Genomic DNA, 72,089 nt, shown 5'->3' with positions numbered 1-72,089 from the left:
ATTTACCCACTAGTTTTAGTTCCATTGATGATTCTTGCATGAATCAGTTACTATGATGATGATGGAAAATCTTTTTATTTACATTATAGATTCCAAAGCACCTAAATAACATGCTAATACACATAACTAGGATTTTGGTAAACTCTTGAAATTATCTCAAGTTATAAATGTATTCTACATGTCTCACTTGAAAATGCCTATGACTTTTACTAAAGTCATCAGCCTTGTTTCCATTTACTTGACATTTTGTAAAGCAATCTTTTTTATAAATAATCCTAACCCACTGCCTGGATCTCTCTGAATTCACAGCACATAGCTACAGGTTCAAAGCCAGGTCTAAGGAATTCAGTTCAAGACATCTTTAAAATATTAAGTTGAAGAGGTAATCTCTAGGGTTTGCATGGTTGCTAGTAACCACCAGCTGGATTATTATAACATGACATCAATGTTTTCCTACCAACCCTTCTGTCCATCAGAAGAGCTGATGAAAATTTTGAACAAATTGTATTTTTGAACATAGTAATTGAATTAGACTTCTATTGTGCATTTCCTTCCTTTCAGAATTCTAATAATAGCTAGCATTTATTGAATGTAAACTATGTGTTACTCACAAGCTTACTGGATGTCTTCCTATTTCTATGTTCCAGATCAGAAAACTCAGACTTAAAATGCTTAGAACTCTCACTCAAGTGCACACAGCTAATAAAGAGCAGAGCAGAGATTTAGAGTCAAGAATTTCTAACTATAATCTTAACCAGTATAAGAAGGCATACTACCTCCTCACTTTTTTAAGAACTTTTTGCCAGTAATAAAGAAAAAGACAAGTGGGGACACAAGTTATATTCTCTTTGAAGGTGTTCCATTATCTTTATAAATCTGTTTCTCTATTAGACAGAGTAGAGAATATTAGACAATTTCTCTATTAGACATAATATTAGACATCTGTTTCTCTCTCCTTTTTTTCTATGGAGGCAGCATCATGTTCTCAATCTCTATAATCCAACCGTTTATAACACCTGACCTGAGTCATACTCTCAAATGCAGCGAACTACCCAATCGTTGTCACTGCTGGTCCCCTCTTCTCCATTCCTGTTTCTAGCATTCTGGTGCAGTGTCCTGACTATCTGTCTATCTGGCTTCAATCTCTTTGCCTCTATTTTGTCTCAGGTACTACCTGAGGTCATTCTTCCCAAAGCATGACCCTGCTTGCATCTTTGCCCAATGCAAAGCCCAAGACCCATTAGGCACAGAACCCCAAGGTTGTTCATGACCTGGTTCCAAGCCACCAGCTAGCCACATCCCCCTCCCCATGCTTAGCAAACTCTTTAGTCACAAACAGGAAGTCTCAGCTGTTCTCAAACAACATCCTGAGGGTATCCATGCCTTCTCTGGGACATTTCCACCCCATCATATCCCTCAATGCAAATCTTACCACTCCTTCAAGGCCTAGATCCAAATGCTACTCTCTTTATGAGTCCATCTTTCCTGATTCTGCAAGCTAGAAATTATTTCTGCTCCTCTGAGTTTTATTTATACTTCACCTATGCCATTTATTATTTCTGGCCTTATGCTACAGGACAAATCTACAGGAGTGGTTGATAAGTACCTCAAACTTCGTATCTGACATCATTATCTCTCAAGTCTAAACCTTTCAGAAACCTGGTAGTTATCCTGAATCCTCCTCCTTCCCTCGGCCAAACCCCTTACAGTAAGTATACCAGGGTCCAGATTTTGTACTCCCGAAACATCTCTTACATTTGCTCCCACTTAGTACTCTTATAATGCCCTGGTTTACAGCCCCCTTATCATTCACAGAACTATAGCAATTCATGTCAACTCTGTTCTTGTATCTGATCTTACTTATTTCCTCAAATGCATCCACCTCCAAGACATCTATTGGAAATTCAAAACTCCACACCACTCCTCTGCTTAATGCCATCTGTGGTTCTCTACTGTCCACAGAGCACAGTCCACGATCCACAGCAGAGAAGCTTCCATCCTCCACTTTGCATCCTACTACTTTCCACCTTCACTTTACAGCTGAGTAACAGCAAACAGATTCTAGTTCCCTGAACACACTGTTAGTTTACACTTCTCTGCCTTTGTTCTTCCTGGATTGACCTCCCTCTCAGTGCTCTTTTTGCAGGCCTTCTGTGTTGCATTACCTTTGGAGATTCACACAGAATACAATTTGTTGTGCCAGCAATAGCCCCTTGCACCCTCAGTCCCTCTTCTCTACCTAATCAACTCATACCTGTTATTTTGGTGCAGTTCAAAATTCATCTCTCCCAGACTCTTGAATGCTGAAAACAAACTGAGGGCTAATAGGAGTGGGGGGGGGGGGTGATGGGCATGGGGGAGGGCACTTGTGGGGATGAGCACTGGGTGTTATATGGAAACCAACTTGACAATAAACTATTTAAGAAAAAAAAAATTCATCTCTCCCAGAAGCTTTCCTGGAATTCCTCAATTGTCTGTGCACATGGCTTCTATTATAGCCATCTTGCTATATTTTAAAACAATCATCTGGTTATGCACTTGCCTCTCCCATTACCAGGCTTGAGAGCAAAGACCATGACTTGTCTTTGTAGCTCTGACTCCTAGCCTAGTGCCTCACACACTCAGTGAATGTTAGTTAAACTGAAATGTTATGTTCATGCCATTTCACTTGAAGGACTGTGATTTGCTAGAGAGAAGGAAACATATCTTTCCATTTTTCATAAACATCATACACAAACTGACTGAGTATCAGCATATTTTGGAGAGCTTTTTTGAAACACAAGTTACTTGGAATTGAGTATATTACAAAGGTGACATATCACATCATTGGGTGGGGGGTGGGGAGATAGCAACCATTTCTCCAACAGTGTTAATGTTCACTATATATGATATAATGTGATTAATAGTTTAATAATTGAATTGTGATAGGGAGTTAATGCTGAGTGAGTAGAGAAAATGTGTATGAGGCATAGGATACAGAACCACCTTCCTGGAATGGCTGGCTACTCTGTTGGCATGTCTGATATTTATTTACTTGAGTATACATTTGCTTTTATGTTAACTTTGATATTTATGAGGTGTGTTGCAAGCAAAATTGTCAGGTCAAAGCCAAAGATTAAAGAGGAAAATGAGGCTCTGGAGTGAGTGGAATGTAAAGAAAATGAAGTTTGTTTTGTCAGTTTTAATATAATTTATTATTTTTAGCATCTAATAACTAAATACATTTGTATTCAAAATTCCTTTATTATTGAAATCCCTGCAGCAAAAATAACTTGGTTATTCCCCATCTAAAACTCTCTAACCCCTAATTTCCTGTTGCTGCTGAAACAATTGTTTTGATAACATACTTTACATTGTGAAAAATATCTTAGGAATGATAACTATTGAATTATAGCAAAATAGATTATATTTTTTAAAATGGCATTGGGACAACTAGCTGACCAAATGAAGCTTACAGACTAGAAGAGGAAAAAAAATCATTAAAACACATCAACATGACCAAACTTGAATTCATCTTTTTTCCCAAATCTGACATTCTTCACACCTCTCTAACAGAGGCAAGGTTGCTCACACCTCTTTAAGATTGGCATACTATGTCATATTTAACTCCTTTCATGCCCTCTACCCAGTATCCAATCTACCAGCTAGTCTTACCAATTCTACCTCCTAAGCATCTTGTGAATCTATCCACTCTTCTCCAATGAACTCCCAACCTCAGTTTAGACCTCCATATCTCATATCTGAATTTCTACAACAGTCTCCTAGTGAGTCTGCCTCCCTATATTCTTGTGCTTTTCCAATGCAACCTTACAAACCACAGCCAGAGTGTTCTTTCTAAAAGCAAATCAAGTCAAGTCACTCACCTGCTTATAATCCTTCAATGACTTCCCACTTATTGTAGGATAAAAACCACACTCCTTAATATGGCTAACAGAACCCTGCATTATCTGGCTCCTTCTCTAGCCTCAGCTCTTGCCACTTTCTCCCTCAAGTAGTCTTATCCAAACACAATAAATTCACTTCACTCCTCTCTTACTTCCTGGCTTTTGTATATATGTTTTGAATCTGCATAGCCACTCTTTTTCTATCCCTTTGTCACTAACCTATTTATCAAGCAGCTTACCTGACACCCCTCCCCACCAGATTGTTAGATTCTGAGCTCTCTGTTCTTTTTTTTCTTAAATAGTTTATTGTCAAGTTGGTTTCCATATAACACCCAGTGCTCATCCCAACAAGTGCCGTCCTCCATGCCCATCACCCCCCCTTCCCCTCTCCCCCACCCCCATCAGCCCTCAGTTTGTTCTCAGCATTCAAGAGTCTCTCATGGTTTACCTCCTTCCCTCTCCCCAACTATGTTTCCCCTTCTTCTCCCCCACGGTCCTCCATTAAGTTCCTCCTAATCCACCTATAGGTGAAAACATATGATATATGTCCTTCTCTGCCTGACTTATTTGGCTCAGCATAACACCCTCAAGTTCCATGCATGTTGCTACGCATGGCCAGATTTCATTCTTTCTCATTGCCATGTAGTATTCCATCGTATAGATAAACCACATCTTCTTGATCCATTCGTCTGCTGATGGACACTTAGGCTCTTTCCATGTTTTGGCTATTGTGGAGAGTGCTGCTATGAATATTGGGGTCCATGTGCCCCTATGCATCAGTACTCCTGTATCCCTGGGGTAAATTCCTAGCAGTGCTATTGCTGGGTCCTAGGGGAGTTCTATTGTTAATTTTTTGAGGAACCTCCACACTGTTTTCCAGAGGGGCTGCACCCGTTTACATTCCCACCAACAGTGTAGGAGGGTGCCTGTTTCTCCACATCCTCGCCAGGATCTAGAGTCTCTTGATTTGTTCATTTTAGTCACTCTGATGGGCATGAGGTGGCATCTCAGTGTGGTTTTGGTTTATATTTCCCTGATGAGGAGGGATGCTGAGCATCGTTTCATGTGTCTGTTGGCCATCTGGATATCCTCTTTGGAGAAGTGTCTTCTCCCATTCACGTCTTCTGCCCATTTCTTCACTGGATTATTTGTTTTTTGGGTGTGGAGTTTGGTGAATTTCTTATACATTTTGGTACTAGACTTTTATGTGATATGTCATTTGCAACTATCTTTTCCCATTCCATCGGTTGCCTATTAGTTTTATTGATTTTTCCCTTGCCGTGCAAAAGGGGAAACATAGTTGGGGAGAGGGAGGGAGGCAAACCATGAGAGACTCTTGAATGCTGAGAACAAACTGAGGGCTGATGGGCATGGAGGAGGGCACTTGTTGGGATGAGCACTGGGTGTTATATGGAAACCAACTTGACAATAAACTAAGAAAAAAAAAAGAATGTGCAGGGTCTGGATAAACCAATCCTGCTGAGTTAATCCTTCACCACTTATAGAAATTCAGTACACTGGGTGGGTTTAGGAAGACTTCCCAACAGAAATGACACCTGAGTTGTAGAGTGAAAGAGACATATCAGCCAGAAAAAATATAGGTGAAGAAACATCAAATATATGTAGAAGCATGAACAAAGTCATCAAGGCATAAGCCAGCACAGCTCTTTAGGGTACTGAAAATAGATCACATGACTGAAATTGTCTCTTCTCACACGTACTCAAGCTTCCATGTAGTCCCCATTGCCTTCCCTCTCACACTTGTGTTTATCCTCAGTCTAGGACATCTTTTTAAAAACCGGAAAAATGAATTTACATCATCCTGTATTCTTCCTAATCTGTTTTGTATATGCAGAAATCTATGCCCTATATCTCACAAATAATTTCTTTCAAAATTTTGTCTGCATCTATTTTGAAACTCAAAAACCAACTATTTATTATTTTCTTGCTTGTAACAACCTTTCTTAGGAGCAGTGAAAATACTACGCCCAGGTCATCTCCTGAGTGTGGGAGAGTGGTAGGATAGCAGAAAATATTGGAAAGGGAGGATAAGTGTCTCAAAATGTAATCTCACTATGTTTGTATGCCTCCTTGCAAATTTCTCAAGAGAGAACAGTCTTCCATATGATCTGAATTCTCCCATACCACAATGCTCATGAATGTGGATTAGGTCAAGTCTTTATGGCCATGATCCCTAATTCTTTATAACTAAGTAAAATAACAAATGTGAAAATAGCATAATGCCTATACCTAACAGACTCAATAAATTATTGTTGAAACTGAACCCTAATACTCCAAGTACCATTTCCGAATTTACTTCTTCACCAAAAAGGGTAACAATTGGAATATGCATAGGATACAAGGGGTTTGAATGAAGTGTACTTTATTAACCAACAAAGCAACCAAACTTTACAAGAGATAAAAACTCAAACTAAAATTTTCCATAAGAAAATATTGGGAGGATGAGAAGAGTTACTCTGATGGGGAAAGTGAAGCAGATCAGCTATGAACAATTAAACTAAGCTATGTTTCTAAGGCCAAAACCAAATTAAAGGAGGCCTAATGAGAACAGGTTGAGGCCTAAAAGAATTCTCAAATGCCCTCCTCATCCTGGTATTGCCTTGCAGGGAATCCATGTGAGTCTGTATTTAAAGAGCAAAAATGTGCAGGCATTTGCTACAGAAATTGCTGTTTTCTTACATAATGGTATATATTCCATAAATGTTTAGTGGTAATGAGAACGATGCATACTGCAAGCATGAAAAAGTCACAGGGATTGTCTAAAAGAAGAGAAAATGCAAATGCAAGTGCCCAAAATGAAATTTTTATGAATTGATTAATTTTTGGAATTTTTATGAAAGACTGAAAAAGACAACAAAATGTCAAAGCTAATGTTACTGCTCAGCTTCAAAGCCCCCTCTCTCCTAAAACTGATGCACCTGTATAACCACAAAAGAAGTTTTATTTTAAATGAAACTATTTCAGGAAAATGTAAACATTTCAAAAACCTTGAACATCATCTCTTTAAAAGAAAACAAAGTTGTGAAAAGCTAAATGTTTGTGATTTTAATGAGGGTTAACAATGATAATGAAAGGCTACTTTACACACAATAGTCTTTTCTTTGGCAATAGCTCAGGCCTGTCTGCAGAACCACCTTTTTCACATCCAAGACACAGTGAATGTATTTTAAAACAAAACCTTAAGTGATTTCATGATGTTCTAAATTTGGATCATTATCATCATCTTATACAATGAGCCAAAACTCAAATCCATGGATTGCTTCTCTCCTGATCAACCTTTTATGTAGTTGTCAAAGGGAGAAGGAGAAAATTGGGTAAGGGGTGGTTTTATTTTCTTCCTGAGCAAACATTAGTCAGCCTATTTCAAAATCAGATCAAAGATATAATTATTCTGTTAAGAAAACACAGAACCAATTTAAGAAGCAAGAGAAAATGTTAATATGGTCTGACTAGCATAATCAACCAAAAACAAGCCCAAAAATCTCCTCCAAATCTTAATCCATGTTAATTACAAATGACAAATATAGTTAATATAAGCCATAATGGTCTGAACTAATTTGACTGAGCATGCAGTGCAGTGTTGGCAAGGTCAGGCTTTTGTGCTCAATTACTGTTCATTCAAGCTGACTTTAAAGAAACTTTTGTGGGAAGGAAAAATGATCCCAATATCCTACAAACAACTAACCAACATGAAAATTTAAATAATCTAATCCAGGTTGCATTTAGTTAGAATTCTAAAGACACTACTCACTCAAAGGTCTATTTATAAATTGATTCTGTTCATCACAATTCGGTAACACTTTCTCTGAGGTAATTTGTGACAATGAACTCAAGGCATCAGGAGTGTGGTCAGTACAGGAAAATCAGTCTATTAGGAAAAATGACAATGACTAGTGGTGATAGAAGAAAACAAATAACAAATCATGGTGATTAGAGGTATCTTGACACAGAGGGGAACAGCTATAGACTGAGGTCTGAATACTGAACCCTAGCTATTTTAAGGTATGAAAAAATTAGGGATGATCCCCTCATTGGAGCAGATCTCTTTCTGATTCTCTTTTATTAGAATAGAGGACATTTTCAGTACACCAAGAAACAAAGATAGGCTGAAGGAGTTTTCACTATCTCAAATTCTTCTCCAAATATGTAGCAAGTATTATTTGTGCATTACCAAATCTGTTCCTACCCTCTCTCTGAAGGTGGCAGTTTTCAGTTATCCCAATGACCCAGAACCTCAAAACTGCTCAGGTCATTTGGTTCCCAGGGAAGACACAGAAGAGACATCTACTATCTATACTACCAAGGCTGGGTGCCCATTCCAAAGGAGTAACTCGTTACTGCTTTTCTCAGAGCAGAAAATGCAAACTAGTAGTCGAATCCAGTCACGGCTTTCTTAATGAATTAATGACAATGCAGAAAAGGTGTTTTCTTAAGCTTTTGCTCTATCCATTTATTTCAGTGCTGAGGCCTGTGAATTAAACTGACAAAAGACAGATCAAAAGGAGAAAAGGCATGCAAATTTTGTTGATATTAATATTTTTACATGTATAGGGGCTTCACCAAAAAAAAAAAAAAATGAACACTAAGGATATAGTTAGATTCAGGGGTTATACATTTTAACTAAGGGCAGTAAATTGTAGAAAGCAACCAGACAAAGTAAAGGGAGGTTTGGTGATAAACTGAGGGAAAGGGAGTAGGAAATAAGTGAGGGAAACTAATGGAAGCGTAAGGCGTGTTGACGCAGAATCATCTTAATGCCAGCCTTCCATCTCTAGACAATGGTCACTTTCCTCATCCTGGTTCAGGAGATGGGGTATATTTATGCTACCTTCACGAAGGGAAATTTGTGCTTTGCTTTAAGGCAAATAAGAAGACCACAGAGAACATAACTCTTGACATTCAAGCCAAATTTTGGATGAGGCCCACTTCGATACTATAAAATGGCCATATAGGGGCATTTAAGAATATAGACACTAGCAGGGCGCCTGGGTGGCTCAGTTAGTTGAGCGTCTGACTTTGGCTCAGGTCATGATCTTGGAGTTTGTGGGTTTGAGCCGTGTGTTGGGTTTTGTGTTGGCAGCTCAGAGCCTGGAGCCTGTTTCAGATTCCTTGTCTCCCTCTCTCTCTGCCCCTTCCCTGCTCATGCTCTATCTCTGCTCTATCTCATGCTCAAAAATAAATAAACTATATTAAAAAAAAACTAAATTAAAAAAAAAGAATATAGACACTAGCAACTGCTGCCCACCTAAGAGAATTTGGAAGGTAGAGGCTTACTGAATTCTGCAATGACAAAGCAAGAAAATAAATCAGTGTTTGAGAGAAGCTTCAATTCCACTTGTTTTGGGGGCAAAGAAGTGTGAATATGTGGGCCAAAAGAACCCAGGGAAGCCGTTTTGACGGTATTTCACCCTAGAAGGATAAGAGCCAAGACAAGAAGGTCTCAGCACTAAGAAGCTGTGCAACAGACCACCGGGAGTGGAAGCTGGGAAGGTCACAAAAGCTCACCCCAAGCGTACCCACATTAGGAAACTATGCAGTTTTGGTGGCCCCAACAGACATCGACAGACAATCCCCACATCCGTCCCATATCCTAAACAGCTTTTGGATGAGTGCAGTAATAGTGAATATGAAAACCAATAAGTGTCAGTCAAATTAAAACTTCACTGGCTACAGAATTTGAATTCTTTTATCCCTTTTCTATTCCCTGCTCCTGTGTCCCAATCCTGGAAGAACCATAAAAATTATGGGGGCAGGAACAAGCTACAAAAAAACAGTGAAAAAACAAATTATACCCTTTTTTTACTTCTCTAGACTAATGGAGAAGAGAGGTCTTCAAATGCATGTGAGACCCACTTCTGCTTAGGATGCTGAGATATGGAAAGAGCATCCTACCTTCATAACAACAGTAACAACTGTTACAACAGAGACAGAGAGTCTGAAAATTCACAACTTTTCTGGAACCTAAAAGTGACAGAAAAACCATGAATCTGAAATCTAAAGAAAGATAAGAGCCTCCAAAGACAAACAGGACATGAGCTCTTGCTCACCCAGCATAGTCACCAACAGACGTGGGCAAGATTTCAACTAGATTTTTAACGAATTGCTAACGGCTCAGTGTGGACTAATGAAAGTCTATAGAACCTCTGGAGGCTGCAGACACAGAAATTCACCACCCCTCACAGGCTCTTCTCCTTGGACTTCACCGACCACTCGCAAAAAAGACTGGGGTAAAAGCAAGAGTCCTGACAAAGGTGCAGGTCTGGGGAAGGCACCCAACAGCCATGGTGGGGAAAGCAAAAACCCTATTGCTGCTCCCCTATTTCTCCACAGGAATCAAAGCTCTTTGCACTGTGGGAATGTGACCTATACTGTTCATCTTAAGGCACTGTGAAAACCCAGGTAGAAGAAGGAACAAACATAACCCTTCATCTCCAGAGAACGGCTAGAATACATGCTGAGCCCAGAATTACAGCCGGGAGAGGGGTATGAGCACTGAGAATCCATGGTCACAGTACCTTCCGAAGACTGAGGGTTAGTCAGAACAGCAAAGAGCATAGCATGCCCCTCAGCTCCCACCTCCAGGGTAAAAAGCTTCCCTTAACAAGAAATGGTGGTCTATTGCTGGGAGAGAGGCCAGGGTGTGCTCCCAGAGCAGCAGTGCAAAAGGAAGCAGGGAACAGAGGGCACACTCAGATGAGTTCTAAAGAAAACTTAATGAAGAGAATATTTCCCGTGGGGAAGGCAGGTTCTGGAACTAATAACGAGGAATGCTGAAGGCACTGAGTGATGACCAACGGTGGGAAACTGTGAAGGCTTCAAGTGGCAAAGAGAATAAATGGAGTAATTGGAGTGATAGCTAGAGCCCAGCAAGCAGGCAACAGGCAGCTGCAGTCACTGCCACACCGTAAGGAATTATGTTCTATACCTTTAGTTTCTCCCTCATCCTACCCTCTCATCAGCTGTTGGTGTCTCTCATTGGCTGACTGAACCAAAAAAGAGCCAGGGAGTTGGCATGCTCCCATCCATACATCAGACCTGCGGGGGCACAGAGAAGAGCCAAGGGTATGGAGGGAGTGGGTGCAAATGGAAAATACCCCAGCATAATACATCCTAGCTTGACTCCTGCATCACCATGGGCTCCACCTCCATAGCTTTAGCAGCCTCTCCACTCTCAGGGCTCAGAACTGGGCCTTCCTTTTTCTCCTTACCATCTTTCTAAGTGATATTATGCATTTCCATGGCTTGTGATGCCACTGGTATGCTGATTACTCTTTTTTTTTTAATGTTTCCTTATTTTTTAAAAATTTTTAATGTTTTGTTTATTTTTAAGAGAGAAAGACAGTGTGAGCAGGGGAGGGTCAGAGAGAGAGGGAGATACAGAATCAGAAGCAGGCTCCAGGATCTGAGCTAGCTGTCAGCACAGAGCCCAGCATGGGGGCTCGAACCCACAAACTGTGAGATCGTGACCTGAGCTAAAGTCAGACACTTAACTGACTGAACCACCCAGGCACCCCTAATTACTATTCCTTTCTTTGAGTTCCACACTCAGATCCAACTGCCTTGCCAGCTACTCCTAGATGTCTCCTACACTGCATTTCTGACTCATCAAATAAATTGTCTTAATTCACCCCTGCCAGTATCCAATTCATCAACAAGTCCTATTAATTCCAAAGCTAAAATATATTCCCAATCTATTCCTCTTTTCTCCTTGTCACCCTTGCCACCATATTACTTCTGATTTCTACCCCTCTTTCTTATCCTCCTCCAATCCATTCTAGACTCAGCAGCCAGAGGGACCATCTTAAAATCTAGACCAGGTCATGCCATTTCTCTGTCTAAACTTTGCAGTCCTCTCCTACCTCATCTCTGCCACACCTCTACTTACTGCTCTAGCCACACTGGCTTTTCCAAGTCCTCATGAAAGCCAAAATCTCTGCAGAGTCAGCGGCAATCTTCCCTCTTCTAGTCACTCCACCCACCTGTCCCCCATGTTTCAGAACTTATCTCCTTTTCATCCTTCAGGGTGGCTTTAAGGTCTCTGCAGAATCGCTTTTCCTGGCCACCTTATTCGAAGTTCTTCCATCCCCTTGTTCCCTATCTTACCTACTTTATTTCCTTCTTACCATTAGTCACCCTCTACTTTTTCTTTTTATTTGTTTGGTTGTGTTTTTGCTAGTCTCTTATACTAAACTTCAAGCTCCATAATGCAGGAATTATTATGTCCTGTGATTGTCTTGCACACCTGTATTCCATGAGCCTAGCATAGTGCCTGGCATAAAGGAGGTAGTCCATGTGCCAGAGACTATGCTAAGTTCCATAAAAATAAGATTGAACTTAAATATGCCTAACAACTCTACAAGGTAGATATTATTTTTACTTTACAATTGAGGAAACTGAGGCACATAAAGGGTAAGCAACTTTAACAAGAGTCACATGTTTAAGAGGTACCAGGTGATGGGAATGTAAACTGGTACAGCCCCTCTGGAAAACAGTGTGGAGGTTCCTCAGGAAACCAACAATAGAACTCCCCTATGATCCAGCAATAGCACTGCTAGGAATTTACCCAAGGGATACAGACCCCAATGTTCATAGCAGCACTCTCCACAATAGCCAAAACATGGAAAGAGCCTAAGTGTCCATCAACAGATGAATGGATCAAGAAGATGTGGTTTATCTATACTATGGAATACTACATGGCAATGAGAAACAATGAAATCTGACCATGTGTAGCAACATGGATGGACCTTGAGGGTGTTATGCTGAGCAAAATAAGTCAGGCCGAGAAAGACAAATATCATATGATTGCACGTATAGGAGGATTAGGAGGAACTTAACGGAGGAAAAAGGGGGAGAAGAAGGGGGGAAATGGTGGGGGAAAGGGAGAGAGGCAAACCATGAGACACTCTTGAATGCTGACAAAAACTGAGGACTGATGGATGTGGGGGGAGGGGGGATGGGCATGAGGGAGGACACTTGTGGAGATGAGCAATGGGTGTTATGTGGAAACCAATTTGACAATAAACTATTTGTAAAAAAATAAATAAATAAATAAAATAAAATGAAAAAAAATTTCCCTTACAAAAGTGTAAAAAAAAAGAGGTACCAGGTGAAATTTGAACCTAGACAATTTGATGCCAGAGCCAGCACTTTTAACTGCTGTGCAATACCTACTCCCACATTCATTTCCATGGATGAAATAATGACTATACAAATTAATTAACACAGTGGAAGGGCAGACATAGATTGCACCCACCAGTCAGTGTGGGGAAGTCAGAGGCTAATATTGAAGACCTCCAGTATGACGACCTGAACACTGAGGGTGCCAGACTGACACCCAGGAAAGAAAATGTACCAAGCATAAAGAATCATACATGGAAAGACACAGAAGCAGAAGAGAGGGTTGTATGTTAGGAAGGGAACAAGTTGTTTGCTTGGATTATAACATAAGAAGAAGAGAAGAAAATAAGAAAGTCAAAATTGATGAGTCTAAATAGGGAAAGTTTATAGCCAACACAAAGCAGTTTAGATTTTTATCCTGTAGATTAGAGATTAGGGAGTGATTCAATAAAATTAATCAGAATGGAGATACAATTAGGTTTGCGATTTGGAAAAATCCCTTTGGCAGTGACATAGAGCAGTCTTCTTAAAGTTGAGCAGTCTACACTCCTTTAAGAAAAAAGTTTCAGTGGACACCAAGGGTGTACTTTTTGTACTTTTTGTACAAACATATAACAAGACACAAATTCCTGAGTCTTGTACCTTTTATACAGGCATAAAACTAAAATAATTGTACATACTTTATAAGCCAACTACAAGCCAAATTAAACTTCAGTTAACAGTAATTTAATGCAATGAGGTTTTACTTAAATGAAATTGCCACTCAGAACAGGCAGTGGTATCAACTATTTTGATGCACATTCATTGGAGTTTGAAGAAACAGGAAATCCGAGAAATATTGCTGGTAGATTTAAATTAGATCATCTTTAATGTCCTTCAGGAGTTATATGTAAAGAATTTCGCCTTAAACTCTATTTTGGTTGTTGAACTATACTTGACAGAACTATATTTCTAGAACGTTAACATCTCAGATCGAACCTCAATGAACCATAGCTTCTGTAAATACAAAAGACACTGGCAAGCCGGGTCCAGGGACCCAGAGGGGGTCCCACAGGACCAATGGTCTTTGGCTGCACATAAGATGGAAATCAAACATGAGCCAGCAGGAGGTGAGAGCAGAGTTTATTGAAGATATAGAGAGAGCAGATACAGATGGAAGGTCTGGGAGATTCAGAAAGGAAAGGAGTATGGGTCTCATCTTTGTTCCAGGTTTGGGGGTGTTTACTGAGAATTGTGGGCTGGTATTCATGTCCTCTCAGGCATCTAGGAACTGGTTAGAATAAAGACAAGGGCCCAGGTGTCATTCCTTGGAGCCAGCGGGTCTTGGCATTGAAAAGCCTAGCTCCTGGTGGTGTGGAATATGCATATGATAGCTTTGTCCCATCATTCTCATCTGGTCCTTCTATAGATGTTCTATATTCTAAAGATATCTTTAACTCTGTGTCCCTCACAAGGGGGACATATGCTATTTACATTCTGAGGCATGTGTAAAGTGGGGGTGCAAGTTCTAGCATGAACAGGAGCAGGAAAAGGGGCAAAAACCACGTTTTTATGGAGTTCTTCAGTTTCCCTATCTCACAACCACAAGAATTTAAACTTTTTATATTTTTGTTTCTGTGTTAATCTTAAAATACAGAATGTAGTAGCTGCTGTCAGGTAAACAGGCTTTAGCAATAGACTGTAGAAAGGGTCCACAATGACACCCTGGCTGAATACAGACAGGGCCATCAGGCAACTCACCTCAAAATACCCATAGGCCCTAACTAACCAGTGGACAGCTAGGCAAAGTTACCAAAGTAGAAAAAAATTCCCAACATCACCATACCTTCTCACCTTCTCCCTTTAAATACAGCCCACATCCTCCCACTGCCTTATTGCAGACAGCCTCTCCCCTGCTGTCTTGCCCACTGCTCCCTTGTGGTATATTCAGTAAACTATCTCCTTTGTTCTGCCTTCAGTGAAGGCTTTCACCCAGTTGTCACCCCACATTTGGGGGCCTTCATCTTATCAAGAGAGACACCACACTTAATATAAACAGTCTGGATCACCTTTATGCCTACTTCATAACAAATTTCAATACCCACATTTGCCTTTAAATTTATGATCCTATTACTACTGTATCAATTATTTTGGGTTGGTGTGAGGAAACAGGTGGACTTAATGCGTGAATACTGCTTTCCAGTATATCCAGATGGATGAAAGCATAATAGATCCATGGGGCTCTATAGGAAAGAGGGTTGTTCAGTATTTCAAACAGAGGAAATGAGGGAAAATTAAGAAAAGGCTGGATAAAAGCTGAATCTGCCATTTATTGAGTGCTGACAATGTGTCAAGTACTGTGATTAACATTTTACATTCTCTATCACATTTAATCTTTCCAAAACCCCCAGAAGATACATATTAGTATCCATTTCTGTAAATGAGGAATCTGAGGCTTAGAGAGAATTAGACAACTAGTAAACGGCAGAGCTTAGATTGGAACCACTCAAGACTAACTTCAAGTTTATGCTCTAAATTACTAGGCAACACCCCTGAATGAAATGATTATATAGTACTTAAGTGCTTTACCAAAAGGTGATTTAGTATTCTTATTTTATAAATCCAAAGTCATGTTGTATTATGGCAAGTAGATTATGATAGATTTGTCCTTAGGACAGGTTTCAATAGATTGGTCTTGAAAATGTCATGGCAACACAAGGTAAAGTCAAATGTAGAGGAAGAGGCAAAAAACTTCTTTAACACTAAATACCCCTCAGCAGTGTTAGTAGTAATCCCTTTCAAATCAGTGATAGCAGCTCCTAGAAACTAAGGTGTCAGGGAGATGTTTTGCCACTAAATCATTTGTCTGTTTGAAGCTCAACATTTTTAGTTCTTAAAACCATGTTCGTCTGTGTTTTGGATTTTTTGTTTGGATTTCTTTGAAGGAAGGAGGTAATGACCTTAAAAGAGAAATATGACCCTCATAAAAAAATTCATTGGTTCTTTCAAGGAACTGTGTAAAAATTTTTTAACAGACAAGATTAAGAGGGATTTATCTACCACCTAAAAAATTATCAAATTCAATTTTTTTAAATTTATTTTTATTTATTTATTTATTTATTTATTCATTTTTACAAATAGTTTAGTCAAGTTGGTTTCCATATAACACCCAGTACTCATCCCCACAAGTGCCCTCCTCCATGCACATCTCCTCCCTTCCCCCCCACACCCATCAGTCCTCAGTTTGTTCTCAGCATTCAAGAGTCTTTCATGGTTTGCGTCTCTCCCTTTCCCCACCATTTCCCCCCTTCTTCTCCTCCTTGGTCCTCCGTTAAGTTCCTCCTAATCCTTCTGTACGTGCAATCATATGGTATTTGTCTTTCTCGGCCTGACTTATTTCGCTCAGCATAACACCCTCAAGTTCCATGCATGTTGCTACGCATGGCCAGATTTCATTCTTTCTCATTGCCATGTAGTATTCCATCGTATAGATAAACCACATCTTCTTGATCCATTCGTCTGCTGATGGACACTTAGGCTCTTTCCATGTTTTGGCTATTGTGGAGAGTGCTGCTATGAACATTGGGGTCCATGTGCTCCTATGCATCAGCACTCCTATATCCCTTGGGTAAATTCCTAGCAGTGCTATTGCTGGGTCATAGGGGAGTTCTATTGTTAACTTCTTGAGGAACCTCCACACTGTTTTCCAGAGGGGCCGCACCCATTTACATTCCCACCAACAGTGTAGGAGGGTGCCCATTTCTTCACATCCTCGCCAGCATCTAGAGTTCTCTGATTTGCTCATTTCAGCCACTCTGACTGGCATGAAGTGGTATCTCAGTGTGGTTTTGATTTGTATTTCCCTGATGAGGAGGGACGCTGAGCATCGTTTCATGTGTCTGTTGGCCATCTGCATGTCCTCTTTGGAGAAGTGTCTGTTCATATCTTCTGCCCATTTCTTCACTGGGTTGTTTGTTTTTCAGGTGTGGAGTGTGGTGAGTTTCTTATACATTTTGGTACTAGCCTTTTATGTGAAATGTCATTTGCAACTATCTTTTCCCATTCCATCGGTTGCCTATTAGTTTTATTGATTTTTCCCTTGCCGTGCAGAAGATTTTAATCTTGATGAGGTCCCAACCGTTTATTTTTGCTCTTGATTCTTTTGCTTTTGGGGATGTGTCAAGTAAGAATTTGCTTCGGTGGAGGTCAAGGAGGTTGTTTCCTGCTTTCTCCTCTAGGGTTTTGATTGTTTCCTGTCTTACATTCAGGTCCTTTATCCATTTTGAGTTTATTTTTGTGCATGGTGTGAGAAAATGATCTAGTTTCATTCTTCTGCATGTTGCTGTCCAGTTCTCCCAGCACCTCAAATTCAATTTTCAAAAATTATTTTTCTTCATTTTCCAAAACATTTCCTTTAAATACTAGCTGGCATTTTGCATTTAATAAAAGTTGGTTTAAAAAAGATTAACATTTGATCCAAAAGGGCAGGGAAATGAATTGCTAAATATTAACAATGGAAATGAAAATGAATCATAAATGACGTTAAAGATCTCTAAAATAATGATTTACGGTCAATAACAAGTGAAATTAACTTAGTAGAAATAAATTAACATAAACCTTTGCAGTGTTATTTGTGTGAAATTTATAAAGTAAAAACCAGGGTAGAATATGTTTGCACATATAAATGGATTAGGAGGAAGTTAACGGAGGATAAATCGGAGAAGGGGAAAAATAGTGGGGGAGAGAGAAGGAGGCAAACCATGAGAGACTCGAATGCTGAGGATAAACTGAGGGCTGAGGGGGGGAGAGGGGAAGAGGGGTGGTGGGCATGGAGGAGGGCACTTGTTGGGATGAGCACTGGGTGTTACATGTAAACCAACTTGACAATTAACTACTTAAAAATGTGAAAATTAAACATTCTGAAAGAATCTAAACAAACAACCAGGTTAGAGAAGGGGAGAGGTCTCTTTCCATGGCCCACAACACAAATTTTGTAATTCCCAGTTCATAAAAGCAAAATAATAGAGTTGTCTGGTGACTTCGTGACTTCTATCGTTAACTATATTTACTCTACTTATTAAACATTTACATTATTCTAGATCTTTTTAAAACGACGAGCGCGCGCACACACGCACACACACGGCATTATCTTTCCAATCATCTTTCAGGGGCAGATACTTTAATAGGAAAGACACGCTTTCACAATTGCGTTTGGATATGTTTGACCCTCTCTAGTCTTCATAGGAAGCAGCCAAGTAATCCGCAACCCCGCGTTCTCCGCCCCCAGGCACTGCGGAAACGAAACTGCATCAGGCTCCGCCCCACCGTCTGCAGAGTGAGCCAATTAGGGTGCAGCCCGGGGTGATCGCGTGCCGGGTGTCATGGCGGCCTGCAGGCGTTGCTGCTCGTGTCTGCGGCTTCGGCCTCTCGGCGATGGTCCCCTCCGTCTGCCTGGGCGGGACCGGGCGCTCACCCAGTTGCAGGTGCGAGCACTATGGGGTGGCGCAGGTTTCCGAGCCGTGGCCGTGGACTTGGGCAGCAGGTGAGTAACAGCGTACATTCTCTGTCCTTTCACAAGGCATCCTGTCTAGCCGGCGCATGTATATTCATCTCCCAGTCTAGGAATCCGGCAATGCAGGTCTCGTTTACTGCTCTTTACCCCAAACCTAAATGCGAGATTTCCCTTTCCGGGTTTGGAGTCTGTCTCCTAGCACCCTCTCCTTTCCCGCGCTGTCTCAGCCTCCTGTCCTTTGCTTCTCGGTCCTCCCTTTTACCTTGTTCCGGCTTCCTTTCTCCAGCTGACTGTGTACCTGATTTTCAATTCCTTTATTTGTTGGGACTCTTGGACTCGGGAGTGGGTAACATTCCACCTCGGGATAATGAGTTGACAGTGGATGCCTACGTCATCCAGTCCAATTTATTGTCTAAGTTCGTGGCCAGTATGACCCTGGGTATGAAGGGAAGGAAAACGTCAGTTTATTGAACGCTAGTTTTGTGATAAACGCTTTTCAAACCTGTAGTAAAGGTGGTGCTGTTACTCCCATTTCATAGTTAAAACAGAGGCTCAAGAAGGTTAGCAACTTTCTCAGAGTCAGCAAAGCCAGTACTTTGGGAATGGGTGTATTTTATGTTTCTCTCCAAGTCCATACTTTTACTAGGGGTCTGTCTGTCATAATTCATGTCTAAATTCACTTTTTAAAAACAGATCCTTCTTGGAATAAATGAAATTGCTAATGCTTACTTTATATATCTATCTTTTTTGCATACACTTTAAAATTCTTTGACCCTCATACAAAGAACCGAAAAATCTGCTTTTGATTACAGCTCTTCTTTCCTGACTTACTCAATACTGAACAAGTTAACTTTTTTGTGGCAAAATGGAAGACTGGTCTAGGTCAAGAGTCAAACTTTTTATGTAAGGGGCTAGATAGTATATACTTTAGGCTTTGAGGGCTGCATACTGTCTGTCACATATTTGTTTAACCCTTTAAAAATGTAAAAAAAAAAAACAAAAAACTAGCGGAAAGGCTGTACAGAAACAGGCTATACAGTTTGTTGATCCCTGAATTCTAAGGCCTTTCCACCTCTGACATTCTTTGGATTCTGATTTTTTTTTTTTTTAATCTTTTAACGCTTATTTATTTTGAAAGCGAAAGAGACAGAGCATGAGCAGGGGAGAGGTAGAGAGAGAGGGAAAAACAGAATCCGAAGCAGGCTCCAGGCTCTGAGCTGCCAGCACAGAGCCTGATGCGGGATTGGAACCCATGAGGGAGATCGTGACCTGAGCCGAAGTCAAATGCTCAACTGACTGAGCCACGCAGGTGCCCCTGGATTCTGATTTTTTGGGGGAGAGAATATCTCTTCCATTTTACAAGGACTTAACATCCTTTGAAGAAATGCCTCAGAAGGGGCACCTGAGTGGGCTCAGTTGTTTGAACATCAGACTCTTGATTTCTGCTCCTGTCATGATCCTAGGGTCATGGGATCAAGCCCACCGCTGGATATGGAGACTCCCTGGGATTTTCTTGCCCTTTCTCTCTACCCATCTTCCCCAATTGTGTGTACACACTCTCTCTTTTTTTCAAAATAAATGCATGGATGAATAGATAGATGGACAGATAGACAAGCAGATAGACAGACAGACAGGCAAGCAAGCCTCAAAGCATTTCATTCAACAGAAACCTACTGTGTGCTATATGGACTCCTTTAATGGACACATAAGCAACAGTATTAATCCCTGCCTTTCAAATTCTCCATAAATAATCTACTTGAAATATTTCATTTATTGGTCAATCTGAAAGTTCTTTTTAACAACTAGATTCATAAATATCATGCCTGCTTGGTAAATCAGTTCCTTCATCTTTGTCTTATTTATTTTTTGCAGCAGTTTATTAAATTTGACTATGTACCATTTACTTTATATTTGTTATGTGTATTTTTTATAATGCTTGGAAGGTTATACACTGTTGTGGTGTTTTTCAAATGCCTTACTTAATACTCAGAGTAACCTTTGAGGCAACTGTTTAATACTCATTTCAGCAAGCTTTTTTTTTTTAATGTTTATTTATTTTGAGACAGAAAATGCACGCACGTGAGTTAGGGAAGGGTAGTGAGAACCCCAAGTAGGCTCTGCACTGTCTGCACATTGTCCAACACAGGGCTTGAGCTCAGAAACCATGAGATCATGACCTGAGCCGAAATCAAGAGTTGGATGCTTAACTGAATGAACTACCCAGGTGCCCCACATTCTAAGAAGCTTTTATTGAGCATCAACTATGTACAGGGCACTGTAGATACAGAGTCTGATGAGGTAATAAGATAAATACAGGTTTGGTGATGGGAAAATCACTGTGGGAGAGGTTTTGGATGGGGTCTCAAAGGAGAGCAAAGGCATATTTATCTCATTCTAAAGCTTGCCATTGAAGGTGAATCTTGAGGAGTGAGGAGGAGGAGGAATTAGCAAGGAGAAAGTGGTAAGTGCATTTACAGGGAGGTGAGAGAGTACCTTTGAGTAGCTACAAATAACTTCATGTGGATGAATCAAAAGGTAAAATGTGACTTTAGCATCAAAGGCCAGATGATATAGGCAGAGTCCAAATCATAAAAATGTTTGTTTTTTTAGTTTTTTATTACTAAATTTTTCTTGGTAGAAGTTGGAGCAAGGTGAGTACATCCACCTCAGTCTGCAGATATTTCTACAAATGTTCTCTAAGCATCTCTCTCCCTGGAGTTCTAGTCCCTGTGGCAGCTGGCTCTCCTCTTCCCCTTTTCTTCCTCAGCTACCTTTTCCCACTCTTCTCCCTACCAGCAGAATCTCTTTGCTCATCCTAATCCTTTTATTTATTTTCTCAAGTGTTTTTTTAAATTAGGTATTCATTCCCATTATGTATACAGTCATATGATTCAGCATTTTAAAAAGTTCAAAAATCTTCCCATCCTCAATAATTCCAATCCCCAAAGGCCACTTGTATTACCAATCTTGTATGTATTTGGAGATATTTTACACATAAAATACTGGAGAGTAAGTTCATAAAAGGTAAAATCAACTATGAAGTATAAAAGTAACAACAAGTTTGCACTAAAAACAGAATCAAAAGTGCATGAATAGGAAAAAAATTACATAGGTCAGTTAACACCAGCTGAGATAATGAGATATAATGAAAAGTAACCACCTGGTTCTTTGTGTAATATAAATTGCACACGCCTGGAAGAAAACTAGTTCAAATTAGGGAAATTATCAAGGCAGGACTATAGGACTGTCTGGTGTGTGGCCTAGCACCCCTAATGGAGACACTGGGTAGACTCAAGAGAGGGAACAAAGAAGGCAGGAAGATGTGATATTTGAATAAATATATAAATCCAAGCGTGCAGGTATGAGAATATCTGGGGGCTTTCCTGTTTGTTTTTCTCACTGATTGAATCAGCTCCCATTGTAAATAGGTTAGCTTGAAAAGCTTAACAGTGTTTCTTTGTCTCCACTTCTCTGCCTGCTGATACAACTGGGAAAGGCCGATTCTTAGGAGGGAAGTATGTCCTCTACTGCTTGCCTCAAGCTTTCTTTGTGTGCTCTCTTTGGTACACTGCTAGTCCCTCCACAGGTGGGGCCATGTAACTGGTTTTCACCAGCAAAACCTAATAGGAAGTGATACAGGTTATCCACAAACTGAAGTATTTATTTTATTCCAGTGAGGCTTACCGTTATTCAGAGAGAACCCATGTTCTTAACCTCTGTTCTCTACTGCCTTCTCTTGGTCCTCTGTACAGATTATGTCCCCATTAAAGAATAAAGACTTAACCATTGCTGAAGATAGTCAAAAGAATATGCCACTGTGGGCAATCTCAAAAACTGTGGGGCAAGATCCCTGCTAATGGAATAGAACTATAGCTTTCATAGTTCTTCTCTGTCTTGGGCCCACTTCAGTTTATTTAAAGATACTCTCCTTCCTTTCACAGGGATCACTCAGGTATTTAGAATTCAGAACTTGGATTATTAGATGGAATGAATGCCAATTCCTGGTAGGTAGGTCCTGAGAAATAATGGTAGCATATTCTTATTCTGAACAAAATTTCAAGACCCCAAATTTATATTTTACACATAAAACCTTAATACCGATTTCAGCTATAGGTTGGTGGGGCTCTGCTTAAGGCTGCAGTGTGACTGACTCTAAGCATCTCATTCCCTCCACCTTCTATTCCAACTCCAGCCTTCTCTCTGCATCTCATTATTCCATCCCTCAGGGTAAACCCATTTTATTGTAGCCTGTCATCACAACATTTGTGTTGAACAGTAATAGAAACCCAACTCAAATTACTCAAATATTTCTAGTGATTTAAAAAAATCCTCATGGGGCGCCTGGGTGGCTTAGTCGGTTGGGGGTCCGACTTTCGCTTAGGTCATGATCTTGCGGTTCGTGGGTTCGAGCCCCGCGTCGGGCTCTGTGCTGACTGCCAGCTCAGAGCCTGGAGCCTGTTTCAGTCTGTGTCTCCCTCTCTCTGACTCTCCCATGCTCACGCTGTCTCTCTCTCCCTCTCTCTCCTAGAAATAAAAATATTTTAAAAAAATCCTCATAATTTTTCAAACTGATAATATAAGTGTACATGCTTTTCTTGATTTTCAAATTTAACAAAATGAGTCTGAGTAGATAAACATGCTTTTCATGAACTCAGGCTTCTGACAAAAGTGTTTAATAGGTAGAAATATTGAGTGATCTCTTTATCCCTTTTGTAAAGTACAGAGGAGGACGTGTGTGTGCGCGCGCGCACGCGTGTGTGTGTGTGTGTGTGTGTGTGTGTGTGTGTGTTCAGCCCTGGGACATGATAGAATGTTTCTGAAGCTGCCTTCCTGAGACAGAACAAACATCTTCCTTATCTTCAGGAGTCACTGAGTTATTTTGGCTTCACAATACTCTTTGATGAATTTGATTTCTTTATCAAGTTTTGGTGATTTGTTTCAATCCTTCAGTAACCTCTTTTTGGACTCTGCAGAAGCTGGGAAATAATGCTAATACTGCCTGTTTATTATATATAAAGACAGCTTTATTAAGATATAATTTACATGCCATACAGTTTACCCATTTAGAATGTACAGTTCAGTGGTTTTTAGTGTATTCACAGTTTTGCAGCCATCACCACAATTTTAGAACATTTTCATCACCCCCAAAAGAAATCTCAGACCCATTAGCAGTAACTTCCCATTTCTTCCCCAAACTCCATAGCCCCAAGCAACCACTAATCTACAGACTTTCTGCCTCTATGGATTTGCCTATTCTGAGCATTTCATATAAATAAGTCATATGATGTATGGTCTTTTGTGACTGTCTTCTTTCACTTACTATGTGTCCAAGGCATATCCATGTTGTAACATGTATCAGTGCTTCATTTTTTTAATGGCTGAATAATATTCCATTGTATGTATTAGACCACAGTTCGTTTTTTATTCATCCATTGACATATATATATATTTTTTTAATGTTTTATTTATTTCTAGGAGAGAGAGAGAGACAGCATGAGCAGGGGAGGGTCAGAGAGAGAGGGAGTCACAGACTGAAACAGGCTCCAGGCTCTGAGCTGGCAGTCAGCACAGAGCCCGACGCGGGGCCCGAACCCACGAACCGCGAGATCATGACCTGAGCGAAAGTCGGACGCTTAACCGACTAAGCCACCCGGGCGCCCCTCCATTGACATATATTTGAATTGTTTCCATTTTGAGGCCATTATGAAAAATGGTGTGGCTATGAACATTCATATGCAGAGTTTTGCATGGACATACAGGTTTTCATTTCTTTTTCTTTATTTTTTTAAAATTTTTAATGTTTTTTATTTTTTTGAGAGCGAGAGCAAGTGGGGAGGGGTAGAGAGAGACACACACAGAGAAACTGAAGTAGGCTCCGGGCTCTGAGCTGTCAGCACAGAGCCCGAGGCAGAGCTCAGACTCACAAACCATGAGACAATAACCTGAGCCAAAGTTAGATGCTTAACCAACTGAGCCACCCAGGTGCTCCTCTTTTTTTTTTTTAAATTAATTTATTTTGAGAGCAAGAAAGCACGTGCATAAGTGGGAGAGGGGAAGGGTGGGGACAGAGGATCTGAAGCAGGTTCCACACTGACAGCAGATAGCATGATGCGGGGCTTGAACTCACAAACCATGAGACCATGACCTGAAGTCAGAAGCTTAAAAAATGAGCCACCCAGGCATTCCCCCAACCCCCTCAAGTTTTCATTTCTCTTGGTTATTTACCTTGGAGTAGAACTCCTAGGTCATATGGCACTTCTGTGTTTAATCTCGAGGAATTGCCAGATTATTTCCCAAAGGAGATGTACCATTTTACATTTCCATTAATACTGTATGAGGGTTCTAGTTTCTCCATATCCTCACCAACACTTTTTATTGATCTGTTTTATTATAACCATCCTTGTAGATGTGAAGTCATTATCTCATTGTGGTTTTGATTTGCATTTCTCTGGTGACTTACAGTGTTGAGCATATTTTCATGTATTTACTGGCTGTTAGTAGATTTTTCTATGGATAGACTTCTATTCAAACACTTTGCCAATTTTCAATTTACTTTGTTGGTCTTTCTATTGAGTTGTAAGAATTCTTTACATATTCTAAATATAAGTCCCTTACCAGATACATGCTTTGCAATTATTTTTTATTCTGTGGATTTTCTTTCACTTTCTTGATATCCTTTGAAACATGAAAGTTTTTAATTTTTATAAAGTCCTGTTTGTCTATTTTTTTTCTTTTGTCACTTGTGCTTTTGATTTCATAGATAAGAAGATGTTGACTAACCTGAGTTGGATGATTTACTCCTATGTGTTTTCCTAAGAATTTTACAGTTTTAATTTTTTCATTTAGGTCTATACTCAGTTTTAAGTTGATTTTTATTTATAGTATGAGGAAAGGCGTTCAGTTTATTTGTTTGCATATAGATGTGCAAACTATCTGTTGTTGCAGTACTGTCGGTTGAAAAGGCTATTCTTCACCCCCATTGACTTGTCTTGGCACCATTATCGAACACGAAGGCCTTTGTAGGCAATATTTAGGAATTATATTTTGGCTTGAAAGCATTGGAGGATATTTTAAAGGATTGTAGGGATGCCTGGGTGGCTCAGTCAGTTAAGCATCCAACTTCAGTTCACGTCATGATCTCATGGTTTGTGAGTTCGAGCCCCGCATCAGGCTCTGTGCTGACAGCCCAGAGCCTACTTCAGATTCTGTCTGTCTGTCTCTCTCTCTCTCTTTCTACCCCTCCCCTGTTCATGCTCTGTCTCTCTCTTTTCTCTCTCTCTCAAAAATAAATAAACATTAAAAAAGTTTTTTTAATTAAAAAAAGGATTGTAAATAGGGAAATGATTCAGTTTGTGTGTTAAGAGTCTACTTTTATCAACAAGACAAAGGTTGTAAACTAAGGTTGACAGACTAAGGTTGTAAATGCGAATTAATGTTTAGGAACACAGTTTCTGCACCCCCAAAATACTTTGTCTTTCATTTAGATCATTTATGTACTTTGGTTTCTATGTTTTTCCTTAATCAGCTTTTAAATTCCCCTACTACTTTTGATGATTGTGAACTCTATCCCTTTTTTGTTTGTTTTTTGCTGGGTGGGAGTCTGTCGGCTTGGTTCTTCTCTTAGGAATCTTAGATTATTGTATACTAACCTGGAATTTGTACTGATGACCTAAGTCCTTTTGTATTGAATTTTTATTTTTAAACAGAAAGTTAGAAATATCCTCTGGAAAACTGGCCAGATTTGCAGATGGCTCGGCTGTAGTACAGGTAAAAAGTCCAGATTTTTAAATTTTCATCTTAAAAATGGTGATGGAGACTGGTACTGACTATCTTTACAACATCATGTAACTTCTTAGAATTGTGGTACTGGAAGTTAATGTAATGCAGACCATTTCTGGTTTGAGAACCATTCCAGAGAACCAGGGAGTCGGAGGCCTCCCTCTGTATTAAATGACCTTTAAGATTTGTTCCAAACTTGGGGTTCTGTTTTATTCTATTAATAAACCTTGTAATGCTTTTCTAGAGAATGTGATTTTACTTTTATCTTTTAATAGTAATAATTGAGAAGTCTTTATATACAGTCTAAATTTCTTCATAGAAATAGAAAATATGATTTGATGTAACTAAGCTATCAGTAAGCCTTTTCTCCTTTTAGTTCTATTGCTGTTGCAAAGCTTAGTGACTATTCTAATTTTTTATTTATTTCTGGAGAGAGAGAGAGACAGCGTGAGCAGGGGAGGGTTAGGGAGAGAGGGAGACACAGAATCTGAAACAGCCTCCAGGCTCTGAGCCAGCTCAGCATAGAGCCTGACGTGGGGCTCAAACCCACGAACCATGAGATCATGACATGAGCCGAAGTCAGATGCTTAACCGACTGAGCCACGCAGGTGCCCCGGTCAGTGACTATTCTAAAACAGAGCATATAAAAGTGATCAAAATTGGACTAGTTGTGATTAATTATTTTCATTATTATTGTGTTATGGAATAACAGTTCTCTTGAACTGGAGCAAGGATTCATTCAGTCACTTCTTATATGTTAATGTCCAATTTTTAAGGAATTTGCCAATGTTGTTTATGTTTAAGTCAGGTGACACTGCAGTGATGGTCACAGCGGTCAGTAAAACAAAACCTTCACCTTCCCAGTTCATGCCTTTGGTGGTAAGTATTTGCTGATTCATCTGAACAGTAATATGGCATAAATGTAGAATTTGTAATATTTCTGTCTAGTGTCTAGTGAGTATACAATGTAAACCGTACAGTAAAGGATTCTCCTTAGTTGTTTGATACTGAGTCATTAAAAGAATTTAGACTGCTTCATAGCCAATTTTCATATTAGTAATAAGTATACTTTAGTATGTCCAGGTTGACAAGAACAGTGAAGTACATTAATACTTTGATATTGAATAGCAGTGAATTCATTGCTGTCATAGGTTTCCCTTCAGTATGAGGCTGCGAGTATGTTTGGTGAAGAGTAAAGAGTTCTTTAGGAGTTTATGTCTTCCTTCTGTTATGAAAAGGGGAATGCAGTTTTTAACAGAGTTGATACAAAAAAGGGAGTCTTTGATTTGAACAGAATAAGCCACTGTGGGAAGTAGTGAGGCTACATAGTCCTCTCACTGCTAAGTGGAGGGCTTTTTAAAAATCAATTTACTGATATATTTCTGTCAGTTTTCCCTTTCCAAAGACATACAAAACACTAAAAGTAAAAGTAAAACCATTCTTAATATGGACCATAATGTTAGCAACCTCAGGAGAATTAGTATCTGAATAGTGGTTCTTGGGAAATAGTTGCCATAAAAAGGAGTCAAAAGAACTTAATTTTTTTTTTCATTACCACTTCAGGTTGACTATAGACAGAAGGCTGCTGCAGCAGGTAGAATTCCCACAAACTATCTTAGAAGAGAGATTGGATCTTCTGATAAAGAAATTCTTACAAGTCGAGTAATAGGTAAGATATTAATATAGAGATATTAACTCTCTTTGATATGCCTGTGTTAGCATTTCTTCTATCTGTATTCTACATTTCCCTTAAATGTTCTTCCATTACATTAATACTGCCTGAGATTATTTACTTTTTGTATCCCCTCATTCAGATGTGAGCTCCATGAAAGAAAAAATTTTGTTTATTTACTACTGAATCCTGGGTACTTGGTATACTACCTGGCACAAAATAGGCATTCAGTAAATACAGGTTAATGAAATGAATGAATCTCTGTTGACAATATAAATTCTTGGTTTGTGCCTCTTCTGCTCTAGTATTTTTCATTTTCATATTAGCATAGTAATTCCTGAAAACATTATATTCATCAACTACTGAAATGTGCCTATAATTTTTCAAATCTTTGACATCTTAAATATTGTGGGATCACCTGAATTTATAGCTCTTCTACAACAGAAATTGTTAGTTTGTGTATATGTATATGCTTCTTTAGACACAAAATACCAAGGCAAGATTTTCTTTTGGTCTGCTGCTGGCCTTAAGTCTCTTTCCTCTGCTTATATATATAACTGATGCCTTTGGAATGGAAATGAAAAGTCTCCAATTTTAGACTTGTGTGCTCCAGCTCTACTAGTTTTTTGTTATCAGGGCATGGTATAGATTAATTGAAGCACTGACATTCATCCATGACCCTTCTCTGTAAATCAGTCCAAGGGGATTTTTTTACAATATAATATAATATATATTATATAATTATAATTATATTATATATAATATAATATAAATAGTACAGCTAGCTATATTATTTTTCAATCTGGTGTTTAAGAGGGGAAAAGGGTGAATTATAAAGCAACTTTTGTTGGTACTATTTAGTTTCTTTTTTTTCTTTTGGCAGATCGTTCAATTAGACCTCTCTTTCCAGCTGGCTACTTTTATGATACACAGGTAGATTCTGCATTAGGTTTGTTTCCAGATTAATTTAAAAAACATACGAATAATTTTAAAAATTAGTATTTATTTGATGTCAATTTGAGTTGCTACAGAATTATGAGTAGGAGTTAGCCAACCTAGGAGTGTGGAGAAAGCATTCTGAGCAGATGGGATGGGAAGCACAAAAGCCCTGAGGCAGGAAAGAGGGTTTAGAGCAAAAGTTTATAGCTATTGAGAAGGGAAGGGTAGGGACAGATCAGACTGGGACCTGTAAGTCAGATTAGTATCAGGGGTTAGGACAATCAATACAACTAGTCTTTATTACCTATTTTTATTGGGTCCTCTTAACATCTACTTTATTATATTTTAATAATTTGTGAATATTATTCTCTTCCAGAAAAATGACCGACTTACTTTAATGTTTATTTGACAAAAACAAATATGCTTTACAAATATGCTTTTGCAAAGATGCCTCAATAAGTTTTGTAATAGAAGTTATGTAATAGAAATAGCTAACATTTACTATTTTCAACATGCTCAGTATTGTAAATGCTTTACAAATAATATTTCCTTTAATTTTCAGAATATCTTTTAGGAAGGTGCTATTATCTTTCCCTTTTAAATAAAAGGGAACTTTTAAGGCTTAAGTAATTTGTCAAAGTCAAGCATGTAGTTAAATGATAGCCAGAAATAAGGGTTTGACTGTAAAGCCCATGTTTTTAACCACATAGTGATCCTTTATTTTAGTCCAAGATGTTAACAAAAATGATAATTCTTCTAAATCAAGTAGTTTTTTTTTTTAAGTGCCTTAAATTTTTTCCTTTATACCAGGTACTTTGTAATCTGTTAGCAGTAGATGGGGTTAATGAACCTGATGTTCTGGCAATTAATGGTGGTAAGTTTAAAAATCGAGATTAAAATTATCACATTTTTAAAGGTATGAAATATTTTTATTTCAGCTCTTTTTTTTTCTTTTTTTTTTGTTTTTGTTTTTGTTTAAGCTTCTGTAGCCCTCTCATTATCAGATATTCCTTGGAATGGACCAATTGGTAAGTTAGGATTTGAAAATAAGAAACATGTTTTTTTCAGGAAATACTAGTGAGCATGCTATAGCAGTCGGCATAGATTATTGCCTCTGATTTATTATCTCTTAGGGAGTGTAGTTAGATGACTTCTTTTTTCTTTTTTTTTTTTAAATGTTTATTCATTTTAGAGACAGAGTGTGAGCAAGTGAGGGGCAGAGAGAGAAAGAGACACAGAATCTGAAGCAGGCTGCAGGCACTGGGCTATCAGCACAGAGCCCAACCCAAGGCTCGAACTCAGGAGCCTTAAGATCATGACCTGAGCCTAAGTCGGACACTTAACAGACTGAGCCACCCAGGTGACCCTAGTTAGATGACCTTCTAAGACTCCTTTTAGCTTTTTGAGATATTTTCATTCTTGCTTTGAGTTCTGTTTCTGACAGCAATATGTTGTAGTTTTAGAGACTTTTATGTTCCTAGATACTTTGACTTCTTAGTTACCTCCTATGTTTAAGGACTTTTTGCAGGGGAATAGGAAATTGTTAGCATACATAGTCTTTCAGGATAAAAAAAACATGTTTATAACTTACATGACTTACAACTCTTACAAGTTGTATTCATGCAATGAAAATGACTCATCACGTAAAGAATTTTTTAATATCCTAAATGCCACATACTAAGCTAAGAACTGAAGGAATAAAGGCAGACTAGGCACAATTCTTGCTTAGAATTCACCATTAAAGCTGAACCTTAGTAGGATCAGGTGGTAAGCCTTTGCCTTGGAGAAAGTACAGTCTAGTCCATGAAAAGAGCATCAGTATAATCACAGAGGTATGGAAGAAATAGTGTATTTGGGCAGCTCAGAGTGCTCCAGTGAGGCCAGCGGTCAAGTGGGGTAGGCTGTTCTGTGGGCCTTAAATACCATGGTAGAAATACGGATTTTATTGTAGGCATAATTAAAAACAGGGATTGAGGCGATCACTAAAATAATATCTTGAAAACTGAGGTTTTATTACACAACTGCCTGTATTTTGATATATTTCAGGGGCAGTGCGAATAGGAATGATTGATGGAGAATGTGTTGTTAATCCAACACGGAAAGAGATGTCTTCCAGTACTTTAAATTTAGTGGTTGCTGGAGCACCTAAAAGTCAAATTGGTAAGTAGCTTACTACATTTATTCTGGATTTTACTGATAAATTCTGGCTCCTTGAAAATGCATTTATATTCTTTTGTGTATGTGTGTTTTGTCAGTTAGCCATAAAGATTTTTGTTCTGTTTTATTGCTGCCCTATTGTGGTAGTTAGTGCTCTTGCTACATATCAAACAATACCTAAAATTCTAAAATGTTATACAAGTTTAATTGAAATCTACAAAAATTTTTATTTACCAAGACAGTTCTGGTAATTATTTTTAGACTAATAGGCTAGTCTAAAAATTGAATTACTATGTCTGGTAATAAATGGTTTTATTAGCTTAAATATGTTAATGCAGCTAATTCATCATTCAGAACCTGTTTAATGTCCTCTGAGAAAGAGATGACCTGTACTAGTAGGTAGGAAACTAATAAAGAAGAAATGCACTGACCATAGGTTACCCTCACTCTTTATAACAAAAATGTCAAAATTGTATGAATGAAAATTGGCCTCATTCTGTTGAAGGATAATTGGCTTCCACAGTCTGAATAACCTGTGCTTGAAAGCCAGCAGCTGCCACACAGGTAACTGTGTGACCTTGGACAAATTATGTAAGGTCTTTATCAGTTTATTCTACTGTGTGATATTTAATACCTGGGACTTTTTGACACGGGATCTTCTGATGTGGGAATATTTTGATGAAATGTCAACTATTGAGCTTTTAGTACTTTTTTGTACAACTAACATGTGAAACACCTCATTTCCAGCTTCTTTTGGAATACTGGTCAGTAATGGAGATGGACTCTGGTACTATATAGTAGATAAAACACATATAATAGAAGTTGTATGCTATCTACATATTAGTTAGGGATTGTGTTGGTAAAATAAATAACGAGTGGGTCCAGGACAGTTATAGTGGCTCCATGGTATCTTAAGATATCTAGATTCCTTCCAGTTTTCTGCTCTGCTGTCCTCAAAGTGTAGCCTTCATCTTCATGCTTATGAGCTGGCTACTGGAGCACTGACCAACTTATCTGATTTATGGGCAAGGGAAAGAAAAAGGAGGGGAATAACAAAAAGGTAGATGCCAGCTGAGTAAGTTACCTTCCCTTTCAAGGAGATTTCATAGAGCCCTCACATAGCAATTTTCACTTACATTACACTAGGCAGAACTGTAACACATGACTGCATCCTTGACTATAGGGGAAGCAAGGAAATGGTTTTGGATTCTACCTCCAGAAGGTGAGATTCATACTGTAGGGAACTATTACAATGTAGAGAGAATGTTGCAAAGATTTGGGTAAGCCATGAATAACAGATGACCCTTTCATAATTGAGCATATCAGAAGGGGCCTTGAGCAAAGTGTTGGTTTACTATATAAAGTTTACTTAGTCTGCATCTGAAATTTTTTTTGCTTAAAGTTACAGTGTTCATTAGCTTCACTTAGTAAATTGATTTGACTTTTTTATAGGGTTGTTGTGAAGATTAGAGTCAGGATTTGGAAAGTGCCCGACATAATTTCTACTACCTACTAGGCATACTGGTCATACCTGCTGTTACCATTCAGACACAAAAATGAACTTGCTTCAGAATAGTCATACATATAGCCTCTACCTACTTTAGACTTGGAACTCCTCTGATTTTATGTAGATATTGAAGGAATGAATTGGGGATCTTTATTGCATCTATGGCATGCTGTAGAAACCTCATAGGCAATCTTCTACTTGTTTTTCTTACCTGTTGCTCTCTAGATGGATTGCTCTCTTGCAGTCTAGAGACTGCATAAACCATCAGAAAGTTATCTTTAGTAAATAAAAGGAGACAGAATGATTCAGAAGCAACCTCTGAAGAGACTGGTTTCAGAAATTACCGGCCTCCATCACTGTCTCCATGAAGATATTCAGCCAGTTCTCTACTTTCATAACAGTGTGCCAAATATACATTTTACTTCATGTTCATGTGTTAAAGTCAATTAATATTGGGCCCAAGTCATGGAACTTCTGGGATACAAAAATACAGAAAAGTAATTAATTACTGCCATTCCATTATTTAAAAATTTAGTAATCCAAATCTTTAGAGCATGACCTTATAGGGAAAGAATAATTTCTTTGTGCTTTTAGCTGCCAGATGACTCCAGTAGCCATCATTCTACACATTCTGCTTACTTTCAGCTGGTACACTCAATATCACTCATCTTTCTATATGTGCAAGGGTATGAGTTAGGAAAAAGTATACCAATAACAATTTTTAAGAAGAAATTTATGTCCAGAATTCATAGTTTTCAACTAATCTCAAAAATCTTTAATCTTTAACTACTAAAAATGGTTAACAGTTTAGAGCAAGCATTTAGACAAGCTATCTTTATATAAATGTATAACTTCTATGGCAGTGCTGTCTAGTAGAACTCGGCAATAAAGTAAATGTTTTATATATCAGAGTATGTGGCAACTGAGTATCTGAAATGTGGCTAGATTGGCTAGGGAACTGGATTTCAAATTTTATATAATTTTAATTTATTTAAATGCAAATAATCTTATGAAGCTAATAACTACCATATTGGACAGCACAGATCTATAGATATAAAACTATAAGGGATTTTCTTACAAGTGTTTTTTAAAATGAATTGCTTTGAAGTTTAGTGAAAACAAAGTTTGAGGAATATTAATTTTCTTTACTATATTCTTCCTTTCATATTCTCTTAAATGAATTTATTGACGTATAGATTACATTTGTCAGATACATTTTAAAAAATCTTCAGTTCAGGGGCACCTGGGTGTCTCAATCAGTTAGTTAAGCATCCGACTTTGGCTCAGGTCATGATCTCACGGTTTGTGGGTTCAAGCCCTGCATCAGGCTCTGTGCTGACAGCTCAGAGACTGGAGCCTCCTTCAGATTCTGTATCTCCCTCTCTCTCTGTCCTTTCCCTGCTCATGCTCTGTCTCTCAAAAATTAATAATGTTAAAAATATCTTCAGTTCAATTTAATCTGAAAAGTGAGAGAGGATATCATGGGAATACTGATGAGAAGAAGAATATAACCATCTCAGTGTCATGGTGTCAGAAAAGCTGCTTCGTACCCTAAGTGAAGTATTGAAACTTCACCTTGTCTTACCCTCCCCCATTTGTAATATAATTGTTTTAATATTCCTCTACATTTAGAACCACAACAGGCCATGTTATAATTTTACTTTTGCTTCAGCCATCAAACATAATTTAGAAAACTCAGGAGGAGAAAGACCGTGTATTGTATTTACCTCCAGTTTTGCTTAACAGGTACTTTTCTTCCTGATATTCCATGTTTTCTTTATTGTTTCTGTTTAGAGAACTTCTATTTGCCATTCTTTTAGGGTAGGTCTCCCAGTGACAAATTTTCTTAGTTCTCCTTCTTCTAAGAGTCTCAGTTCATTTCTAAATATTCAGTCCTTCATTTCTTTATTCCCTATTTTCACTGAGTATAGGATTTTGGGTTGACAGTTCTTTTTCTTTCAGCACCTAAAAAACATTATGCCACTTCCTTCTGGCCTCCATGGTTTCTTTTTTTTTTAATGTTTATTTAAAATTTTTTAAAAATGTTTTATTTATTTTTTAGAGAGACAGAGACAGTGTGAGCAGGAGAGGGTCAGAGAGAGAGGGAGACACAGAATCTGAAACAGGCTCCAGGCTCTGAGCTAGGTGTCAGCACAGAGCCCGACACAGGGCTTGAACCCACAAACTGTGAGATCATGACCTGAGCCGAAGTCGGACACTTAACCGACTAAGCCACCCAGGCGCCCCTAATGTTTATTTAGTTTTGAGAGAGAAACAGAGTGCGAGCAGGGGAGGGGCAAAGATGGAGACACAGAATTCGAAGCAGGCTCCAGGCTGCAAGCTGTCAGCACTGAGCCCTATGTGGGGCTTGAAGCCCCGAACCATGAGCTCATGACCTGAGCTGAGGTTGGTCGCCCAACCGACTGAGCCACCCAGGAGTCCCTGGTCTCCACGGTTTCTAATAAGTCTATGGTTATTTACATTGCTTTTCTCATATGGGTAAGGTGTCGTTTTCCTTGGCTGGTTTCAAGATTTTTTTCTCTGTTTGATTTTCAGAAGTTTAATTATGATCTGTCTTTCTTTGGGTTACCCTGTATAGGATTTACTCAGCTTCTTGAATCTGTAGGTATGTCTTTGCCTACAAAGCTATTATTTTTCCAGTACTTTTCAGCCTGCCATCTTTAGCCTCTCTTTCCAGATTTCAGATGACACAAATGTTAGGTTTTTAATGTTTTAGGTTCATAGGTCTGCTTAACTGACTGATGGAATTCCAACATACAAAGCACATAAGATTTTTTTTTTCATTCTGGATTATACTAGGAGCTTTACAAGTGACCTTAATGACAATATGATATAGTTAAACATATTAGATATGATAAGTTACTATCGTATCTATGCATTATATGATCTTTGACTTGGTACAAGTTGAGAAGTGCCAGGAATGACACACAAACAGGCCAAAGTCTGTCAGCCTAGCAGAAGCCAAAGCCAAACCTGAAAAGCAGATTTTAGCTAGATTCCATGCTAGAAACACTGCTTGGGGTTCCCCTGCTTTACACAGGAGTTTTACTATTACAAAACCATAAACAGCTGTTGTATGGTAGTAGCTACTGTCCTCTAGTTGGCTTACTTAAACAGTAGCACTGCAAAAGATTTCCCCTCACCTGTGCAAACATTAGACAATATGACAATGACAAAATTAAGTAGGAGGTTACATCAAATAATTGTTAAACAGGGAACATGTATTGGATACCTAGTATGCTGTTGTTTTTAAATTTCATTTTAACTATAAAAAATAAATGCAGCTGTATGCTTTAAAAAGTGGAATTTTATGGTATTTAAATAATAGCTCAATACTTATTTAAAAAAATATGCATAGCTTATTATGTTTCATTTGTTATGAGAAATCCCTTATTAAAGAAAAATATAAATGTTATTTCAAATATTAAGTTTCCTTTATTCATTGACTACTGTTTACATTTTGGAAGTATGTTGCTTTTAAGGGAGTATATTTAAAAGGTAGATATACAATTAAGAAACGAAATTGATCTGTAGTATGTATGTCATGTCATATGCTTGAAAATGCTATACTGGTCAAAGGTTCAATGACGATCTTTTTTCCCCCCCTTTAAATAGTTATGATGGAAGCCTCTGCGGAGAACATTTTACAACAGGACTTTTGCCATGCTATTAAAGTGGGGGTAAAATATACTCAACAAATAATTCAGGGCATCCAGCAGTTGGTAAAAGAAATTGGTGTTACCAAGAGGACACCTCTGAAGTTATTTACCCCTCCACCGGAGATTGTGGAACACACTCATAAGTAAGCATATCTGTACAAAAGAAAATTTGAAATTGTTCTCAGATTTAATTTCCTCTCAGAAAAAAACTTCCCATGGAAGCAATGTCCATGCATTACTAACATGGTACCCTTCTGTTTTAAAAGTGAGTGCCAGGGGCACCTGAATGCCTTAGTCAGTTGGTTGTCTGACTCTTGATTTCAGCTCAGGTCTTGATCCCAGGGTTGTGGGATTGAGCGCTGTGTCAATCTCCACTCTTTGCTTAAGATTCTCTCTCTCCTCCTGCCCCTCTCCCCAACTTGTGTGCTCTCTACCCGCCCCCCTCCCACCCAAATTAAGAGTGCCATAAATAGCACTCTGATGCCTTAAAAAGAATAAACCCACTTCCCTCTTCAAGGGCCTAAGCTTGAATCCCAAATGAAAGGGGGAGAGAATTTATTGGTTAAGATTCATATAATCCACATAACTCTATGTGTCAAACAAGGAAAAAGAAACATAGGATATTTATCTAAGGAAACTGTTGAGGTTCTAGAAATCAAGTATGGAAAAAAAAAGTATGACCACCTCTTTATGCCCAGTGCTTACAGCAGTGCCAGCACATAGGCAGCACTCAGTAAATATGAATGAAATCACCAGAAAAAGTATTTCATTTTACTTCAAATAAATTGGAAAAGTTAATATTTCCATTATTATCAATCTCACAGCCATCAGTGAGAAAGTAAAGAGATGTAAACTGTCCCCAACAAAACAGTTGCCTGCAATAACAGCCAAAGTAGATAGAATAGAAAAAAGCAAGAAGTTAAAAAAAAAAGAGTATTTGAGAAGAGAGACTTTGTGTGTAAGAAAAAAAATCTAAGTTGAAATAAATTGAACAATTAAGAAGGGAGGGCATCACATATAAGTGATTTCCCTGACAGGTGAGGAGAAATTTGTGAATCATATTATAAACAGCAAACAGATTAGTTGTGTTAAATAATAAGAAATATATTTTAAGATTCTTTATGAAATGCTTATTAAATATTTTGACTATTAAATATTTCAATTTTGTTTACAATAGACACTGCCACATGTTTCTAAGTATTTTTATGCTGACATTTATTTTGTGCTTAAAATAGACTCGCCATGGAAAGACTCTATGCAGTTTTTACTGATTATGAACATGATAAAGTAGGTATACCTTAAATTTGTCTTATATATTGTTCTGGGAATTCTTTTTTGTTATAATTCACATAATCTTACTTATGAATGTTAGTCCTGTTTTCATTGGAAATCTCTAAACAGTAAGCTAAGTAAATAGAAGCGTACCTATTTGCTTCTCCGTTCTCCTTTTCTTGACTAATGCAAGTTTTAAGGAAGTATGTAAATATATTTGAATGAATTAAACAGGTAATAGTTATTGTAAATCAATAACCAGCTCTAATCTTTTAAAGAATATTATCAGTAGAAAACTCCAGGTACATATTGCAATATGTATAATAATTTAAAAATAGAAATGTTAAATATTGCCATGTATACTGAACTTCATCTTTCTTTTAGATTTCCAGAGATGAAGCTATTAACAAGATAAGATTAGATACAGAGGAACAATTAAAAGGTAAATTTTTTTTGTTTTGTTTTAATTTAAGAAAATATTTAAAGGAAATAAGTTTTTTTTAAATTTCAAAGAATCAGTTATTCTCATTGTTCCTCAGTTTTATGTTCAGGATACTTAAACTTACCTTAAACTTACTTTAAACTTAGGATAATGCTGCATCCCAAGGTTACTGTTAAATTAACTTCTGTAAATGTGGTTAGCACTGCGCCTGATAGAGCGAGCACCAGTAAACGTTAAATGTGAAATATTCCCAATCTTTTCTGGATCCTGTCTATGATAGGAAACTTTGTATCCTGTCATTTGAAAATCTGAAAAATATTCTTGAAAATTCTTGAGTTTTAGTCTGTGAAATTGTGATACTGATAATATCTGGTTTATAGGGATTAAATAGGGAAATCATTTGCATTTGTGCCTGTCACATACCAAGTGTTTGAAAAATGTTAACTAATGCTGTTATTAATAAATAAAATTGTAAAATTTATGGTTTAGGGAGTTTACTCTCCAGAAATTATTAAGCAAAGAATTTATTATATTAATATCAATCATAAACTGAGTGTATACCAAGCATGACATATAGTTCTTATTAATTTTTCTGCTAATAGATAAATGTTCTCTCTCCTGTCTTATTTTTAAGATAATAACTCTGCTGCTGCTGTTAACATTGATACTAAGGCCATTGCCTTTAATTGCCATTGAATATGTATAGTCTTTTCTCATTATATTTCATCCTTTTTGTTAAAAATGTTGCCTTATTTAAACAGAAAAGTGATTTTGTGTTTATATTATATATGGTAGAATATCTTGAGGACATTTTGAGTTCATAGGATAATATTTTAAATATTTTCTCACTATTTAACAAGTACAAGTCAGTTAAAGCATAAAAGTTCATATTAAAGTGTAGTATAAAGTTATTCTTGCCTGATGAAGATAAGTGTTTAATATCCTTCTCTCTCTCTGTCCATTTCTTAGTTCTGGTTAAAGTTATAATTAAGAAACCAGATGCTTTAAAGAACAGTGCCTAAGATTTGGCATGAATCATTTTGATAAAGTAGCTTAACATTTAAAAACATAAGCCTAGGCAGACAGACTTGTATTCAGATCACAGCTGTGTCAGTAACTACCTCTGTAATCTTAGGCAATTTACTTCTTTAAGCCTGATTTTTCTTTAGAATGTTGATAATAATAGAATATACCTCCTAAGTTGTTTCAAAGATTAAAGACACTAAAATATATATAGAGTACATAGGTCATGAAAGAATTTCATAAATGTTATCTAAAAAGACAACCAGTAGAGATTTGTAATGTATAAAGAAAATTATTTCTCTTTACAGACTAAAATACAAGTTCCTAAGGTAAAACAGTGAAGGTGATTACTGAAGAGTGTCATTCAGACCTTTTTATAATATGGCTGGATTTGTTAGTAATGTAATACTACTAAATGTAATAGAGAGCTAATTACAAAGCATTGTTGTTCAGGTAGAAAGCAAACTAAGTTCTCATTAACAGTACATTTGAGGTATAATACTTGTGTCTCTCCTACTTCAGAACATTTGCCTGAAGACAAAATGTTCAGCTTCATCTCCCCCTTGCTTTACTCCCAGAGTTAACTGATTTGATATTATGAATTGTAGAGAAATCTTATCTTCCAAAAAGGAAAACCTTTGTTTTGATTTGTCTTTCTTCTATAGAAAAGTTTCCAGAGGCTGATACATACGAAATAATAGAATCCTTCAATGTTGTTGCAAAGGAAGTTTTTAGAAGTATTATTTTGAATGAATATAAAAGGTAAATATATCCTTTTTTTTTTTTTTTTTTTAATTTTATTTACTCTGAGAGAGAACAAGAGCAGGGAAGGGGCAGAGCTAGAGGGAGAGAGAGAGAATCCCAAGCAGGCCCTGCACTATCAGTACAGAGCCCAACACAGGGCTCAAACTCACGAACCACGAGATCATGACCTAAGGCGAGATCAAGAGGACGTTTAACTGACTGAGCCACATAGGTGCCCCAATATATCCTTTTTTGATGGAAGTGAATGAAGTTTGTGCTGTGTCTATAAGTTGCCTTGAAAGTGGCAACTCTTTCAAGGAACTGGTTTTTTGTTTGTTTGTTTTTAAAGTTCTTAAAATTCCATAGGTGATATGAGAGAATTGGGATTGAGAACTTTCTGGTAGGAATAAGGAAATAATATGTGATATTTATGATTTTGAACACTGCTTTACGTACTTATTCCTTTATTACTGTAGGTGTGATGGTCGAGATTTGACTTCACTTAGGAATATAAATTGTGAGGTAGATATGTTTAAAATTCTTCATGGATCAGCATTATTTCAGAGGGGACAAACACAGGTAATATATATGAAAAGCTACAATTATTTGCTGACCTAGGATTGCTTAATTAGATCTAATAGAACTACATTATATAGACATTATAGATTTTTATGTGTTCATACCTGAGTTTTCAAAAATAATTTTAATGGATTTTGAGGTATAATTGCTATACATGAAACTGCACATATTTAAAGTGTGTGTTTAATAGGTTTTCAGGTGTATACAACTGGGAAACTGTCCCCAGAGTCAAGATAATCAACGTATCACCCCTGCAAAGGTTCCTTCTGCCTGCTCCCTTCCCTTTCCTCAGGCAACTGTTGTGCCTTTGTCGCTGTAAATTGGTTTGCATTTTCTAGAATTACCTGGTATCTTTATCATACTTTTAATTTTCATGCACAGAATTGAATCACTCTTGCTCTTCAGTTTTAGCATATTGTTATTTTTGGTCTATTCAAGGCCCTCATTTGTTTTCCTATTCTTTTTCCGTACATAGGCACCCATTGTCTTATATTTAACATATAAGTGTATTCATTGTTTTGAGTATAGTATTTGCTTTGTACCTCCTCCCTTTTCATATATTAATCACTACTTTAATTTTGTGAGTCTAATTGGTACAAAGTGGTAAATCCTTGCTTTCATTTGTATTTCCCTGTGAGGCTAAGCATCTCTCTAAAATAGCCAATCAATGTGGTCACTGCATAAATCATACCCTGAGGGGTGGCACACCCTCTAGGTCACTCTTTTCACTTGGATAGTAGTCCCTGAACTTCAACAATGTGCCAGTCCTGGTTCAGGTTTGCTTTTTGTGAATTATCTGGTCATATCCTTTGGCCAGGTTTTTTGCCTTTTTTTTTTTTTAACTGTGGTTTATTTTTTCTATTTCCTAGTGATTTCTTATATTAATCCTTTTTAGTAACCAGAATTTGTATATATTCTCTCCCTCTTTGTCATAAGCCTTTTAACTTTGCTTGTGAAGAGTGAACCTGAAATCTTTAGTTTCGATGTAGATAATCTCTTTCTTTTTTTATTTCATGATTTGTGTTTTTAAGGTCTTATTTAAGAAACCTTTCCTTCCCCCAAGAGTAACAAAATTGTGCACCTAATTTTTCTACTAACTTTCTGGTTGTAGCTATCAAATTAGACCATTAATCTATCTTAGAGTTTACTCTTACATATGGTGTGATGTGGAAACCTCCAGAGAGAGCCAATTTTGCAACACATTTACTAATAATTTCTTTTTCCCATTGAGTTGTAATGTTGATATCATATTCTAAGTTTATAAGTACATTTTTTAACTATATTCTCTTCTGTTCTGTGAATTTCCTTGGCCAGTGTCAAACTGTTTTAGTTATTATGGTTTGAGAGTTTGTCTTACTATATGAGAAGCAAATCTTCCCTTTTTAAAAACAATTTTTTAATGTTTATTTTCAAGAGAGAGAGCAGGGGAGGGGCAGAGAGTGGTAGACACAGAATCTGAAGCAGGCTCCTGGCTTTGAGCTCTCAGCATAGAGATTGACACAGAGCTCGAACCCACTAACCACGAAATCATGACCTGAGCTGAAGTCGGACGTTTAGCCTATTAAGCGACCCAGGTGCCCAGCAAATCCTCCCCTTTTATTCTACTCTTCCCTTCACAATTGTTTTAGCTATTCTGGTGCATTTGTTCATTCATTTGAATTTTAGTATTACATTCTAAAAAAAAAGAAGTCTTTCTTAGATTTAAAGTGGTATTGTGCTGGGTTTATAAATTAACAGAGAAATGATATTTTTACAATTTAAATCACAGTCTTTACAATAAATAGCCTCACTTTTGTTTCAGGTTCTTATGCCTTTTAATAAAATTTTAAAAAGTAACTCAAAATATCCTGCACACTTTTGTTAGCTATTTTGACAATCTCAGCCTTTTAACTGGAGTATTTATTTTAGTCCATTAATGTTCAATTTTAATTACCAATTTGATTGAATTTAGCCTGTCATTTTATTTGTTTTTGTCTGCCCCATTTTTCATTTTTCTGTTCTTTGCGTCTTCTTTTTGGATTAATTGCATATTTTTTAGAATTCCATTTTAATATATCTCTGCTTTTTAGCTATACCTTTGCATTATTAGTGGTGATATAGAGTATACAGTATATGTCATTTCAGTATATTTCACTTTAGAGTTAATTTTGTGCTGTTTGACATGTTATACTGTAGTTGTCTTATGAGTAACATCTACATGTTATAAACTCCACAAGGCAATATTACAACTTGTATTTTTAAACAGTCATGTATTTTAAGATGGTAAGTGGGAAAAGATAGTCTTTTTATTGACCTACAGACTTATAATTACTGATGCTTCACATTTCTTCCTGAAGAACCAGGTTTCCATCTAGTATTGTTTACCTTCAATCTGACAACACTTCCTTTCTATTGTCCTGTCGGTCTTCTGACAACAAATTCTTATATTTCATTTATCTGAAGATGTCTTTGTCTTTATGTACAAAGAATTCTTTTTGCGAGGTATCGATTCTGAGTTGATGCTTTTTTCTTTTAGCACTTCAGAAATGTTCCACTATTTGTTTGTTTTCCTAGTAAAAAGTCAAGATGCATTCAAATCATTGTTCCTATTATCTTCGTCTCAGTGCTATCCAGATTTTCTTTTTGTCTTAGTTTTCAACAATATAACTATGAAAAGTGTAGTTTTGTTTGTATTTCTATTAATCCATCTTCATGTTCGCTGACTCTTATCATCTCCTTTTCATTATAAGATAATGTGTCCTTCAGTTTTAGAATTTCCATTGGTTCTTTTTTATATCCTTAAGTATAGTTATAAGAGCTATTGAAGATCCTTGTCTGTTAATCCAACATCTGAATTAGCTTGGGGCAGTCTCTCTTCATTGTCTTTTCTCCTGAGAATGGGTCCCATTTCCTATTTCGTTGTATATTGTATCCTGGATGTTGTGAATGATGTGCTGTCGAGTCTGGACTACATTGTGTCTCTCTAAATGAGATTGGATTTTTTTCTTTTTTTTTTTTTTAAATTTTTTTTTAAATGTTTTATTTATTTCTAGGAGAGAGAGAGAGAGAGAGAGACAGCGTGAGCAGGGGAGGGTCAGAGAGAGAGGGAGTTACAGACTCTGAAACAGGCTCCAGGCTCTGAGCTGGCAGTCAGCACAGAGCCCGACGCGGGGCTCAAACCCACGAACCGCGAGATCATGACCTAAGCGAAAGTCGGACGCTTAACCGACTAAACCACCCAGGCGCCCCTGGATTTTTTTCTTTAATTTTTATGTCTTTATTTTATTTTGAGAGACAGAGACAGAGAGCAATCAGGGAGGGGCAGACAGAGAGGGAGACACAGAATCTGAAGCAGGCTCTAGGCTCCGAGCTGTCAGCACAGAGCCCGATGGGGGGCTCGAACTCATGGACTATGAGATCATGACCTGAGGTGAAGTCGGACACTTAACTGACTGAGCCACCCAGGGGCCCCTGGATTTTTTTTTAAGTAGGCAGTTTTATTGGTTAGACCTTTATTGAGGCTTCCTTTATAGTCAAATATACCTTCCTCTTCCTGTCTTCCCCCAGCACTTCTAGTACAATGCTTTACATACTTAGTCTGTGATGTTAGACCTTTGGATTATTGAGATTTACACATAACTCTAATATTCATAAAATAATAAATGTTTACTATGTTAAGTAACATGACAAGATTTGTATAGAATTTATCCCTCCTGTTTCTTTAATAGCTAATTGAGTTCTTCAAATACTTTGTCTTCTTGTTGTTAGTAAATTAAAGCCTGACAGTTTTTTTTTTCCTTATTATTTTAGGTGCTTTGTACTGTTACTTTTGATTCATTAGAATCCAGTATGAAGTCGGACCGAATTATAACAGCCATAAAGTAAGTTAAGTTTTTTGGTAAGTTATAAAGTGTTGGTATGTTCTAAAACATACATTTGATACATTTTAAAGTTAACCGTCTTACAGCATATAAATGAAGCTCATAGTAATTACTATTAATTTTTTTTTTTTGAGAGAGCTTGTGAGCAGGAGAGGGTCAGAGAGAGAGAGAGGGAGGGAGGGAGAGAGAAAATCTTAAGCAGGTTCCATGCTCAGCACAAAGCACAACATGGGGCTCGATCTCACAGCACTGAGATCATGATCTGAGCCAAAATCAGGAGTTGGACACTTAACTGACTAAGCCACCCAGGCTCCCCTCATTATTAGTTTTTTAAGTCTATATATCTGTACTTTATATTTTTGTTTACATAATAGTGATTTTAAGGTATTTTTAACATGGGTACATTTTATTCTCTGTCCCTAGAACCATTTCTCAGGACAGATATGGGTAGGTTTTTCTATTAGAAACCAGAAAGCAAATAAATAAGCAAGAGTCCCAGTTGTTTAAAAAGAATCTGAAGGCTTACCTAATCCCAAGCCATATTGGAATTTATGTTCAGAAGTACTTAGCTCTCCTCCTCTGTTCCTAAAAAGTCAGCAGTAAAATCTTGTTGATCCATTTTAGATGATGAGAATCTGTGTTATAGTCCTTACCAGCATTACTGCATCAGTCCTGGGACTCACAGCCACAGTTCCTTTCTTTCTCAGCCTAACAAGGTTGCTTCCCTTTCCCTTGGTAGGGGTCTCAGAAGACCACAAGACTCTGCCTCACTCTTCCTACTGCCCAACTGATGAGGATAATCCCCATTATTTTCAGGATACCTAATTGTTAGGATTACTAATTGTTTTTCAGTTTTCTGATAAAATTGACAATGCAGCTGTGTGTATAAGGTGAGAGTGTTCATTGTAATCATAATCCTGTTGGGGGAAGCTTTTAAACTTTGTATTTTAAATTCCCATCTGAGCCCCAGTTTGGTTGCCTTGCCCTTTTTCACCTTGATTCCTTTCTCTTCTAGGAGGCAACACAGCTTCCTAAGAAAGAGCACTGGGTTTGGCCAGGGCACTTCTTTATGTTCTAGTCTTAGGTCTGTAACCTATGTAAGAGAGGGCACAAATCAATCAGCTATGCTGGTTTTTGGTTTCTTCGTCTTGTAAAATGTAGTTGCTGGGCTAATGATCCATATCCTCCTCTCTAGTCCCCCCCAAATCTTTTATTCCTTTAGTCTTCTGGAGTCCAGATGTTAGATTTCTTTTCCCAAGACTGTGGTTTATGATTATGCAGATTCAGCCCTAACCCAGGACTTTTTAATTTTCTTTGATGTTTTATTTATTTCCCGGGGCGGGGGGGGGGGGGGGGTCAGAGAGAGAGGGAGATACAGAATTTGAAACAGGCTCCAGGCTCTGAGCTAGCTGTCAGCACAGAGCCCAACACGGGGCTCGAACCCATGATCCGTGAGATCATGACCTGAGCCAAAGTCAGCCGCTTAACCGACTGAACCACCCAGGCGCCCCGGCCAGGACTTTTTGAATCTTCAGTGGAAAGGGGTGTCTTTTGTAATTAAACACCCACCCAAAGGGGACACTATTTGAGCTAAGACCCTGTATATGCTAGTCTTTTCCTAAGTTAAAGATAAATCTGGTTTCCAACTTCCAGGAGTTGTGTTTCTTCTCATCCTTATTTTCCCCCCATTGTTCTAGATAAAGACATAACAGTTCTTACTTCAAACCCTGAAAACTTTGCCTGTCTGATCTCCTGATTGCTCTCCCATGTATCATTTCAGTTATTGATCTTCATTTCACGTGTTGACTGGGAGAAAGATCATAATTCTGAAATTTAACTAATGTGTTTAAACATTTGAGATTCTCTCAGTAGTTACTAACGCTTAAAAATAAATGTCTACTGTCTTTAGTATTCAAATTAAATATTATAGTGCTACCATGTGAAACACATTTATTTTCCTAAATCTGTTTAAAATTCATTTATAAGTCCCAGAAAAAAATACTGTCTCTGACATCCTTCTAGTTTTTCTGGTTTTCAATTTCAGACCAACTCTTTAATACCTAGTTATTTTTTTAAATACCCTTAAATCTTTTTAAGTTCTTTGAAATTATTTTATTGTATCTTTATGATGTTTTTAATATTATGCTTTTTGTTTGTAGTGGAATAAAAGATAAAAATTTCATGCTGCACTATGAGGTAAGGTGAATTTTTTCCCCAGTATTTCACTATGAAAACTTTCCAGGATATAGCAAAGTTGAAAGAACTTTACAGTGAATATTTACATACCCACTACCTTGGTAGTATTAACATTTTACTGTGCTGGTTTTATCTATCTGTTAAGGTAGATTTGGACTGTTGTTTTCTTATATGCAGAAGGGAAGTTAGAGTGCTAAGCCATAGTTTTCAATCAATAAATTCATGTTCTAAATCATACATAAAAGTTAAAGTATAGTAGATAGCTTTGTTTTAGTCAAGAAAGCCATACCCATTCACATGTGTCAAGCAAAAGTGGGTCTTTTCAAATACTTCAAACAACAAATCACCTTCTTCCTTTAACTCATTTAAATACTCATATATTTATTCAGTTGATTAGTAGTAAAAGAACTCTGAGGTATTTAAAGTTAAATTACTTTATGTGATATTATTATGAGGTTGTGACTGACTTTATTTACAACTAATCCTAAGGAACCAGACACTATAGCATTTTAATTTTAGTATTTGAAGCATATAATCAGGGAGGCTGGTGTAAAAGTAGAAAGTCATTTCATAAAAAGGATGGCATAATGAGTTTTTATAAGGCAGAGACCCTTATAAACCACTACCCAAATCAGAGAATAGAATGTTCCCAGTCACCCCAGAAGCACCCCCCCAAAGATCTTTTCATACCAGTCCCAATACCCTTATTTCACTGGAAGTAACTATTCTCCTAAATTTTATAGTAATTAGTTCCTTGCATTTCTAGCGTACATTCCTAGACACTATAGTCTTGTCCTTTTTTTTTAATTTGGGATTTCTGTCTCTTTTAATCAGTAGGTTTCTTCTCCAGTACATTGTTTTCTTTTCAGTCTGTCTGTTGAAGTTCCAGAGGCATCTGACTTTTAGAGTTCCCCACAGTCTGCATGTTGCTGATTACACACTTATGGTGCAATCCAATAAATTTCTCTGTCCTTCTATTTTCTGAAAATTGACTGCACTCCTGAAAATGGACAGCTAGATCCAGAGGCTTGATCAGATTCATGTACCATCACCACTCCTTTTTATAAATATTTTCAGGGGCACCTGAATGGCTCATTTGGTTAAGCATCTGACTCTGGATTTCAGCTCAGGTCATGATCTTGCAGTTCATGAGTCTGAGCCCTACATTGGGCTCTGTGCTCTCTCAAAATAAATAAACATTAAAAAAAACTACCAATAAAATTTTTTTAATTTTAATGTTTATTTATTTATTTATTGAGAGAGAGAGAACATGAGTGGTAGAGGGGAAGAGAGAGAGGGAGAGACAGAATCTGAAACAGGTTCCAGGCTCCGAACTGACAGCAGAGAGCCTGATGTGTGACTCGAACTCACAAACCATGAGATCATGATATGAGCTGAAGTTGGACGCTTAACTGACTGAGCCACCCAGGCGCCCCTTAAATAAAAATATTTTGTTAAAGAAACTGGAATTCTAAATTTTTATGGGAAGTTGCCGTATATTTCAATTGACTGCAACTAATTCATACGCATTTGAGATACTATATTGGTCAAATAAAAGTTTGCAGCCTCTGACTAAAAGAAAACTCTTACTGGAAAAGATCTCTATTTCCTCAGTGTGCATTTTTTTTTAATGTGTATGTATTTTTCTTATTATAAAAATATAATACTTTGTCATTGTTAATAATTTAAACATTATAGAAATTTATGTTGTAAGTCCCCATAATTATCCATGTCCCACTCTGGTTCACATACACATTAGAAATAGTTACCTTTAGCAATTTGTTGTATATTTCAGATAGTCTGACCTTTTCTTTGTATGTAAATATACTTTAAGAAATGGGTTTCTACTGTTTAGTAACTTCTGTTATTTTGGTAATAAAGACTAGATATCTTTCCACGTTAGTTGTTTATGTATCTGTGGTTTTTGTTTTTTTAAGTTTCCTCCTTATGCAACTAATGAAATCGGCAAAGTTACTGGTGTGAATAGAAGAGAACTTGGGCACGGTGAGTGAAAATCTGTAAACTTAAATGGTATTCTTCCACAGACTTAGTACATTTATGCTTATTGTTTTCTATTCTGATTTAGGTGCTCTGGCTGAGAAAGCTTTGTATCCTGTTATCCCCAAGGATTTTCCTTTCACCATAAGAGTCACTTCTGAAGTCCTAGAGTCAAATGGTGTAGTATTAAGATAAACTTTTTCTACTCAATAAGACCAGAACTCTATGTTTATATTCTTAACTTTTCATAATTAATGTTACATGATGCTTATAGCTACAGTGCCCAAGTCCATTACAAAAGGTAAATGTGTTTAATCATATACTGTCTAAATCTCTGTTCTTAGCCAATGAGATGTTTCAAAAGCAATATAAATCAAATATTTCTCTTTATTTTTATAACTGATCCAGTTGGGGATGTTTATTTTTAGAAACAAGCCATAGAGCAAGACCAGCTTAGAGCAAGAAAGAGCCAGAAGAGAGTGATCCATTTGGCAGGGACACCTATCATGTATCACAGATATAAGTAAATAGCACAGAGAGAGAGTCTGGACTAAAAGATCAAATTTAAATTAAAATTAAGTACCCAGGTCAAGGCAAGGTATGGTCATTAGAGGTAGAAAGGTCACAGATCTCAAAGATATAGCAGACTTAGATCAAATGGTTACAGATATTTTTAAAAAACAAAAACACCCTCTAATTTTAGAGACTTTCTATTCTCTACTGGGTGTGATTTAGGGTCCAGTGAGAGAGCCAGAGCCTGTATCTTTAACTGACTTCTGATTAAGCGACCAAAGAGGCATGCTGGGTTTTCTGGGAGGTTTCTTAGAATCTCTAGCATTGCTATCCAATATAACTTTATGTGATGATGGAAGTTATCTCTGCTATGCAGTTGAGGGACTAAATTCATTTCAATTAATTTAAATTTAGTAGCTACATGTACCTAATAGCTGTCATACTGGATTGTGTAGTCCTGTGGTTTGTGTTTTAGCAGAGCTTCTGTTAATTGCTTTTAAAAAGAAATAAGGAGGGGCGCCTGGGTGGCTTAGTTGGTTAAGCGTCCGACTTTCGCTTAGGTCATGATCTCGCGGTTCGTGGGTTCGAGCCCCGCGTCGGGCTCTGTGCTGACTGCNTGATCTCGCGGTTCGTGGGTTCGAGCCCCGCGTCGGGGTCTGTGCTGACAGCTCAGAGCCTGGAGCCTGTTTCAGAGTCTGTGACTCTCTCTAACTCTCAACAAAAAAAAAAAAAAAAAAAAAAAAAAAATTAAAAAAAAAAAATAAATAAATAAAAAGAAATAAGGAAAGAAAGCTGAATATGTATAAGGAAATAACCAATAGAACAATTTTCGGCACTTAAAAAAAATCAGTATATTATAAAGCAAGTATTTTTTTCTATAGGATCATCTTCAATGGCATCTGCATGTGGTGGAAGCTTAGCATTAATGGACGCAGGTAAAAGGATTATGTCTCAAAACTACCAATGTTTTATATGGATTTGACTAGTATAAAATAAAGATCTCTTTAAAGTTAGATTTTGTAAGACTTGGAGAAGTCAGATTACAGATTACCAAACTAGGCCAGAGCAAAATAGTTACAAAGTATAACTATACAGATATCTACTAGAATTCTTATCTTTGGCAAAAAGCGGAACACTGAAATTACTTGCCTTGGTGATCAGTGAGCTTTCTCACCTTCCAAAAGGTAAAGAGGTGTGCCGTTGATTCCATTCACTAAGGAAGTTTGGATCACCAAGCTGAAGTATTTAGAACCCATAAAAGAAAGTAACCATGTAATCCTCTAGTCAATTTATGCAAAATAAGAGAAGAAAAATAACACCCATAGAAGGGTACACAGAATTTTAGGAAGGAAGACTACAGATGGTTCAGTATAATCTCTGGGTCTAAAAGACCAAAAGAGAAAGAGTCAACACATTAAGAGGCTCTGAAAACAATTTCTGCATCCCAGCAGTGATACTGTTGAAGAAGAAAAAGGAACCTAAAGATACTAAAGAGGCCATACGAGGAGTTCCTTCTAAGTTAGCACATATATAGTACAGAGAAATAGGTAGAAAGCATACCATAACCAAGAAAGAGATGAAAGAATGGTGTGAATATGTAATCACATAATCTAGAAAGATGAAAACTTAAGCCAAAACAAAAAGCTAAAGGCAGTTTTCAAGTTGTGTTCAATGGAAGGAAAACAGAATCTGATATTTAAGGTTGCTGGTAAAATACTTTTTTTCTGTTTTCACCTTCATGCATCCATTCAACAAATCTACTATATGCCACTCCTATGCCAAGTACTAATCTAAGCCTGTAGGACACAGAGATGAACAAAATGAAGTCCTTGTCCTGGTGCGTCTTACATTCATCAGTCTTCCAATTTCATATTGAAAAACACAACATATTCTCAAAAAGGTGAACTGAAAGATAAAAGGAAAGAGTTTTTAACTGCATTAAATGAATTCAGATCTTTTGGTCTAGATAAAAACCCAACCTAAAAAGAGAAGATCTTCAGGATGAGAAACCTGGCCTGTGTTGGCAGTATTTGAAACACAGAAACTGGTATACCAAGGAGACAAAAAGTTTTTAATTTTGAAAGAAAGCAAGGTATTTTCTGTAAAGCATAACCCAGTGAACTTGGCAGTAAGTGGCAAGACTCTTAAATAGATTGTGAAAAGTTTATGTTTTTAGGAAGGCAGGGGACTGTGAAGAGAAGGGACTGACTTAAAACATGTCATAGTAAAGTAATGTTCCATTTTTGGAAAATAGTACTAGATATGAAGCGGGGCAGGGTGGGGGCATAGAGGGTGGGGTACTGCTTATGCTGTACATCTGGAGTCAGCTTGGCAGTTTATGATCTTTCTGTAAATGATGTAGAAATTGAGGTCGATGATAGGTGCACCTTCGTAACTGGTGGAAGGATGAACAGAGGAGACGAGACTCTGATCAGTATGATGGAGTGTGGCCTCAAGAGGAATGCTTGAGGACATTTCATTCTAAACCCTGTCCCTTTCAATGTTTTTGTTAACGGAATTGACTGAGAAAACTGGCTTGCCAATAAAAAGGATACTGCTCAAAAGGAGTAGGTAACAAATATGTTAAATGACAGTTTTGATCACTAAAAGAATGAAAATCAGGATTAAAAAAAAAAAAATTTGACAGGGGCGCCTGGGTGGCTCAGTCGGTTAAGTGTCCAACTTTGGCTCAGGTCATCATCTCAGTTTGGGTTTGAGCCCTGCGTCAGGCTCTGCTGACAGCTAGCTCAGAGCCTGGAACTTCTTCAAACTCTGTGTCTCCCTCTCTGTCTCTGACCCTCCCCTGCTCACGCTGTCTCTCTCTCTCAGAAATAAATAAAACATTAAAAAGAAAAAAAATTTGACAGTGAATGTCAAGTCCTGCAGGAAAAGCCAACAAAGGGTATACAATTATACTCAAAACCTGAGTGCTTGCCATGCCCTGAATCAGGCAGTGTCCTGTGCTCCAGGAATACAAATGGTACCCATTTTTTAAAAATCTTACAGGGTGTGAAAGACACTTACAAATCAAAAAGATAATACAAACAGGTTAAAAGCCACAGATATGCACAAGATGGATGAAGAATTAGGGTAAAGATAATTAGCTTCATAGAGACAGCTACATTTCATCTGGTTCTAAAGGTTGAGTAGTTTTTGACCTATCATTAAGAGCAGGGCCCATTATTTCATGTGAAGATAACACATATAAAGTTAGAAAGCCGTACAGTATGTAGTTGAAATAAATAAATTGGGACCAGATTTTAAAGGGTATTGTTATGCTAAAGGTTTTGAAATTAAAACTAGTATTTTCACAGTGCCATATTCTATGAACTAGTGTTCCTGCTGGATATTGATTATTGAAAATTTTTCTGCTCTAAGGTACATCTGAGAGGGTTAAGCAGGTTTATTTTAATGTGAGTTAAATAAACTTTAATATGCTAATATGAATTCTGAATCTCTAGAAACAGGATATATAGTATTTCCCAAACTTTTTTTTTTTTTAATGTTTTATTTCTGAGAGAGAGACAGCGTGAGCACAGGAGGGTCAGAGAGAGAGAGGGAGACACAGAATCCGAAACAGGCTCCAGGCTCTGAGCTAGCTGTCAGCACAGAGCCCAATGCGGGGCTCAAACCCACAAACTGTGAGATCATGACCTGAGCCGAAGTTGGACGCTTAACTGACCGAGCCACCCAGGCGCCCCTTCCCAAACTTTTTTGACCATAGAACATATAAAACATTTCTTAAAAGGAGATAATGGGGAACTCAGAAAATTTTATGTAGAGGAATGGCATGATTTGAATCTGATTTTTTCTTCTAAGAGGTAGTTTTTCCCAGCTTAGAGATAGTCCTGGAGGATGAGGTAGAAAAGAATGAGTGCTAGGGGGTGACACTAAAATTTGGGAAACCAGATAGAGAGAACGTTGTCAGAGCAAGAAATAACATGAATTTTGGACTAAAGGAATAGCAATGAATGTTTCAATATTTAGGAGAAAAGATAACTTTCTAAAAAAAAAAAACATGTAAAGGATAAACTATCAGATCTTTGTGACTATTGGGATATAGACAAGAGGAAAAAAGTGTTGATTCTGGCATAAGTGTCTTAGTTGCATTCAACCAAGGTAAGAAAGGCAAGACAAAACGGATTTATTGGGGGTGATTACATTTTGAATATATGTACATATATTTAAGGTGCTTTGGGGACATTTAGCTAGAGGTGTCCAAGGCAGATTATTGTGTATACAGATATAGGGATTAGCAAAGAGAAGTAGGCAGAAGAGAGAGAGACTTTTTAGGTCATCAGCATTATAGGTGATGGTTAAAAACCATGGGCATAAGTGAAATTACTTAGAGAATATGAAATGAGATACCCTGCCATGCTCCTGTATAACATGTAAGTTCCAAGTGATAAAAAAAAAAATTTTATATAAAAATGAAACGCTAAAGATTTTATCAAAAAAACCTAATTTTAAGCAAAATCCAGGAACCATCATTACATGTAACTTTTAAAATTCTATACAGGAAAATCACAGTAAACAAAGTCAGCTGTCTAGGAAATAATCTATTTTTATATTTCCTATAATATTCTGTATTTATATTTAACAAAGACCTACTGCTCATATTGAAAGAGCTTTTATACATATCAGTAGGAAAAAGACTAACAACCAGGTCAGAAAATGTTGTTGAAGGCCATGAACATGCAATTAACAGAAAAACAAATATAAATGGTTTATAAACATTCAAAAAAAGTTTAACCCTTCTCACAAAAACAAATCCAATTAAAAACAATAAGCTACCATTTTTACCCTTTATATGATTAAAGGTCAAGACTGGACAGGAATTAAGAATGTAGAACAGTAGGCACCCTCAAATACTGCCAATAAAAAGAGAAAATGCTACACTCTTTGGAAGGCAGTTTGACAGATTTACAATAAATGTAAACCCACACATCCTTTGACTCAGTAATCCCACTTTTGTTATGTGGCCTATTAACCCATGGTGGGAGTACTATGCAGCCATTCAAAAGAAGAAGGTGGAGCTTTGTGTGGCATTATGTGTCAATATCCAAGGTATGTTATTAAGTGAAAAAAACAAGGTTCAGGATAGTGAGGGCATTCAGTATGTTTCCATAAGTAAAGAAGATTATACTACGATTCATATTTGGGCACAGAAATTTTCTGGGAGGATATACAAAAAAAACTAATGATGGCTTTCATGGAAAGATAAACTGAGGGGTTCAGGCTAGAAGGATTTACCAAATACATGGTTACTTTCCAAAAAAAAAAAAAAAAAAGATAAACACACCAAAACCAAAAAGATGGATGGGTTCTGTTAGGAGTTAATTTTGCTATTTTTAAAGGTTTTTGCTGAGAACAGTAAAAATCTGTTAGAATTGTCTCAAGGGGCTTTTATCATATGTTTAAGAAGAAATGAGGTAGTCACATGACCTCTCCAACTTCGTTCTGGTGATTGTCAATTTAAAACACTATTCACCTCTGTTAAAATAAATGTCAATGGTATGATATGTGTGTGAGGCCGATGTACACATTACACACAAGCTCTTTTTCTCAACTGTAGGAGTTCCAATTTCATCTGCTGTTGCAGGTGTGGCAATAGGATTGGTTACCAAAAACAATCCTGACAAGGGTGAGATAGAAGATTATCGATTGCTGACAGATATTCTGGCAAGTATATCCACATTTTCAAACATTTAATAGTGAAGATTATGTATTTTTATAAACACTGTATATTTGGAAGAATAATAGTACTTGAGAAATAAAGCTGCTTGTTCTTTCTTCCTCTGAATATTAGCCTTGGATTTTATAGGATGCGAGTCAAAATATATATATAAACAGTATAAATATCCATGATGGTTCACTTTAGGGTGATCATAAATGAATCCTTATGCATTTATATGAGGAACATGATTTTAAAGTGATTTTCTGATGAAATGGTTGTAACTTAAAGTCATAAATTAGAGCAATAGTTAATATAGAAGACACTTTGTGTTTAGTTTCAGAGGACATGGTTTACTTCTAAAGCTATATTTTTATTCTTCTACAGTAACTGGGTAAATTTTATTTTTCTTTAAAACTATATCAAAATTTCTCAAATTCTTTCAGGGAATTGAAGATTACAATGGTGACATGGATTTCAAAATAGCCGGCACTAATAAGGGAATAACTGCATTACAGGTATTTTAAAACCTTTTTTGTTTCACTTTTATAATACTAAACTAATACCATGAGTCCATATTTATATAATTTTTTGGCTTTTCCATCTTAGGCTGATATTAAATTACCTGGAATACCAATAAAAATTGTAATGGAGGCCATTCAGCAAGCCTCAGGTAAGCTAAGCCAGTGTGCTTGCTTCTCTTTTCATCATTGTTCATTTGTTCATGGCAACTATAATTCCCATTAGGCTTATTATTAAAAATGGGCTTATTATAAAACACTCCTTTAGAAAATGAAATTTCACGTAACAACCTTTATGAGAGACCACAGAAAATTCAATTTTTATAGAATTTATGGAGAAAGGGGATTATAAGTAGAATTGTAAAGGTAATGAGGATATGAAGAGGTTAATTGTTAAGCTAAAGAATTTGGATTTGGGGGCACCTGGGTGGCTTAGTCGGTTAAACATCCAACTTTAGCTTAGGTCGTGATCTCACGGCTCATGAGTTCGAGCCCCACATCGGACTCTGTGCTGACAGCTCAGAATGTGGAGCTTGCTTCAGGTTCTGTGTCCTTCTCTTACTCTGTCCCTTCCCCCACTTGCACTCTTTCTCTGTCTCGAAAAAAAAAAAAAGCGGATTTTACTCCCTAAAAACTAAGAATACTGTGATATCTGATCACATTTATTTTATATACAGTTGACCTTTGAACAGTGTGCTCAAACAGCAAGGTCCACTTATATGTGGATTTTTTTTTAAGTTTACAACAAAAGCATTTGTTTACAATAGCAAGGCATTTATTTTCTACTGCCCATCCAGTCTCCACCCAACCAAATAAAGGCATCTCACATAGAGTTCAGGCCTGCTGTACTCTTGAATATCCTGAGAGGCTTTCTGAGGCCATCAGCAGCCCCCTGGGGGTCCCATAAATGGGATGGGCTACAGATCACCCAGTGTGCTGAGAGGCTGGCAGAAGCCTGGACTGAAGGAGGAATGTATCCAGAGGACAGGACAGTACTGCGTAGGGAGTCCTTGCACGAAGTCTTTAGTGCTTGAGGGGTTGTGGAGGAACCCACTCCCCACCATGGTACCTTGGCCTTGAGGAACCCCTGGAGACCAGTGTCCTCACAAGTGGCCACAGGTGTCAGGTGAATGGCCTTGGGACAGTGGTACATGCCCAGGCAGATAAGGCAACTATACTTTGTCTCCACACAACTGTTGCTACCTGCAGGCCACCCAGAGTTTGCCACTACTGAGCCTAGGCCATCAGGCTAGAAAGCTCCACCAGTCTAGGGGGAGCCCCCATCCCAGCTAAGCTACCTAACATACCTATGTACAAATATTTTTCAATAAACAAACGTACAGTATCGTAAATGTATTTTCTGCTCCTTATGGTTTTCTTTTTTATTTTTTTTTAATGTTTTTTATTTATTTAGAGGGAATAGGGTAGAGAGGGGAAGAGAGAGAATCCCAGGCAGGCTCCATGCTGTCAGCATAAAGCCCAACCTGGGGCTTGAACTCATAGACCATAAGATTGTTACCTGAATGGAAATCAAGAGTTAGATGCTCAACTGACTGAGCCACCCAGGCACCCTATCCTATGGTTTTCTTAATAACATTTTTTTTCTCTAGCTTACTTCTTATTATAAGAATACAGTGTGTAATACACGTAACATACAAAATGTGTTACTTAACTTTTTTGTTATGGATAAGGCTTCCAGTCAACATAGGCTATTAGCAGTTAAGTTTTGGGGAGTCAAAGTTCTACACGAATTTTCTATGCAAGGGTGGATGTGTAGCTATAATTTTTACAATGTTTTTATCTCTTGTAGTGGCAAAGAAGGAGATCTTACAGATTATGAACAAAACTATTTCAAAACCTCGAGCATCTAGAAAAGAAAATGGACCTGTTGTAGGTAATACATTAAAATTATTAATTCCGTGATAAGGTAAACACTAATATGTGAAAGTATATTATTATTTTAAATTTCCTTTAACTCCATACATAAAACAGAAATATTATAAATAGTTAAAATGCTTTAAATTTGGGGAGATGTTTTTAGATATTAGAACTTTCAGAAACTGTAGTCAAATAACTATTTATCTGTTTCATGTATTTTTACACGTGTTTAGGCCAAAAACAAAAATCTTGTCTGATTAAGACATGTTTTAGGCTCATATACATATATGAGTTATTTACAGTTCTGTCTATACTACATTTCAGAAACCATTCAAGTTCCATTATCAAAACGGGCAAAATTTGTTGGACCTGGTGGATATCATTTAAAAAAGCTTCAGGCTGAAACAGGTAAGAGTTGTATGAAGTTTGGGGGTTTTAATGCTAGGCCACGTAAGAGTCCATTTCTTCTCTGTTATGATGCTCCAAAAATATGTTTGAGAAATGAAAGAACAAGAGAAAAGAAAGTAACAATGACATGTCTTTAAGTTTTCTGTATGCCGCCTCTTAATAAATCAGCATTCATCCTTAACTGTATTCAAGAAGGACGACCTAGAATTCATCAGTTTCTTTGCAACAATTTAAAATTGAACATTTAGAAAAACGTTTAGTTTAGTTTTCAACTTTAGAGGATTTTGTTGTAATTTTCTATTCTGCTGTTTTTCACTTAGTCTTATTTAGTCTATTTTACTTAAAGAGTATGTATAGAAATAGTGTACTTTGTTTTTCTTGGAAACAGTCTGAATTACCTAGCACTTACCAGCTTTGAGGTGATTAGGGAACATGAGAAACAGAGTTGCCTTAGCCAGCTTTTTAGTTGATAAACTGACATGATTTCATCCCTCATCCATCTGTCCATCACTCTAAAGGGTCAGAGAAAGAAGAAAAGGTGAGGAAAACACTCTAGTATGGTTTTATTCATAATTAAGGGAGCAAGGCCAAACCTTCTGAAGTTAGAACTTATATATGCTTTCTCCTGCCAAACTCTAGGCTCCAAGAGCCTAGGGACAGTGACTCACTGTTGTTTCCCCAGGGCTTAGCACAATGTTTGATACATAGCAGGTGTGCAATATGTATTTATTGGTGAATGAATCCTGTCATTCCTAATGCAGTGACTAAATATAACATAACCCTGCCCAGCTATTTATAGGTCAATCCCTTGCTGTCACATCTATTTTCTTTTTAAGTTTATTTATTTATTTTGAGAAACGGAGAGAGATAGAATCCCAAGCAGGCTCCATGATGTCAGCACACAGCCCGATGTGGGGCCCCAACTCAGAAACCATGAAATCATGACCTACGCCAGAACCAAGAGTCAGACGCTTAACCAACTGAGCCACCCAGGCACCCCTCACATTTCCTTTTAAGACTGGACTCCTCTGGAATGAGCAAGTTAACTTAATATGTTAAATTATCTTTTTAAAAGGAGTAACTATTAGTCAGGTGGATGAAGAAACATTTTCTGTATTTGCACCAACACCCAGTGCTATGCATGAAGCAAGAGACTTCATTACTGAAATCTGCAGAGATGATGTAAGTATACATCTTATAATAGTTACTTTTTTCTATTTGTTGCTGTTTCTTAATCTTACGACTTATTTTGCACTTGCAGCAAGAGCAGCAGTTGGAATTTGGAGCAGTGTATACTGCCACAATAACTGAAATCAGGTAATGCTTTGCTGGTTTTTATAATATTTATAAGTACATGTTATACTTATGTACTTTGCAGTATGTACTTTGAAAGTATAAGGTATTTAGATTTTATGTCAATTGCTGTAGAATCATTAATTATTTTTAAGATACATTTTATTTTCTATACTAGTTTGTTTTCTCTCTTTTTTTTTAACGTTTATTATTTTGACAAAGAGAGACAGAGTATGAGTGGGGGAGGGGCCGAGAGAGAGAGAGGGAGACACAGAAACCAAAACAGGCTCCAGGTCTGACATGGTGCTCGAACTCACAGACAGTGAGATCATGACCCTGGGCCAAAGTCAGACACTTAACCAACTGAGCCACCCAGGCATGCCACTAATTTGTTTTCAGTAACGTGATTCTGCAATTAAAATTATATTAATAGATTCTTATATCTGAATTTTCTTGAACCAAATTTTCCATCATTTAAATTTTTTAATAGTAATTAAACAGGCCCAAAATAGACCTAGCAATATTTCCTTTTTCTTTCTTCTTTCTCTGGTAGTTTCTTGTTGGTTTATTGTAAAGATAGTAGTCCTTAACCTAAGGAGCACAGTTTTTTAAATGTCAACTTCAATATCAGTTTTCTTTATCAGCTGAATAGTTTAATTTTCAGAATGAGAAAATCCACTAAGAAGAAAAAAATTACATCAGATGTAGCCTGAATGTTCAAAGTGATGGGAAATGAATAATAAATATTAAAAGCCAAAGGAGGGGTACCTGAGTAACTCAAAGCCAGTTAAGTTTCTGGCTCTTGATTTCAAGTCAGGCCATGATCTAATGGTTCATAGGTTCAAGCGCCTGTGTTGCCAGCATAGATCCTGATTGGGATTCTTTCTTCCTTTGTTTCTCAAAATAAATAAATAAATGTTCAAAAGTAAAATAAAATATTTAATGTCATTTCAAAACATTTTGGGACATATTATCAAGAGAAATACAGAAAAACATATAGTCAAAAAGATTGTCACTACACAGTTTTCCTTTATCTTTGTCTGTACTGTGATTCACAAGTATTTAAATACAGGGTGTATGTTCAATTGAAAATATAAGTTAGAAAATCCTACTTTTTTATAGTTTGTGTTTTTTTACTTTGTTCTCATATGAATACATAATCAGTTTGATTATCAGTGGATACACAGATATTACTATTTTAACTAGGCTTATTTCCTTTTCAGAGACACTGGAGTAATGGTTAAACTATATCCAAATATGACTGCAGTACTTCTTCATAACACACAACTTGATCAACGAAAGGTAAAAAAAAAAAAAAAAGAAAAAATCAATAAATAACTTGATTATTTTTAAGTCCTCCTTAAAATAATCATAGTGAAATTACCTGGGTTGATGAGGATTGTGTACTTTGTCTACTACTAGCCTAAAAAAAGAAAACTGAAAATGACAACAGTGTGGCTGACAAAAGGTTTTTTACACTCTATAACACAGATGTTTATATTTGTCCTTTCATGATGGAATAGAAACACTTGAGTGTTACATCTAGAGTTAACATATGGCAATTATCTAAAATTATCTAGTTGTAGCCCTGTCTTGACAAATTTCTTGGCCAACTAACCATGGCAAGGTAAAGCTAAGAATATTAAATTATTCGGGGCACCTGGGTGGCTCACTCAGTTAAGTGTCCGACTTCGGCTCAGGTCATGATCTCACAGTTCGTGGGTTGGAGCCCCACGTCGGGTTCTGTGCTGACAGCCAGCTCAGAGCCTGGAGCCTGCTTCAGATTCTGTGTCTCCCTCTCTTTCTCTGACCTTCCCCTGCTCACGCTGTCTCTGTCTCTCAGAAATAAGTAAAACATTTAAAAACTTAAAAAAAAAAAAAAAAGAATATTAAATTATTCAAGACAACTATGTGGGCAGAGAATAGGAGTGTTTTGTTTACCAAATATTGAATCATAAAGCTATACAGAATAAAGCAGTGTATTACTGACCTAGAAATAGACAGTATATGCAACAGAAAACAGAGACCAGAAATCATCCAGGTATATGCATGGGAACATAATACATTCTAAAAGTTGGATTTTCAGTCCGTGAAGGAACAAAGATAGTTCAATAATTCATATTGGACTAGCTGGTTTGATACCTACTCTTTTTTTTAAATGTATATTTATTTTTGAAAGAGACAGAGTGCAAGTCGGGGAGGGTCAGTGAGAGAGGGAGACACAGAAGCTGAAGTGGACTCCATCTGAAGCAGGCTCCAGGCTCTGAGCTGTCGGCACAGTGCCTGGTGCTAATGAACTGTGAGATCATGACCTGAGCCAAAGTCAGACATTTAGCGGACTGACCACCCAGGTGCCCCTGATGTCTAATTTTTTATACCAATATCCCATCTGCTTTGAGGAGCTAACTGTTAAAAAAAAAAAAAAAAATTAAGGTGGGGGAATAGGGTTGAGGGATGACACTAAAAGAAAATTGATCCCAATTTTAATTATTAGTTTTAATAATCTTGGGACTGAGGAAGTAGTTTTCAGCATATCAAAGCCAGAAATGTAAATGAATTGATAAAATTTGATCTCTCTTTTTTTTTTAAAGTATATGGCAAAAGGGTGCCTGAGTGGCTCAGTCGGTTAAGCATCCAGCTTCAACTCAGGTCATGATCTCACGGTTTTTGTGTTCGAGTCCCATGTCAGGCACTTCTTCATATCCTGCTTCATATCCTCTGCCTCTCTCTCTCTTTGCCCCTCCCCTGCTCACACTCACACTGTCTCTCAAAAACAAATATTAAGAAAAAAAAAGTATGTGCCAAAATTATAATAAAGGCTGAAAGGCAAGTAGCAACTTAGGGGGGGAAATGTATATAACATGAGAGAGGTTTCATATACAGAGGGCTTATATGGATCAATAAGAAAGATCAATAGCAATAGCAATTGTTTTAAATACACATAAAACATTACTATCTTTCAGTTTCAAGATAGTTGAAAATTCCCAGTGTGGGTAAATATATGGGAAAACAAATGGACATTCTCATACACTTCAGACACTGTTGATAAGAATGTAAATTGGGGCAAACATTTGGACAGTGTTTGGTAAATGTGTAGGAGTACCTTTGGCCCTAGAAGTTCAATATTAGGACTTTGTTCTGAGAGGATAATTTGAGTAAATGAATACATAATTGTTGAAACTACAGTTGCCTACAGAAAGGTTGAAAAATAGTACACTGAACACCCATATACCTCACACCTAGATTCAATCATTAACATTCACCAGAACTGAAAACATTAAATGACCATCTTTAGAGGATCAAACAAATTATATAGTTTGGATACTCTACTGTTGCATATATTGATGTAAAAAGATGTCCTCAACATATTATTGAATGAAAAGTTAACATACTATATAAGATAAGCTCAGTAAGGTCCATTTTTACAAATGTAAGACACACTAAGTAGACATTTGAATAATTACATTAGCAGTAGTGATCTAAAAGTAGAGAGGTCTTTAGTGATTTTTGCTATCATTTGAATACTTATGTATTGTTTTAAGTGTTTATCAATAGATTTTATAATCAGAGAAAACAGTAAAGCTGTTTCCACTTAAAAAATGTGTACTACTATGGATATTAGGAAATTATATACAACAACTAATAGATGAACATGTTCTCTTTCAGATTAAACATCCCACTGCTTTAGGATTAGAAGTTGGCCAAGAAATTCAGGTACTTGTATTCAACTTTTTAGCCTTCAAGTTATAAAAGTATATTATATTTGAAGTTTGACTTTTTTTTTTCAAAAAGTAAGCCAAAAGAATCAAAGCAACAACTGTGATTTATATTATTTATATGCTGTGCTTTTTAAAATTTAGGTTTGCTCTTAAATAGACTCACTAAAGATATAAGATGCAATTCTTTCCCTTAGGGAGCTTATAGTTTAGTTAGAATAGTTAGTCCCCTTTAGAGCTTTTAGAAATACATGAGGTCAGCAATGGCTGTGCAGTGATTTGCAGACAGGACAGGAGAACCCTGAAAGTGTAACTCTCTTGAAGGCCTTGAATGTCATATTTGAGGAGTTGAGACTTTAATTGCTTCTATACTGCTTAAGGCTAAAAGTTTTTGAGTTTAATGAAAGCCATCAAAAGACTTTTCTATAGCTCTTTTTTGAGTGGATAAAGGAAGTCATTGCCAGTCTGGTGTGGTTTGGTTTTTGTTTGTTTTGTTTTGTTGTTTGTCTATACCACATTCGTTTCAGCTACACCTATCACCCATGACCTGGGTAACTAAGGTTTCTAGTTTATTCCCAGTCTGTAGTCCCATTGTTCAAGTAGCTTCTTGGGAAGAATAGAAAGTAAGACATAATTATCTGTATAAGGTGGGGTTGTTTTGTTTTTTGTTTTTTACGTCGGAAGGGACTTTAAAACTGCCACAATTCCCCCTGACTTGTGTTGTGTAAATCAAGCCAAATAATCTTCAGTGTGATAGTTCTTTGAGAAATAGTGTAAATGGCCCAAGCATAATCCTGTATAGTTTGTAGCACTGTTAGGCTTAGAAATCCCTTATCTAGAATCATTCACCATGGCTTTCACTGTCCTTCTAGTATAGGGACCTGGAAGGCACAGATGAGTCTAACATAAGATTATAATTGGGCAACTAAATGCCTGTCTCTTCCATTTTTATAATCACTATTTAACCAAATTATATTTATTAGCATATACCTCTGCTTAGCACTGAGTTATGCTTTCAACAGACAAGTAAAAACATTAATCAGTGTTTTATTTCCACCATGTAAATTTAAATATGTTCTAATTTGGATATCGATCACTGTACTACAACTTTCAAAGTAAATTTGTTTCTTTAATATAGGTGAAATACTTTGGACGTGATCCAGCTGATGGAAGAATGAGACTCTCTCGTAAAGTGCTACAATCCCCAGCTACAACTGTTGTCAAAACTCTGAGTGACAGAAGCAGTATTGTAATGGGAGAATCTATTTCACAGTCATCCTCTAATTCTACCCAGTGATTTGTTTTTTTTAAAGAGAATTCTAGAGTGATATTCTGTAGAGCAAAATTTCAGTAGTGTCTTCTAATGTATAGATTTATATATAGTATAAACATATTCTAATGATTTGTATTAAAATGCTCACTTTATGTGGTCTATTTTTTTAAGAGTTGCTTTTATTCTCTTATTTTTATTTATATTATAAATGAATAAATATTAAAACTAAACCATTTATACATCTTTAAAAAGATTGCCCTTTAGTTCTATAATTCTGAAATAACTTAAAACCTTAGAAATAATAGATAACATTTGCTACTGTAATGGATCTCTTCCTACATCTTCTTTTTCTTCTTAGTATACATTCTTGACAGTTTGCCCTTGCTCATCTAATGGTTCATCTCTGCACAAGTGCTGTACTTGCCCACAACTATTTCACAAGATGGAACTTGCCATATTCAAAGTCAGTTTCTTTAGTACAGTTACCAGATATAATGAGTTGAAGGAGCAAATGTGATGTTTTTTTAATGATATACCATCTTTCAAACTGGTCAAAAACCATAAATGTAGTGGAATAAATATTATAAATGGGATCCTAACTAGAATGAGGGAGTACATTTTTCAAATTTAGGAAATATATCTAAATTATTTAGAAAAGGTAGAAAGATCATTTACTCATCAAAAAGAGCTAGGTCATTTTTTGAGTGTGTATATTGCTAACATATAGATGTTCCTGGTGTAAAGGATGGAAAGACCATGATTTTCAGTTAATGTTTGAAACAGTACTATATGAAGACTATTGACATAATTATTAGTAATAGCTACAAAATGTTCATTTCCATGATTTCATATATCACATAATTCCACAAAAGAGTAAATAGCTCATGGAAGTCATAATTTAGAATATGCAATCCTTTTATAACTCTGATAAAATGTTTGTATATTCATGACTCATAGTTTATAAAATATTAAAAATTTAGTTGGTCAAATATTTTTAAATACGTGTATTTAAGTCCATAAATATGATTATATAAGTAAATATATATTAATATAAATAATATATAATTATAGTATGGTAGGCACATTTTCTGAAATAACTTAAGATTAATTGAAAATGACATTAAATGTAAATTATATGCTTTGTACATTTGATTTTTTCTAATAGTGACAAAAATCTTTCACTTCGCACTTTGCCTTCTAAGATATAAACTTTAATGGTAGAATTTCAAAATAGTAAGTTATATTTTTCTTAAGTTTTCTGTTTTCTTTTTCAAAGGGACTCCCAACTACTACTAGGAGAAAAATGAAGCTAGTTCTTAAAACTCTAGAGACCAGTGTCCACTAAGTGTCCACAAAGTGACAATACAGACCACTAACAAATCACCAAAAGATTCCATTTCCATTTAAACCAAGAGCCTACACTATATGTCTGAATTTTATTTTTGTCCTCGTTTAAATCTTGGTAGTTTTCCCTACTTTCCATGAAGTACTTCTAAAAATGTAATTAAGGGGCACTGGGTGGCTCAGTTGGTTGAGGATCCAACTTTGGCTCAGATCATGATCTCATGGTTTGTGGGTTCGAGCCCAGCATCCAGCTCTGTGCTGACAGCTTGGAGCCTGAAGCCTGCTTCAGATTCTGTGTCTCCCTCTCTCTCTCTGCCTCTCCTCCACTTGTGCTCATGCACACGTGCTTGCTCTCTCTCTCTCTCAAAAATAAAAAATAACCATTAAAAAAATAGAAAAGTTTAAAAAAGATTTTTTTAATAAAATTGCAATTACATGCTAAAAATGCTATAAGAACTAAAATGGAAATGCCCATCTTTGGTAGGTAGTCCAATATAGGCACTTAACAAAACTTTTTCTTTAATATTCTTAGTTACTGATAACCCCTGCTCATAAATTAGTTTTTATACAATCATTTTTTCTTCTTATATAGTGTCTTACACTTCCAGATTTAAGATAGTAGTATAAATATCAGTATCTTTCTTAGTTCGATTCTGCCAAGCATAGTATTCATTTATTCAGTATTTACTATGTTCCAAACACAATGTGTGCAGGGGATGTATTAGTAAACAAAACAGATGAAGTTCCAATGCTCCTTCTAATGGATAGAAACCAACAGTAAAGAAGTATATAGCATGTCAGCTAGTAGATTCTTTAAAGAAAAACAGGGTAAAGGGATAAGTGATTAAGAAAAGGTACTATTTTATGGCACAAAAACACACATAGATCAATGGAACAGAACAGAGAACCTAGAAATGGACCCACAAATATATGACCAACTAATCTTTGACAAAGCAGGAAAGAATATCCAGTGGAAAGAAGACAGTCTCTCCAGCAAATGGCGTTGGGAAAATTGGATAGCGACATGCAGAAGAATGAAACTGAACCACTTTCTAATACCATACAGAAAGATAAATTCAAAATGAATAAGAGGCCTAAATGTGAGACAGGAAACCATCAAAATCCTATAGGAGAAAACAGGCAGCAACCTCTCTGACCTAGGCTGCAGCAACTTCTTACTAGACATGTCTCTGGAGACAAGGGAAACGGAAGCAAAAATGAACTATTGGGACCTCACTGAGATAAAAAGCTGCACAGCAAAGGAAACAACAAAACTAAAAGGCAACCAAAGGAATGGAGAAGATGTTTGCAAATGATATATCAGAAAAGGGTTAGTATCCAAAATCTATAAAGGACTTACCAACTCAACATCCAAAAAACAAATAATCCAGTGCAGAAATGGGCAGAAGACGTGAATAGACACTTTTCCAAAGACATCCAGATGGCTAATAGACACATAAAAAGATGCTCAACATCACTTATTATCAGGGAAATACAAAGCAAAACCACAATGAGATACCACCTCACACCTGTCAGAATGGGTAAAATTACAACTCAGGAAAACATGTTGGTGAGGATGCAGAGCAAGGGTAACACTTTTGCACCGTTAATGGAAATGTGAAGTGGTACAGCCACTCTAGAAAACAATATGGAGTTTCCTCAAGAAACTAGAACTAGAACTACCCTATGAACCAGCAATTGCACTACTAGGTATTTATTGAAAGAATACAAAAATGCTGATTCAAAGGGGCACATACGCCCCAATGTTTATAGTAGCGCTATCAATAATAGCTAAATTATGGAAACAGCCCAAACATCCATCAACTGATGAATGGATAAAGAAGATGTGGTGTGCTTATGTGTGTGTATATAGATAATGGAATCTTACTCAGAGATCAGAAAGAATGAAATCTTGCTATTTGCAACAATGTGATGGAACTGGAGTGTATTATGCTAAGCGAAATAAGAGAAAGACAAATATTTGATTTCAAATTTGATTTGATTTCAAATCAAATATATGATTTCATTTGTGGGATTTAAGGAACAAACTGCTGCTCCTGCCCCTTAGCTCCTCAGCCCCACAATGGGCATCCACGACGGCGAATACGACTATTTCTTCAAAGTTGTCCTTATTGGAGATCGTGGTGTTGGAAAGAGTAATCTCTTGTCTCCATTTACTCAAAATGAGTTTCACCTCGAAAGCAAGAGCACCATTGGAGTAGAGTTTGCAACAAGAAGCATCCAGGTTGATGGGAAACAATAAAGACACAGATATGGGACACAGCAGGGCAAGAGCGATACCGAGCTATAACATCAGCATACTATCGTGGAGGTGTAGGTGCCTTACTGGTTTATGACATTGCTAACCATCTCACATATGAAAATGTAAAATGATGGCTGAAAGAACCGAGATCACACTAACAGTAACATTGTTATCATGTTTGTGGACAATAAGAGTGATTTGTGTCATCTCAGGGTATTACCTACATATGAAGTAAGAGCTTTTGCAGAAATGAATGGTTTGTCATGCATTGAGACTTCCACTCTAGACTCTACAAATGTAGAAGCTGCTTTTCAGACAATTCTGACAGAGATCTACCGCATTGTTTCCCAGAAGCAAATGTCAGACAGATGTGAAAATGACATGTCTCCAAGCATAGGGAAAGGGAAGGAAAAATAAAAACAAGGAGGCAAATCATAAGAGGCTCTTAAATACAGAGAACAAACTGAGGGTTGCTGGAGGGGAGGTGGGTGGGATGGGCTAAATGGGTGATGGGCATTAAGGAGGGCACTTGTTGGGATGAGCACTGGGTGTTATATTATAAGTGATGAATCACTGGGTTCTACTCCTGAAATCAATACTGTACTGTAGGTTAACTAACTTGAATTTAAATAGATAATTTCTTTAAAGATTAAAAAAGGAAAGAAAGGTGCCATTTTAGATAAAATGATCCAGCGTGGGCTGAGTACATAATATTTAAGCAAACACCTGAATGAAGCGGAGGAAGATGTGCCACTATTCTGGAAAAAGAATTCCAGATAAAGGCACTAATGACTTCATATTCACTTGGTATTATAAGATATAGAGTAGGCTTTCCATTTTATAAACCAATTTAACATAGTATTCCTTAATTCTGTGCCTTCTCTTCACCAGAATTCACAAATTTTATTAAAGAATAGAAGTCAAGAGGAGGCCAGTGCAAAGTTTTATTTCAAAGCACTTAATTGGGCAAGAATATGTTTACTTGCAAAAAGAAGGTAGACAATGAGATCATGTTTAAGTTCAAGAGTCTTTTATAAAATTCTAGGCTAGTGATAGTTGATACCAGGTAGATAGGCAATGTAAATGAAGAGTCAGAATGTGTCTTGGTATCAAGGAAGAGAAACCAACATAAGCTAAAGCAAAAGAGGGAATTTATCCCAGGGCCATGTATTTGTTTCACAGAAGCCAAGTCACACTCCGTGTGGCAGACTGGCACCAGGACCGCTAAGTCATTATGAACTGAGGCAGTTCTCCCCCTACATTTGTTTTGGAGTCTCCTGGCCTTTCATTTTACTTCTTTACACACAATATTCTTCTATGCAAATGTTAACGTAATGTATTTATCATTAATTGATTTGTGGATGTTGACCATACTTGCATCCCTTAGATAAATCAACCTCAGTCATGATGTCTGTTCCTTTTTTTTTTTTTTTTTGGTCTATTTATTTTTGAGAGTGAGAGAGACTGAGCACGAGCTGGGGAGGGGCAGAGAGAGAGGGAGACAGAATCTGAAGCAGGCTCCAAGCTCTGAGCTGTGAGCACAGAGCCAGACACAGGGCTCAAACCTACAGACCACGAGAATGACCTGAGCCAAAGTCAGAGGTTTAACCAACAGAGCCACCCAAGCGACCTTTGTATGATCCTTTTAATGTTGTTGAATTTGGTTTGCTAACATTTTATTGAGGTCTTTTGTATCTATGTTCATCAGCATTATTGGCCTGGCCTGTAATTTTCTTCTCTTGTGGTATCCTTGTTTGAGAAGGCTAAGTATTACATCTTTGAATGTTTGGCAGAAATTCACCAGAGAAACCATCTAGCCCTGGACTTTTGCTTGTTGCGAAGTTTTTGATTATTGATCCAATCTCTTTGCTAGCAATTGGTTTATTCAGATTTTCTATTTCCTCAAGATTCAGTCCTGGATGATTGTATAGTTCTAGAAATTTATCCATTTATTCCAGCTTGTCCAGTTTGTTGGCATATAATTATAGCAGTCTGTTAGGATCTTTTGTATTTTCATAGTATTAGTTGTAACTTCTTTCTTTTTTTATTTTATTTATTTGACACTGTCTTTTTAAATTTGTGAGCCTACCTAAAGTTTCATCAGTTTTGTTTATCTTTTCAAACTCTTCATTTCATTGACCTTTTCTGTTAACCTCTTTAGTCTCTCTTTCATTTATTTCCACGATGATCTTTATTATTTCCTTCCTTCTACTAACTTGGGCTTCATTTGTTCTTTTACTACTTCTTTTAGGTAAAGAGTAAGCCAGATCCACAGGTAGCAGCTCTCAAGGTATGTAAATATATAGCCTTGTGCTTCAATCAATAAAACCTGCTGACTTTCAGACCAGGAAATCTGGAGGTATCCCCAGGGTAACAACTGCAAAACTTACATAAGTTCCTTTTTGGGAGGTATCAATGAGCTGTTATGTGGCCATGGGAGAGCACTAATATGGTTATCTCCCTGCCCATCTTCTGAGGGCATCTGTATAGCTTTTGAATATATGGCAAACCTGATTCCTGCCCCTCAGGCTAAAGCTCTAGGATAAGAAAATGTGCCTTTTTCACATGAACACTAGGGATACATTTCAGTCTGCTGTTTGTGTAATGCCTTTGGGGTAGTAACCTGTCAAGGACCGACTACTTCAGTCCCAGGGGGTCCAGAAACACCATCTCACCCTGGCCACCAGAGCCAGGTGCTCAAAGGGTGTCCCTTGTGTGGGCTACATATGCCCATTGGGTGGCTGGGTAGGCCATGGAGGCAGGGCACTCAGCTGGAGTAGGGTAGGCCTTAGCTGGGCAGAGGGTGTGTGTGTGAAAAAATGTCAATGGACAGGACCAGTCCCAAGGCAGAAGGAGAATGCAAAACTGGTGTCTGTTAACACCTCTCCCCCCAGAGAGTCCCAAAAGGTTCCTGTCTCTCTGGCACATGCTGTAAGATTAGCAAATGAGTGGGGCACCTGGGTGGCTCAGTTGGTTAAGCGTCCACTTTAGCTCAGGTCATGATCTCATGGGTTCATGGGTTCAAGCCCCATGTCGGGCTCTGTGCTGACAGCCAGCTCAGAGCCTGGAGCCTGTTTCAGATTCTGTATTTCTCTCTCTCTCTGACTCTACTGTGCTCTCTCTCTCTCTCTCAATAAATAAAACATTAAAAATTAAAAAACAAAATAAAAGATTAGCAAATGAGTCTCCTAAGTATATGGTCTGGGCATCTTTCAAACTTACTTTTGTGCTGGGTCCTGGGATGAGTGGGTCTGTACACAAGCCCTTTAAGAGTGGATTTTCAGGGCACCTGGGTGGCTTAGTCAGCTAAGTGCCCGACTTTGGCTCAAGTCATGATCTCATGGTTGGTGAGTTCGAGCCCCACATTGGGCTCTGTGCTGACAGCTCAGAGCCTGGAGCCTGCTTCAAGTTCTGTGTCTCCTCTCTTTGCCCCTTCCCTGCTCACACTCTGTCTGTCTCAAAAATAAATAGTAAACAAAAAAAAATTTTTTTAAGTGAATTTTCCACTCCCTAAAGACTTCTGGTTCTCCTGCAAGTCAACCCTGTTGGTTTTCAAGGCCAAGTGCTTTAGAGGCTCATCTCTCTGATGCAGTTTCCAAGGGCTGGGGTGCCTAGAGCACAAACACCTCACAACTCAGAAACAAGCTCTGTATTATGAGATCCTTTCTAGTCAGTGGTCTCTGTCCTTAGTGGGCATTTCTTGTAAGACCATGTATTGCTTCTCTTACCCATCTCAATGAGGCTCTTTTATCCTTTGTTTTAGAGATGCTGTTCAGCCAGCTTTCAGGTCCTTTTCAGAGAGAACTGTTTCATATGTAGCTATAAATTTGTTGTGTTCATGGGAGGAGGTGAATTTAGGATCTTTCTATGTTACTATCTTGAACCTCCACCCTATACACTATCTTAATAAATTATTGACAAGATCTATTAGGACCAAGTAGATCTGTGGGAATACAAGGATGGTAAGAATAAGAATATATAGTTAATTCATTATAAAGATAACAAAAGAAAAACTATATGATCACTACATGTAGAAGAGGCAATTTATAAAATTTGCACAAAAGAGTTTAAAATATTAGGAAATGTCCTTAACTTGATAAGTGGTATCTCAGAAATTAAGAACTTGTATACAACACTGGAGACATTACCATTAATGTTTTCAGGAAAAAACCAATAACCACCACTATTACTATCATTAGTATTCTCAGGTCCTAATCCACAGAAGATTAAAAAGAGGTTGAGAAGAAACAAATACATTTGCAGGCGATCTAAAAGAAAAAAAAAAAACACATTTAAATTATTACAAAACAACTAGTTAGAACAAGGAGGCAGTAATCAGATAAGTATGCCAAAATACAAAGAGATCTTCTCTAGGAGTCAAAAGCTTCCATGGTGTAAGCTCATTACTACTCTACTGTTTTCCAAGCTTTGAAGAGCTGTCTTAGCAGTTAAGTATGCCCCATCCCCTCAGGTCCTGACCTGGGTTAAGTCTTCTGTTTCACAGGTATCCCAAGTCAATAAAATCTTAATGATCCAATCTTAACATCCAGCCTCCTTGATCAAGGACCCTCAAAATCCAATCCCAAGTGTACTCCTCTGGTTCCTTGCTAGTACATGCTAGATGATTATTTCAATTCAGTGTGTAATCTCTTCCCCCATTATAAGATTTAACCCTAGCTACCACAGCCTCTCAGCTAGGAGAAAAAATGAGACCAGCTACAGAAAGAGGTCTTTCTGTAAGGAGATGGAATTGTTACTTCTCACTAGGATATATGAGCCACTTTTGCAATTCCTGAGGGTTCGGGGGTGTCTGCAGAACCAAATGTTCAGGGGTACTCCCATTGT

The 72,089-nt window shown here is 37.2% G+C and overlaps 1 protein-coding gene and 1 pseudogene across 1 annotated transcript; both read left to right on the top strand.

The window, feature by feature from the left end:
• The first annotated feature begins 18,373 nt into the window (after positions 1–18,373).
• PNPT1 (polyribonucleotide nucleotidyltransferase 1) lies at positions 18,374–63,796 on the top strand. The gene is made up of 28 exons (XM_039218160.1): positions 18,374–18,543; positions 26,220–26,280; positions 27,097–27,171; positions 27,856–27,961; positions 28,848–28,897; positions 29,714–29,777; positions 29,884–29,931; positions 30,950–31,063; positions 36,204–36,390; positions 37,483–37,534; positions 37,904–37,961; positions 39,650–39,746; positions 40,205–40,307; positions 44,097–44,167; positions 46,327–46,363; positions 48,301–48,367; positions 48,450–48,539; positions 49,756–49,809; positions 54,450–54,556; positions 54,995–55,066; positions 55,158–55,221; positions 56,880–56,963; positions 57,272–57,355; positions 58,431–58,537; positions 58,617–58,672; positions 59,872–59,950; positions 62,315–62,362; positions 63,503–63,796. The coding sequence occupies exons 1-28, from the start codon at positions 18,383–18,385 to the stop codon at positions 63,659–63,661; spliced, it is 2,355 nt and encodes a 784-aa protein (XP_039074091.1). The 5' UTR covers positions 18,374–18,382; the 3' UTR covers positions 63,662–63,796.
• Positions 63,797–67,064: 3,268 nt separating this feature from the next.
• Positions 67,065–67,618, top strand: LOC120220933 (annotated as a pseudogene).
• The last annotated feature ends 4,471 nt before the right edge of the window (positions 67,619–72,089 follow it).

This window comes from Hyaena hyaena, unplaced genomic scaffold (assembly GCF_003009895.1).
Source record: "Hyaena hyaena isolate Hyena2069 unplaced genomic scaffold, ASM300989v1 scaffold_746, whole genome shotgun sequence".
NCBI lineage: Eukaryota > Metazoa > Chordata > Mammalia > Carnivora > Hyaenidae > Hyaena > Hyaena hyaena.
The sequence above is the reverse complement of the archived record's forward strand: the minus strand, read 5'-3'. Positions and strand labels throughout refer to the sequence as shown.

Coding starts and splice junctions, on each gene's coding strand:
- PNPT1 (XM_039218160.1), top strand. CDS start 18,383: ATGGCGGCCTGCAGGCGTTGCTGCTCGTGTCTGCGGCTTCGGCCTCTC. Junction 27,962..28,847: donor TCTTACAAGTCGAGTAATAG/GTAAGATATTAA, acceptor TTCTTTTGGCAG/ATCGTTCAATTAGACCTCTC. Junction 48,540..49,755: donor TGAAGTCCTAGAGTCAAATG/GTGTAGTATTAA, acceptor TTTTTTCTATAG/GATCATCTTCAATGGCATCT.